General features: G+C 45.9%; 6 protein-coding genes and 1 non-coding gene across 12 annotated transcripts; 2 read left to right on the plus strand and 5 right to left on the minus strand.

Moving 5' to 3' along the window:
* Nucleotides 1-26,913: 26,913 nt before the first annotated feature.
* LOC119194824 (alpha-1-antitrypsin homolog) lies at nucleotides 26,914-29,718 on the minus strand. Its single transcript, XM_037449236.2, has 5 exons — nucleotides 29,577-29,718; nucleotides 28,652-29,285; nucleotides 28,107-28,377; nucleotides 27,716-27,863; nucleotides 26,914-27,528 (listed from the first exon to the last, which is right to left on the minus strand). Exons 2-5 carry the CDS (start codon nucleotides 29,274-29,276, stop codon nucleotides 27,337-27,339), a joined length of 1,236 nt encoding a protein of 411 aa, XP_037305133.2. The 5' UTR covers nucleotides 29,277-29,285; nucleotides 29,577-29,718; the 3' UTR covers nucleotides 26,914-27,336.
* A 738-nt stretch (nucleotides 29,719-30,456) lies between these two features.
* clmnb (calmin b) lies at nucleotides 30,457-44,316 on the minus strand. 3 transcript variants are annotated; one of them, XR_009942802.1, is made up of 12 exons: nucleotides 42,341-44,316; nucleotides 41,863-41,924; nucleotides 41,688-41,783; nucleotides 41,469-41,552; nucleotides 41,269-41,361; nucleotides 40,948-41,168; nucleotides 40,616-40,809; nucleotides 40,397-40,479; nucleotides 38,193-39,424; nucleotides 34,930-36,756; nucleotides 31,083-31,243; nucleotides 30,457-30,949 (listed from the first exon to the last, which is right to left on the minus strand). XR_009942802.1 is itself a non-coding variant. In XM_037449235.2 (10 exons), the coding sequence occupies exons 1-10, from the start codon at nucleotides 42,423-42,425 to the stop codon at nucleotides 36,645-36,647; spliced, it is 2,262 nt and encodes a 753-aa protein (XP_037305132.2). In that variant the 5' UTR covers nucleotides 42,426-44,316; the 3' UTR covers nucleotides 34,708-36,644. The 3 variants fall into 3 exon arrangements, 1 of the variants encoding a protein (XP_037305132.2); XR_005114170.2 differs by having other exon boundaries at nucleotides 30,457-31,243; XM_037449235.2 differs by lacking the exons at nucleotides 30,457-30,949; nucleotides 31,083-31,243 and having other exon boundaries at nucleotides 34,708-36,756.
* On the minus strand, nucleotides 43,963-44,223 carry LOC119195431 (small Cajal body-specific RNA 13). Its single transcript, XR_005114217.2, has one exon. It is a non-coding gene; the product is annotated as a small Cajal body-specific RNA 13 (non-coding RNA).
* Nucleotides 44,317-44,516: 200 nt separating the features above from the next.
* On the minus strand, nucleotides 44,517-45,667 carry prkrip1 (PRKR interacting protein 1). The gene has a single exon (XM_037449570.2). The coding sequence runs from the start codon at nucleotides 45,326-45,328 to the stop codon at nucleotides 44,753-44,755; it is 576 nt and encodes a 191-aa protein (XP_037305467.1). The 5' UTR covers nucleotides 45,329-45,667; the 3' UTR covers nucleotides 44,517-44,752.
* glrx5 (glutaredoxin 5 homolog (S. cerevisiae)) lies at nucleotides 45,662-48,347 on the plus strand. The gene is made up of 2 exons (XM_037449571.2): nucleotides 45,662-46,064; nucleotides 46,966-48,347. Exons 1-2 carry the CDS (start codon nucleotides 45,764-45,766, stop codon nucleotides 47,136-47,138), a joined length of 474 nt encoding a protein of 157 aa, XP_037305468.1. The 5' UTR covers nucleotides 45,662-45,763; the 3' UTR covers nucleotides 47,139-48,347.
* Nucleotides 48,348-49,327: 980 nt separating this feature from the next.
* ints9 (integrator complex subunit 9) lies at nucleotides 49,328-54,989 on the minus strand. 2 transcript variants are annotated; one of them, XM_037449383.2, is made up of 17 exons: nucleotides 54,876-54,989; nucleotides 54,348-54,475; nucleotides 54,173-54,233; nucleotides 53,989-54,051; nucleotides 53,580-53,719; nucleotides 53,322-53,408; nucleotides 53,042-53,162; nucleotides 52,736-52,870; nucleotides 52,362-52,473; nucleotides 52,047-52,227; nucleotides 51,780-51,840; nucleotides 51,527-51,698; nucleotides 51,321-51,445; nucleotides 50,542-50,709; nucleotides 50,235-50,333; nucleotides 50,024-50,161; nucleotides 49,328-49,657 (listed from the first exon to the last, which is right to left on the minus strand). In XM_037449383.2, the coding sequence occupies exons 1-17, from the start codon at nucleotides 54,882-54,884 to the stop codon at nucleotides 49,481-49,483; spliced, it is 1,977 nt and encodes a 658-aa protein (XP_037305280.1). In that variant the 5' UTR covers nucleotides 54,885-54,989; the 3' UTR covers nucleotides 49,328-49,480. The 2 variants fall into 2 exon arrangements, with proteins under 2 accessions (XP_037305280.1, XP_037305281.1); XM_037449384.2 differs by lacking the exon at nucleotides 54,876-54,989 and adding an exon at nucleotides 54,596-54,847.
* Nucleotides 54,990-55,179: 190 nt separating this feature from the next.
* Nucleotides 55,180-60,288, plus strand: pla2g7 (phospholipase A2, group VII (platelet-activating factor acetylhydrolase, plasma)). 3 transcript variants are annotated; one of them, XM_037449386.2, is made up of 11 exons: nucleotides 55,180-55,306; nucleotides 55,988-56,150; nucleotides 56,246-56,396; nucleotides 56,735-56,828; nucleotides 56,908-56,976; nucleotides 57,837-58,008; nucleotides 58,182-58,295; nucleotides 58,562-58,653; nucleotides 58,738-58,908; nucleotides 58,983-59,131; nucleotides 59,207-60,288. In XM_037449386.2, exons 2-11 carry the CDS (start codon nucleotides 56,055-56,057, stop codon nucleotides 59,305-59,307), a joined length of 1,209 nt encoding a protein of 402 aa, XP_037305283.1. In that variant the 5' UTR covers nucleotides 55,180-55,306; nucleotides 55,988-56,054; the 3' UTR covers nucleotides 59,308-60,288. The 3 variants fall into 3 exon arrangements, with proteins under 3 accessions (XP_037305283.1, XP_037305282.1, XP_037305284.1); XM_037449385.2 differs by lacking the exon at nucleotides 55,180-55,306 and adding an exon at nucleotides 55,437-55,583; XM_037449387.2 differs by lacking the exon at nucleotides 55,180-55,306 and adding an exon at nucleotides 55,598-55,716.
* Nucleotides 60,289-60,948: the final 660 nt, after the last annotated feature.

A 60,948-nucleotide genomic window follows, 5' to 3' on the forward strand; every position in this document is an offset into this window, starting at 1 on the left:
TTTCGACAACGGTTTGCAAGGTTTAAGTTGTATTTATCGGATCGATCGCAGTTTGTGTTTGTCAACGTGAATCCTCGATAAGCACCAATGTTGGTCACGGAGTCCCACAAGGTTCTGTGCTTGGACCGATTTTATTAAACCCCGTATATGCTTCCTTTTGGCAATTTTATCAGAAAATGCTGCATAAACATCATTTGATGTATAAGCCAGATGCAAAGGTCCTTTTGACAATTTGAATCTAGCCGCGGACATTAGAATTAGACCACCCAATGAATTAGACCACCCAATGGAAGGTGGGTGGGGGGGGGGGGGGGTAAACACTGGATGTCAGGCAGGACCAGCACCCAGAGAGAACCACCTTCCACAGAAATCTGAGGAGAGGGCAGAGAAAAAGTCTGCTGTGTGTATTTGTGATGAAAATGCCAGTAATGTGACTAATAATAATGATGGTGTAAGTAGCAGCGGGTGTGATGGCAGGAAGCAGGACCAGTTAAAACCATGATCCAACTGGGCAGGTTGCTCTAGAAATGGCATTCATACTCCTAAACAAAATGATTAGGATTTTGACTTTAGACTTTCATCTGGAGAAAGTGATTCAAATAGTCTTATAGAAAAAGTAACTAGTTTTACTAGTTGAACTAACACATTTGGAAAATGATGTCTTATGTTTTAACAAAATCAACAGCAATCCTGTGTGAATTATCTCTTTTTAGCCGAGAACAAAGTCCCACTATCTCTAACAGACCTGGGAATGAAATGGAAGTGAAACATACTTTGTACAATGATGTAACAGAGAGTCCTCTTTCTCTGTGCAAAGAATTGAAATTCCCACCTGCTCCCTAGCCATTTCAAATATTGCATTCTTCATATATTACTAGGTGTTTCAAGTAACAGGGGATGCATGCGTGGGTGTTTTAATGAAAGATCAAAGAGACGGAGGAGGGCGGCCACAAAGAAACTGTCAAACGCATGGCTCTGCCTCTACAGAACATAGAGCCGGTTAATTAAGCTCCTTAGCAGCAGCACCGTGTTTTCAGTGAATCGGTCCTCATCATTGTGAAAGGAAATTGTTTGTTGAGATCTTTTCTCTTTAAATTGTACATTAGCATGTCATTTGCTGGCTTGCTGTTATTGCCCCACCATTGACTCCCTGTTCATCCATCCGATTTAAACTGATTCCTCTGGCGTCATCTTGTCTCCTCTGACAGTTCTATGTGAGTTTTTGTGTCACAGTTAATCAACTGTAAGCTCTGTTTTGCCATTGGCTGCTCGCATTTATTTCCGTGGAGATGTAAAATTGATCTGACTTCAGAAGTGAAAGAAATAAACAGCTTGTTTCCAAACAACCAGATGAAAAGGCCAACTTTTTCAAACCCCACCAGTTAGACTTACATATATTAAAGATCAAAATGATGGATTACTGAGAGTGTGTTCATGTTTTTATTTATTTATTTGACCTTTATTTAACCAGGTAAAATCAATTGAGAACCAACTTTCATTTTCGATGATGACCTGGCCAAGACCACACAAGAGACACAGACAGCAGGTTCTGTGGGTCCACTGCTCCACCAACGTCCACTTCTTGGCCCAGAGCGTCGAAAGGGCTTCAGGTCCAATTCGTCTTAGCTGGTGTTTAGCTCCAGGCTTCTCAGTGCTGTCATCTTTAAATCCCGTCCACTGTTGGTGGTGCACCTAGCGGAATTTTAAGCTTGACCGTTTTTGCAGAAAGGCACAATGTGAGGTAAAGTTCATTCAAGTCAAGCACCAAGATATTTGTTAGAGTCTCTTGTATTTCGGATCAACTCCAAGCGGCAGGTATGCCGTGAATCACATTTTCTGCCAATGGGAAAACAAAATTGCATTTTCAGTCCCACTTTACAGCTCTATGACAATCAGGGCCGGCTCCAGCCCATTGGCTGCCCTAGGCAATACTACAAATGATTAACTTGAATTTACTTTGACTCAAACTCTGTCTTTAAATGTCTTTATATTTGGCACGCTCACATGGGATTTTAACATAGTGTGCAAGGCATAAAAAAGAATATCTGGATTTTTATCATGGACAAAATTATCAATGAATGCTCCACTCTTTGAAGGCTTGTTGTTCCTTCTCTTTAAAGTCATTTTAGAATTCACTCACAGTAAATGTGCTTCTCTCCATGTTATCAGCCTCTAACCAGTTTAATAAAAAGCTTTTTGCTACCAGAAACATGACCGAGCTTAACACAACTTCACACAGCATTATTGGAGCAAATCAAAATAGTGCAGGAACACCATCCATCTTCAATGCACAAAATACCTCTTTCCCTTTAGTGGCACAAACTATATAACAAGCATCCCATCATATTCACTACTTCTTTGACAAGAATGATTGTTTCTGCCGATGTTCTTGTTTCCGAGGTGGCTCATAATGCTGCAAATTTATATAATTTGGAGTCATAAATGTGTGTGTGTGTGTGTGTGTCACATCTCAGCAGCACCTCTCTTGATTAAACTGTTGTACGATACCGTGCACCGTTCTATCAGGGGAAGGTGTTCTGCTTTCATGAGGTTATGAGGTTGATTGTTTAAGGAAAGACACCTTTTTTCCGCTGTGTTACATTCAGGTAGTTGTCTGACTCTTCACTGCTAAACTCTGGTGTGTGTGGTGTGCCAATTCACTCTCTGCTTCATTTTAGTTTAGTTCTGTAGTTTCAAAACTATTGATCACTATAATAAAAATGTGGACCCGATTGCTAATCAATGACCTGAGATGAGCTGAGACAGCTGCTTGCTGGGAAATGATGAGTCAGCAGATAAATCTCTACAGCAGTGGTGTCAAACTCATTTTAGGGGGCCACATACTGTCCAATTTGATGTCACGCGTGCCGGACCAGTCTAAACATGCGGTAGTTTTTGAGGGGGGGGGTTGGTCTATGCGATTAATGCTACAATATATTTTAACGTAGTTAGCGTCTTTGCGCAGAAGTTACCTTGGAGAAAGCAAGACCGTAGCTCAGGATGGAGAGAGCTGTGGGTGTTGTATGCATTCAAAGTGTGCAAAACTACTTTACTTACTTAGGGCATTTATCCCTTTTTAAGGCATCTTTTTAAAGATACCATCACTTTTTAAAGACTACACAAGCGCTATTCACAATGTCCCGTGGAAACTACCCGAGAGCTGGAGCTATCCCCTCACTCCTCGGACTTCCTCCGACTGCATCCAACGTGAATGGTGTGTGTGTGTGTGTGTGTGTGTTTTTCTTTTTTTTGACTAAGAATCCAGTACAAACATGCACCTCAAAGACTAAGAAGTCCCTGCACAGTAAATCCCAGCTGTGCTGGAACACTTCACTCTAACAGGAACATCTGCTGCTGAACAGAGATTATTGATGGATACGATATATAAAACGAAAGTGTTTGCTCAAATAAAAGTGCGCAATACACTACTTTTGAATGTATTATTTTCATGCCCAGCACTAGTAATTAGGTATTTGATCATAAAACCTAGCTTTAAGCAAAGTGATTTTGACCTGGTGATTGCACTGGGATACGAGTTTGAGGACCAGCAAAAATACAATCTATGGGATTCATCTTCTGAGAAGTGTGCATGTTCTGAGAGGATCAAGTGGTTTGGGGAACCAAAGTGGTGGAGTACAAAATGAAAGGAGTGAGAGATGTGTGTGACCTCACTATCCTTCTGCTGTGTTCTCCCCTCAAACACAACTGGACCCGCTCCTCTGCCAGCACAGAAGAATGTCCACTCTGCAGTTATGCAGGCTGATATGACCGCGCAACGGATTTATTAGGTCCAATACTGCTGTGGTTTAATAAGTGTAATCTGTCCGCTAGCCCAAAGGTTAAAGTCCGGCAATTTATCACCGCCCCACCACTATACTGCCTGCCTGTAATTGCCTGGCTGGTGATTTAATTGTTAAGGTGTACGTGGAGATCATTTGGAAATGATCCATCACTTACTATTGTAATAATGAGTTTCCAATGGTTGGCTGGGCCCGACGCTGCCTCCCTCGCTCCCCATGGGGGGAATTGTTGAACCAGAGCGCTGCACTGCGTGGCGAGGCGCAGCAGAGGGGAATCGGAGGAGCGAGACTGTGTGTCGGTGTGAAGGGGATTGGGGTTTGCTTTGTTTACGTGGGTGTGGGAGAGCATTACTCACCGCGCAGCTCTCAATCAAAGCCCTTCTATCCCCCAACGACCTCCAATCTGTAAGTACACACCTGCGTTGCATAGAAATCGGGGCACAGCCATGACGCTTCATATCACCACGGGAAGAGGTTGACTCCTTTCTCGCTCCACGCTGACCCGTCAAATGAAGCGCGAGTGTCCCTGTCTGCAGAAAGGGACCCACTTAAAGCATCCGTCCCCCCCCCCCCCCCCCCCCTATCCCATTTCTCAGACCACGGTGGCCCAACCGGACAGTTTTCCTGTTTTGAGCAGTCAACATGAAGTAGATTTAATTGATTTTTAAAGTGTTGCCAAAGGATTCAATGCATCCGGAGAGCAAAGGTCACGTGGTGCTGTTTTTCAAGAACTTGCACCGAGCCGCTGTCACCACATGTCGCCAAAAACAACGCGGCAGGTAATTTGGGCGGTTTGAGCTGAACCTGAACATTTGGTAATGTCGATTGATGAGTGGGAAAGAAAAACACTATTTTCTCCTGCTCGAACTTCATAACGTGACAGTTATTGATGGATGGGATGTCAGGGGAGAAAATTAAAGTAAAAGTTGAGGGGCGGTTTCAAAGTAGTTGCTGCTGTCATGGTGAAATATGGCTGTGAGACTGTGCCTCCAAAAGGCTCTGTATGTGAGGATTTACAATATCTAGTGGGATGCTTCCTACACAGCCAGGTTGTCGAGAGCTGTTCTGTGATGCGAGACGTTGTTTGGTCATTTCTACCGTGATCAATAATAATCGAGTGAGGAATGTTTGGGGAGATTTTCTTCCAGTATTCCAACTGTAAAAGACACAAAACAAATGAGCCGTGTCATTTAGTTAAGCTGTCACAGTGTGGGTTAGTTTCCTGTTTTATTTTGTAGTTTCCTGCCTCGTTGTCCCTGGGGTAACTTCACTTCCTGCCCTGTCCTGTCATTCTCAGTGATTGTCTCCCATGGTCCTGATTGCTTACACCTTTAATGTGTGTATCATTCTAAGCACACATTCGGATCCTTTGTTCCGTTTACTCCCTATCAAACGGTTTTTTTTGGGGAGGTCGGGTTCTGGGACAGAGGATGGCACATGGGTACCACATGTAGGGCTAATTTGTGATTTTGGGCTATACAAAATAAATAGAATTGAACTAAATTGATTTGGCATCTAATTCTTTACTGGATAAACAGCTAATTAACACTAATGCTTAAATAGGAAACATTCATTTTTAGTTTTCAACAAGATTTCAATGTATTTTAATTTGAACCCTTGCTTCAGTTGCTTTTATTTCCTTCTCTCGTTCAACCCGTCCTACCTAATGAATGTTCTTCAATATACATTGAGCACTGCACAAGTTATGTCATTTTATGTTATATAAAGAAATGTTATGAATGATATTGTAATTCTTGTTTTTATTTCCATGTGGTCGATACATCTTTGTGTCACTTTGTGACGTGTTAGTGGGTGGAAATAAAGTATACTATTGTAATACCGGTATCGGCTATTTAGCCCCTCCCCCCTTTTATTTTAGAGTGTTCATTCTTTTACAATTCGTCTTTATTTGGCCCACTGTGCAATTTTGACAGCACAGTTACGCTCGGGTCCAGCCACTCATCTCTCTGTACAATTTAACTGTCTCATTTTACCCCCCAAAAAAACTGTAGCCGTCACACGGGTGATTTATATCTCCTCATGTATGTTTTTCCCTCTCCGTCCTCCGACTTTTCTGGCAGCCTGAAATTGCTTTATTATTCCCCTGGAGTCTGTCAAATCCCCCAGCAGCTACAAACTCATCACCTATCACGGGCTCTTTGTCTGAGAGGAAATAAAGTGTGGAGATTTCCTGGGTGACAGATTCTTTGTAATCGTCCTTCGATGGAAACGACTGGCTGGACGCAGAGAGAACAGAGGAGAGGACGGCGGCGGATCAGTCGCCCCGTGGAAGTGAAAATTGACTTCCTTTGAAGTCGAGGTGCTCGGGTAGTGGAGGTCCACACCTGAAAAGGACAGAGTCACCCTTCCGGATCCTTGCCAGGATCCAGTGTGTTATTGTGAACAGGCTGAATTTAAAGAGGTGTGGATCCTTTTCATCTTGCTTTAGACTCGTGTAGCAAAGACTAGTAAAGCTGGTCTGCTTAATGTTGGCTTTGAGTCCATAATGATGCAAGATTGCGTCCTATAACCTAGAAAAGAATCCAAACTTTTTCAATTCTAACTCCCTATATCACAGTGAACATTTTTCTTTGAGTTAAGTTTTTGGTTTGATGCATAAAATAATATCTGCAGACAAGCGGAAGTGAACGTGATATAAATCATAGAATGTACAAAATAAAAGACATTTCATGCAATGAATTTGACAGAAATGATTCAAATAGTAGTAGTAGTAGTAGTAGTAGTAGTAGTAGTAGGCCACATTATGATTTATATAATAGTTGCAGCTGATGTGGTAGATAACGAACGTTTTCTATGATATAAATCAATAAATGCATTCACAACATCAAAGACTAGTAAAACTGTGTTAATTAGTAAAGATGACCAAAAGTAGACACATTTTTTTTGTTTTACAAAAAATTGCAGATTTAGAAAATGTCCTTTTTACAACGGATTTAACCAGAGCCAAGCTTGCTGAGTACTACAGCTTCATTCTCTATGCTAAATGCATAATCTGCCTTTTCTTTCTTTGTATTTATCACACAAGACATGACAGACGTGTTTATCTAAGCTAATAATTAGCAAAAAAAAATTAAACTATGATTTCATGTAGTCATTTTATGGTGTTTAGATTATCAAAAGTAAAAAGAATTTGCAGTGAGAAAATACATTTTTTTTAATGTGGGTAAATTGACCTTTATCTCCTTACAGGTCACGTAATGCAACATATTGGATTGCTGTATCAAGTGAGCATAAATTACAGAGCTCATTGAAAAAGAACAAACATTTAATTGCGGCAGAGCTTACCATTGACCCTTGACCCCGGTGATGAATGCATTTGTTCTCTATCTTTCACATAGCTAGAGGTTAAATCCGACAGTCTTTCATTAAGGGTTTCAGAAAACTGGGACCCTTTTGAATGGTTGTAATCAACCTGTCGTTTACTGTTGCATCACAGAGAAGGGGGGGGGGGGGTCTCAGTGACATGTGTAGCCTTCAGCCAACACAAAATGACTCAAATACCAAGCGTCCCCTTTAAATCCCGTCCAGAGGTATCGAGATGTACGAGGCATCGAGTTGAAACAAACCCTTGTAAGCAAATTGGGGGATTGGCATTGATTCCCCCCCGAAGCGCACAGATTGTACATGGTTAAAAACAAAGGCGTTTCACACCTCATCACTCAGATCGATCCTTCAGCAGTGGAACACAACTGAGAATATTATTATTCATGACTTGGGATCATTGTTCTTGTCTTGTTTTCAAAGAGTGATTCATTCTTTCATATTACTTTTCTCATTTTACTTCCTCATTATTACAGCCTACAATTGAATATTTGTTTTATTGTTCACCTTGTCACACATCAAATAACAAATCTAATGACCCTCATACACCCCCACACCCGCAATCCATGTAATTACATTTTCAGTAAAGAACATCTAAAGCCTGATCAAAGCTTACAAATTGCAAAAGGATGTCTCCTTCTCATACATATATGATCAGTCATACCAACAACTTCAATACTAAAAGGGAAATATGTGCCAATTACAACTCAGCAAGTCAGATACTCTGTGAAGACAATAATCCGTTTAAATGAGAAGATGGATGACGTAGAGTCACGCAAACTTTCTGGTCCTGTTCTGTAGACTTTCATCCAATAGTTTCAGATTTTCTTCATTTTCTGGCTGGTTTTGAGGATTTAAAGTTAGTTAGTTAAAGGTAAAGATAAGTGCTTATGTTTAATTGTTTCTACGGAGGAACCTTTTCAGTTAAACAGGAACTGGCACGTTTTAAACTCCATTTGGAGTGAAGATTTGTAAAGTCCTTGCAATTTGTGAAAAGGCCTCCTGCGCGTCAGACTAAACCTGCAGGAATAGTGTAACGTAGGTTGCATGAACGCTACTGCTGACGTTAGCTTTAGCCATGCGTAGCTCTGTGTTTCAATGCGTTACTTAATGTTCACCGTTCAGCATAGCCCACTTCGGATTGAGTATGTAGAGCGTGCAAGTCGTTTCCCGGCTCTTTTTTATTCAGCAACTGCGGACCCCTGAGTGTCAGACACAATCAGCGTTACCCCACTGCTTATTAGATACCATGTGACACTAAGATTTGGCTCAGATTGTGGGACACTACGTACACCTCAACAAGTGCATCTTTGAGCCGGTGGCCCAGGGAAAGGCCCTTTTAGGTTGACGGCACTAGACCGGACAACCACGATTCAAACAAGACGAAATGAATGATACCACAGTGATACTTTATCTAATCAATAGTGCTCCGCTGGGAAACTGTCCCGCCCTTGTCTTTCTATGGGAGGATCAGGAAGCCGTGAGAAGCCGGTGGGGGCTTGTTAATCCTCTCTGATTGTTGTCCTCGGGAGCCATTTCCCTATTTGCCCCCCCGACGATGACGATAACACATCACAGCACTTCAATCTTCCATGAATTATTCTCCCACGCATGTCCTCTGACACATTACGTTGAGAATGACTCTCTAGTTGTGCTTTTTAGATGCACATTAAGATCCTGGGATGGGGGGGGGGCGCTTAATCGTCGCATAGCTTGTCGTTCTGGTCTATAATTAGGCGTATGGTCTGTGTGCCACTGGTCATGGTTGCCATGACAACAGCATGGACTAGGGCAAGCAATGGAAAGTTGGCTTTTTATGTTAGAGATCTTTCTATTTACACTGGCTGAGGAATTTTAATAGTTCTAGTTTCCCAACAATATAAACACAGGCCCAAAGTAGGTTGTGCTTTTGTAGAATAAAGTGGGATGTGATGCAAATGGTATTTGTAGAAATGATCCAGCTTCTTGTTATTCAGCACCAGCCCCGCTCTGCGAAAGCAAAACTTCAGCTTCATCTTTAATTCATGATTTACCACTTCACAAAAAAAAAAATCACTTTCTCCAAAAATAATCCAGTTGTGCAAAAGACAGATCTGCCTCCCTGTTCAAATCAACACACTCAAGAAGAGGAGTAAAGCTGCAAACTGCTGTCAGGTGACAATGGTTTTTCATCAAAGGGAACAAAATAATGCCGCTGGCAATCGCGCAAAAAAGGCCCTCAGGAGAGCGTCGGTGGTTGTCTCTGCTGACACAAGAACTTCACAGCACAATTCATCCTCTGGGTCTGCACAAGCAGGGCTGGAGAGCACAAAGACACCGATGCTGCCGAAACAACAGCGACACACGGGGCCACGTGGTCTCAGGAACAAACAGAAACAAACTCACTGTCAGCACTGAATGATGGCAGCTCACCGCTGACGCCCGTCTGGACTCAGGCAAATGAATATTGACGTGAGCCGTATTGAAAATCAGATCAAAACAATGTGTGAAAAAAAAGGAAAATTGAATTTTCCTATCCACCTAAGACATACACTAACACACATGCATTCAAAGAGACACCGAGACAAAATGATTAGCAGGTAAAGCGTTAAACTCTCACTGCTCCTATCTTTTTTCCATCTGCCTTTGTTGAGCAGTTGGAAGGCTGTACAGTATAGAGTATCCAGCCATGCACTCACCGTCGGACATTTTTTAAACTTAATGCCAGACTGAGACGAGAAAACGACTGTAAAATAACTTTGAGTGAAAGACTAGGAGGGTTCATCCAAGTGGTAACCCCAACGAGTCGAATGTAAAAGAAGCTTCAGACTACACTGACAGGGCTCAACTTGATTTATTTTGTACAGCCCAGAATAACAAATGACACATTTTCCTCAGATGGCTTCACAATCTGTGCACATGCAACATCCTCGGGCTCGGAACCGTCCCATCGGCACAAGAAAAGCTCCCCCCAAAAAGACCCTTCAAAGCGAAGAAAAAAAGGAAGAAGCCTGAGAGTAAGGTGCAGATATCAGCATAGCAAAATATGTCATGTGTACGGAATGAACAACATTAAAGATTTACGTGCAATGCTAATTATTCAAATATTAGTAGTGGTAGGCCACATTATGATTTAAAATGACTCCTAATATTAATAGCTCGGGCTGATGTGGTAGATTAGCAATGAAATGAAAAAGTAGTAATGTGTGGATGTCAGGCAGGACCAGTTGGACCAGTGCAGGAACAACCACCATCCACAGAAACCTGAGTGAAGCCAAGGACACTCCAGGGGAAAAGAATTTAAGAGTAATAGTAATGGGACTAATAATAGTGTTAGAAGTGGCAGGTGTCAGCAGGGCCACACCAGGACCACAGTCCAGATAGAACTATGATCCATGGAAACCGGTGAGGCCAGAAAGCACAAAGACTCCAGGGAAGACACTGAGTTAGTGATGTGCGATAATGCGACATGAATTCATAAAGAAAGAGAGAGGATTTTAAGTTTGAGTAAAGTGTGGTTGTTTCTGTCAACAAGCTCTTGTTGTGTTTTTAACTCCCTTTAATAAATCCCTGTTGATTTCTCTATTTCTTAGGCTTCCATATATCATTTCAGAAAATTAAGATATTTTCTACAGCATTTGTTTTGTGCCCCACATGGGGAACGCCTACGGCTCCCATTGCAATCTTCCAGCCAGGATCGGCTGGAACTAAACACGTCAGTCTCAAGGAGAGTGGAGCACCGCCCCTTCTGAATGGGCATGGTGCCATGCTGCCAGTCTTTCAGAAAATGCCAACCTCTTCCTGGTTGGGCATTTAATAAACTGTTTGTATTTAGGAAGTTCATGACTGAGGTTCCCTTTGTTAAAGTCCCCAAGGACTCCGGGTTGGTTGTGCTCCACACACCATATCTGGTAGTGTGTCCACTGTGCCTCCTGCACGTTGCCCGGCGGCGGTATGTAAACACCGACCAAGATGAATGAAGCAAACTCACGGGGAGTAAAAGGGTTTACGGTTAATGATAAACAATTCCACATCAGGAGAACAATGTACACATGACATCCGTCCCAGGATCGTTTCGTTTTTTGGGGAGTTTTTCCTGTGCCGATGGGAGGGTTTCGAGACACAGGATGTTGCATGTGTACAGACTGTAAAGCCCTCTGAGGCAAATTTGTCATTTGTGATTTTGGGCCATAAAAAATAAAATGAATTGAATTGAATTGTTGTAGGATCACTGTTACGTCTTTGCACCAGCTGATGTTGGAGTAGAAGCAGATTCCTCCACCCTTCGTTTTGCCGGAGAGCTCCGTGTCGCAGTCTGTTCTGAGCAGTTTAAAGCCCCCCAGCTGGAGCGCGCAGTCCGGTATCGATCCACAGACCCAGGTCTCTGTGCAGCGCAGGATGTAGAAAAGTCTCTGTCTGTCCTCACCATGTCACACATACGTCCACATCATAGTTTATTTTTCATCTCCACTGCATGTTCACTAACTCTCCTGTCATTTCAGATCCTCCCACCTCGTCACCTGATTTCCTGCACCTGGTTCTCCTCACCCTCACCTGTGGTGCCTTCCCTCGTCAGTCACTCACTATTTAAGCCAGTCACATTCTGTTGCTCACTGCCAGATTGTCTTGTGTGTTCTACCAAGTTTTCCAGCGTTTCCCGAAGCCATCCTGTTTTTCTCGATTCCGACCTCGTCTGTTCCTCGACCCCGATTTACCTGCCTGCCCCGTTTTGGATTTGTCTGCCTGTCTGTGTGCCCTCCTGATTCTGACCCTGCCTGTCCTCGTCTACGGATTACCTGCCTGCCCCTCTGGACTTGTTTGCCTCCTGACGGATCTCCCGGTTTTGACCCTGCCTGAACCTTGATTAAAACCCTCCTGTCTTGTCCATCGTGTACGAGTCGTGCATTTGGGTTCTCCCGTACTCCGGTATCAGTAACCGTGACACACCAGCAGCTGAAGTTGGTCCAGTTTGTTTCTCAGTGACACGTTGGAGAGAAAGATGCCTGGCCGACGCACTAACCAACCAAGAGACCAATCCATTGACAGGGTTCATAAAAGGAGAACATATATATTTTACATATTTTCTGCTGTATATTGGGAGGAACAGATTTTCTCAACATTTGGGGGATACGACCCCCTCAATGGATGCATGGTTATGCCTATGGTTGAGATACTCGCATGTTGCCAGTTGAACCTCAGTTCAGCATTCCCTCCATATAGGAGGCCTTCGGTCTGTGTGCCAGCAGGTGAAGCCAAAGGGCTCTCAAGCCCTCTTGTCTGTAGGTGTAAGCCACTACTGTGGTGATGTCCATCTAACTGATACTGAACCTGAGATACTTCCTGTGTGGTAGGTACAGTATATAGTGGTGTGACATGAACCCAGGCGCATAAAGAAGCAGGAGAGACGAACATGTGCTTGTGACTGAAGTACACCCCGCCACTGTTGCGTGTTCGAACAACTTTAATTCTGTAAAACAGTGGGAAAAAGTCCGGACAGGCCTTTGGACCGCTGAGTGTGGCCAACTGCTAAACCCGTTCCATGCATCTCTTCATGGGGCGTTGGGGGCTGGGGGCTGGGTCCCGTCGTCCAAACGGTAAGTAGAACCGAGCTCTAGGACACTGCTGGTGAACGGTGCCACTGGAGTGAGCAAAGCCTGCGGGTGGGGTTGAGCCGCCTTGCTCATCATATCGGAAGTGGCTATTATTGTTTCTTCCTCCTTATTCCATGATTGGTGGCGGGGGGGGTGCATGGTAAGACTTGGTCCCTTCTTGAGGGAAATGCTTGTTCTGCCTCGGGAGCGGATGCTTTGGCCGCAGCCTGAGAAGCTGCCCGAGGTTTTGGCAGCTTTAGAATTCTGAAGGTTGGATGCGGTCGCGCTGCTTCCTGGATGAAGGGCTGGCATGGATCAAAGGTACCACAGGAGGTGGCCTCATCGGTTTTTCCTGGCCCGGAATCTCAACTCTGAGCAAACTTTAGTTTTTCATGGAAGCTTTCATATACTTCATAATTCAAAACAGGTTATTGTTCATGTGGAACATTGAAAAAATATGAGATTCATCCTCGCCCAGTGGGTAAGAACCGCGTTTACGTGCAGTAACTAAATGTGATCGTTAGGCAAAAACCATGCGTTCTGTTCTGTCACTACTGTCTGTTTTGCCCCTCCTCCCTTGTTTTTCCCAAACTGGCTGCAGCTGGGTTCCTGAAACAAGCAAGCCAACCACCTGAGTTTAAAAGGAGGAAGATTGATAAGTTCTGAGGGCGGGGGAGGGGGGGTTGCTTTTGTTGTAATGCACTGACACGGATAGAGGTGCAGATTTGTGGTGAGAGGTTGAGGAAGTAGGTAAGTTTGGGGTACCCTGTACATTTGTGCATCACGTAGGTACTGAGTGTCTAGAAACATTAGGTTCTTGGTTGGTGCTCCCTCTGTATTTTGGTGGACGCTTGAGAAGTAAGAGAAGCCATTTTGTTTGTTTATTTCCCAGAGGTAGTTTTGTTATCTTCATTTCTATTTGTTTGGCACAACCACAGCTGTTCAAATCTCTCCTACTTAATAGAACCTTTGTAATTATTTTTGTTAAACCGTTACTCCTACTTTTGTCTTTTCACATATTCTTAGACTGTCCTGTGTTCCCCCCCCACGCTACCTAGACAAGGGCACATAACAGGCTCTAAATCACACATAAACTGCAAAAGTAGAGGAGGAAGCGCATGCAGCGCTTTGTTTGCTTTGATGATCAAATTATCCCAGATATAAGTATGAATCTCCAAAAGTGTAATGGAAAGTGAGCATGAGCATTTGAACCACCAGTCTCTCTCCACGCTAATAAGCTACAACTCAGCTTTGATGTGGAACTGTGTCACCTCCTGACGAGAGGAGCAAAACACAGGGACACTCTCCCTCCTTCTTTTTCTACTGCTTTTAATCTCAACTGCTAGATGTTATCAGTGTGTTTGTGAGATGCAGATGAAGCGAGATATAGACCGCCACCTCCATTCTGTACATCAAATTATTGATCACCATAACGAACGAACCATCAGTAAAAGAAAGTGTCCTTGGTTAATTGTTGCAGGTTTGCCACACGGGAGAAGCAGCTTTCATTACAGGTTGGCAAACATGAAGTAATGATCAACAAGACGAGGCATAAAAGACATCAGAGGAAATTTGTTCCTTTCCCTCATCTGACATCCCGGTCCGTCTGTCCTTCAACCTGCCTCCCCCTCCCCCTCCCTCCCTCCCTCGCCCGCTTCTCGTTAACACACCTTTCAAACCGCGACATGTAGATGACATTTGGATAGAAGTCACAGGCATTAATATTATTAACATGAGGGCTTTATGATGGCCCGGTAATGAGGTGTTATAAATCCTGGGGCCACGGTTCACCGCGGTGGTGGACAACCAAACCGCAGAGAGCGTTTTAACGAGGATCCAACGCGGAGAAGCTCCGCTTTCCCACAGAGACAACATCTGAGGTCCAGTGAAACCACTACAGCACTGATTTATGAGCTCCCGAAGCAGGTAACACACAAGCACACACATGCTGTATTCATAGACTGACACACTGGTTAATTGGACTTTTGGAAATGTTGATAATTTGGTTTTGATTTGTCCTCGTTGTGCAGGAGCTTAAAACGTGGCATTTATTGAGACGTATTTATGTTGGAATGACTCTGCCTTTATTTACTCGTCATAATTGCAGCAGCTGCAACTGAGAAGTGCAGCATTAGACACTACAGCACAATTTTTCTACGGACGCAATGTGTTTTTTTGTATTTAGTTAGCTTTTGCTACGTAAAATAAACATTAAACGGAAAGAAATGAGATCTCTCCGCAATGAGAAAATGAAATCGCTGCGTCTGCAGCTCATTTCGGGCTTAACAATGAATATATCTGAAGAAGGAACGCTAAGTCATGGATGATGGACAGATAGATGGACGGATGAAGGCATATATGGTAGCATGGATTGATGGAATGAGATAAACAGACAGATATACATACAGACAGAAGTGGATGGGTTGTAACTTAGTGGCTGAAGGGATAAGTGGTGTCAGAATGAATTGATGATGAGAAAAACAACAGCAATAAAAATGCAGTTTGAATGATGCTTGTGCAGGAAAAGCCATTAAGCAGCCGATCAATAGAGGCGGACAAGCAGCCTGAGTTTTAAACCGATCATGACATCAAGCTAAAGGCAGACAAGGCCTCTGAAGACTTCCTTTTGGCAGCACTTTATTTCATCTCCAGCAGAGCCTTTTCATTAAGCACTGGACATAATAGATGATCTATTGATTCTCTCAATCCTTCTCCGGGGCAGTGGGTCGCCGCCCTTATTCCTCAGCTTCATCAGTGTTTCAAACACCACCAAACGCACACTGATCTTGATTATAGTCCACTGTAAACCAAGAGGCCACGTTGTTTTTCATCATTTATTTCACAGATCAACCACCAGAGGGCAGTCTGTTTAACCAGTCATACAGTATACTGTATGTTAGAAAGCACTGTCCCTCACAGCAGCAAGGTCCCAGGTTTGCGTATTACTTTTGTCATGTGTTGTCTGCTTGGAATCTCTCTGTGCTAATGTTCAATTAAGTAAGTCCTGCTAAACTTTTTGCTCCAGACAGCAACCTTAATTCATGAATTAATGTTGCAATGTGGAGCATAAAATTAGGATCTAAATTCCCAACCCAACTAACAGATTTCATTATTTTGAGATTATTATTAGTAGCGATGCGCAGGGTTAGAATGGAAGAAGGTATTAGCCTAAAGGTTGTGAGGAACAGGCCAATAGCTTGGCTTTAAACCATGAAGGCTATAAGATGGCGTTCGACTGCCTTCCTTTGTGAAGACGCTGGGGATGAATGCCAAACATTGCCTGGAACGATGATTCATCTGTGTTTGTCGTCACTGCCTCGTGTTCCTCATTTAACGCAGCACCGGTGCAAAGACGGACTCACTGATTCCTCCACTCTGACCTTTTGGCCACAGCGAGTTGCGCTGTTTTGTTGAATCAGTGTCACGTGTTTCTAACGGCGCGCTCACATCAGCCGATCCAACAGAAGGTCTGCTGCACGACGCCAGTGTGGCGACGCAGTGTTTATTTGGGACGCTGTTGTCGGTGGATCCTTCGTGCTCCTGTAAATCTCTGCAGGCTGCCTCTGTCCGACACGCCATAGCTGTGTGTGTGTGTGTTTTCGCGTTCATGCGCGTGGGCGAGTGTGCACGTGTTTGAGGTGATGGATCAGCCGCACTGTGCCAAGGCGTGACTCTGAGGGGCGGACGCCATACGGTGTCTCCCTGCTGACCCGGTTCTGTGCAGCAGTACAAGTGGCACACTGAGGCAGCTGCACCAAGGCGCGCTCTAATTCGATTGGTCAACAGCAAAGACACGCTCACATTTTAGGGTCACGCCACGGAGCAGCACATCAAGACGTCAGCTGTCGCTGCTGTGGATGGCTTTTCACACAGTTCTGTGTGTGTGTGTGTGTGTTGTGTTGTGTGGGCACAGACTCAAAGGTCAGCACAGTTAGAGAGGGATACGAGTTACTCTGATAAAAACAACCCAACCAAACAACCTGAGACGGAGGTTTCAGCACGAGAGGTGTTGGGGTTTGGTCTCTATGCCGCGTGGCAGGGCAGAGGTTCGTCATTTCCTCAGTCTTTGTATTTTGTGTTGCCTTTGATGCAACAGGGGCCACTGGGTGTGAGTCTCTTGTGTGTCCAGCATTGACACTCACTGGACGTTGTCCTTAACGTGTCCCCATTGGAAAGCCAAGCCTGTGGGCTCAATTTGAAACTCTCCCTGCTATGACGTTGAAGCTCTAGTTTGGTTAAAATACACAAGCCATCGGCATGTTATTGTTACTGCAAGGATAAATGCAGCGCTAATCCGCCACAGAAGCCCACTTCCACAAAAGATGGATTCAAGCTCTTTTTTCTTTTTTTTTCCTGTTTGAACTGTCCAATAAACGGTCGAAGGGAAAAAAGGCTATTTGGGGTGGATCCCCTTTAATGTGTTTTCCTTGGCTGAGACTGGGACTCGGACGTAGCCCACTTGATGAGAGCCGACGCGAGAAAGAGCCTCTCCTCGACCTTCCAACCATTCAACTCATTTGACTTTGATGTGGAAAGTGGAGCAACGAATGGAGGAGCGCTCGAGCTTTAATTCTGGTCTAAATTACAAACCCAAAAGAGCAGAGTAGAGAATGAACAAAGGCAAAGTGCACGGACCCTGCTTCCCATGACGCCACAGTGCCACCTGCTGGTGGGCTGGTGTGCGTCCGCGTGTGTGTGTCCTGCTGAGTGAAGATTAGTAACGTTTGTGTGAATAATTATGATATCACGGTTTCTAAAAAGTATATATGCAAATATTCTGTGACTAATATCTATAATATATTGTGTCGTTGCATTATGTTAGAGATAAACACTGAATATACAAATGTTTCTTATGATGTAAAACAATAACCATTTCCGCGTATTGCTATATATGAATTTCATCATTGTAGTCACACGCACATCCTGCTTATTACACACGGACCATCATTATCAAGGCTGCTTAATTAAGTAATAAGTGGAAACAATGTTGGGCTTGTCTTAAGACTAGATTACACCATTATTACCTTGTGATCTTTCATCTCCTGTTAAGAACAATTGTTTGAATCACGGCCGTCTCATTCACAGCTCGATATTCAGGACAAACTGAATGATGTTAATATGTGAGCTACTGTGAAGGTGCATGAATATATAAATAATTAGATCACCATGAATACAAAAGAAAATCAAAGGTGGAAATTGAATCTCAGATTTTTAGTCACCTATTTATACACCAATGCATCATGGGATACGTCATCCCCTCACTGGACTTCCATTATCAACACCAATAATTAGATTCTGGGACAGAGGTACGTACAGGGGTACGGACTGTCTCTGATTTATGACTCGGGCTGTACATAATCAATTAATTAGAAATGAAAGCTGATAACAAAAGAGCGATATTCACAATGAACCGTATTGACTTCAATGACGCGGCTGCTTGCAGTCACACGGCTGATTGGTTGGGAGTAGTTTCTATTGGCTTCAGTTTTCTCTTCATTCAATGATTCAATGACAACAAGATACTGCTTTGTTGAGTGGGCAGGTTCCTTCTGTGTCATTATGTTTTTGTTTGTAGTTATGATTAAAGGTTCAATTAAAATCCACTTCAAATAAAATGTATGTTTGCTGAATCAATTGTAGGATTTGAATGAATTATTTGTTTGGGGAGAAAAACGTACTATTAAATGTGCTGATCGAATTATGAACTTTTAACTGGTGTAATGGCAAAATATATATGTAACGCTTCTAAATGCTTCATTTGTATAACATGTTTGTATGCCTTTTTATGACATATCTCAAAAGCTAAAAGGACGAATATATCTTTTCGAGCCTTCTGACCACTCCAAACGTTTGACATTACATGTCACTCATTACATAGACATGAACTTAAAGCAGTTCAAACCTCAGCTGTGCCAGAGCCAAAGCTTTGTGCTGTGAGAGGCGGGTCCTACCTGCCTACCTCGCACCCTGGGCGCCTCCGATTGGTCCCCCGCCAGAGCAAGGGGGTCCGCTGCGCCCCTATATTACGTCTTACTCTTTAATTAACACATGACACCACGTGAACTTGCGTTGCTTGTTTGTTCATCTTGTTTGATACATTTTATGAATGAATCAAGTCCTACAAATAATGATTTGCATCTACTTCATGTTGCTCACATTTAAACAAACCAGTCTGACCATTTGTTACAGCAGCCAGAGGTGTGAATGCAGAGTCCAGCCTCATCGGCGGGTTCTGACCATGAAATGAGTGAAAGCCTATGGAACTTGTTTTCATGGCGCGTCCTCCCTCTGACTGGAGTGGGGTGCTGTCTGATCAAATAACAAGCCACAAAATGACCACCCAGCAGGTCCAGTTTAAGGGTTGTATTGACATGTGACTGCCAAAAGCTACTCATGCTTAGTAGGTTGGGCAAATAAAACGACCTCGGTGAAGGAGATCAAGGTTCACTCTGAAGGGAAGCTCATACTTAGATAAACAGCAAAAGGGAATTATCCTTGAACCTTTCATAACTCCCTTTTTGGGGCCAGCAGAAAACAGCTGTAAACATAACAGTGACACATCCTCACAGATTCACAACCAAATAACAGACGATACCGTGAGGATAAAACTCAGAAAGAAAAAGCATGACATGGCTGACATGTGAACCACGTTGGATGCAGTCCATGTTGTGAACATACTCAACACAGGATTTTAAAGAGCACATGTTATCTGCTCAGTCAAACCGTCACCTCAGTCAGTCTTAGAATTCACACACACCAACTTGCCGCTGTATGCATTATAGATGCCTACTTCACAATATGTGAAGATTAGAATGCGTAACACACATTTGATCTTCGACTTGAAGGAATAACACCCAAAGCGGAGAGATCTGAGGGCTTTTCACAGTAGAAGGAGAGTCACGGCTCCACACTAATGAACAGCGCAGATTCAAAAAATGTGTTAAGTTTGTGATCTTTTTGAGGGGGGGGGGGGGGGGGTAATACTACATGGAAGACCTAACTTTGCATAATTAATTCTGCAAGAGTCTAATCTTTGCTGTAAGAAACTGTGCCTTTGGCATTAGATGTAGATCCAAACCAAAGGCAGTTTGAAAATGCAAAGCAACACTTAACAAGCAACAATGACGATGAGCCAACATCAATACAATGCTGTCGGAAACGTACACGTTGGTAAGTGTTTTTACACTACATTCACACGCTAATGGCAGGGGCACAGACTAAGGTAGCAAACAGGCCCATGGACCCATCGACATTAAAGGATGGCAAAACTGAGCCAGTCGCCTGCATCCCGACATGCACCGGGGCTTTTATTTATTCCATTGTCTTCTACTTCTGTTCATTCCACTTCATTCTAGAAGATATCCGTAAAGATGCTTGGACACAAGGTTTCCTCTCTTGCAGCCTCATAATCGCACCAGACCTCTGAAGCCATGAAAACTAAATGAAAACGCTCAACAGGTTGATCGAGTCTTCTAACGGGGAGGTTTAGCCTTTTGACGCTACTCTTAAGTCTTGTTAACCCTCTTTTTACTTTTTAACCTTACAAATATTTTACCTTTACTTCCCAAGACTTACTAGGAGCTGGAGGAGATGAGGTTGCTGCTCCTCCTGGGATCTATTAATAAACTATTCCATAAAAATGAAATTCATTCAAATATTAACAAAAGATTATAACAACAATGCAGCAAATACAAAATTAAATGAACATAAAAAGATTGAGCAACAAGAATCAATGGGTACATAAACCAACACATTACTAATGCTATATGCTGATGTTAAGTGTAGCTTGTTAGTTTGGCCCATTTAAATGGCGCTGAAGTGAAAGTCCACCTCTCCTGGGCACCATGGATTTCTACCACCTCCAAACCAGGGGGGTCAAGCTCCACCACAGAGAGGGACTAAATAAAGGACTGGGACCACGTTGGAGGCCCGTGGCCGTGCACAGTCAAACATGGAGAGTAAGTTTCACCATAGCAAAATTGTGACTTTGATACAATACCTACCATAAATATCATGATACCTGATACTTACGATACAATACTTACTCACGATATGATACCAGAATTCAATACAGTGGCCACCGCATGGCTCTATGTCTCCTCTGTGACCCTCCCTCCTGTCAATGTCAATGCTAATGTGTGCAGGTGGTGTGCCCCCGAATCGCACGCCATTTAAATGAAGTATGAAAAATATGCAAAGTACGGGTGCCTCGTACCTTTTTAGCGTGGACACAGCGTGCTACATTAGCAGAGAGAGGCGGTCTGCTCTCTGCTTTGGCTGCAGCTGCAGAGCGAGACTACGTGACAGCACTTGTCTGTGATGGTTGGGGATTTCTTTGACGACGGTAACTAGAGAGTAGTACGTGCTGTCAGATTCACTTGATTTGTCACTCAAAGCTTTTGCACGGCCTCCTGGGACTTGTAGCATAAGTCGTCCTGTTGACCGGCGGGCTAGTTAGGATAGACATATGATATTTACTGTCAGGCCGGATATAGTTGTCATTGAGTTTGACACATCTGCGTATAACCAAATCTCTATGAGGGTTTATCTTTACCTCTTATAATAAGTAATATGATGATGTGTTTCCATAGTATTGTGCCTGAATAACGCATGCAGGATGTGTTTGGTAACACAACAGGGTTCACAGGGTTAAAAAAGCCTGGATGTTGTGTTGAAAACAGTCTTAAACCTTAAGTAAGGGAATGTAGGTTCCTATGTTCAGAATGTCAATCCAGAAGCAGAGGATAAGTGAATAAGTGAACAATACTTGGTTTCTGAGAAAACTCCCTTGTGTTAAAATATTCATGAAAATCAACCTTTTTGTTTACGATAGTGTCGTTATGAGGAAATTCTTTTTAAAACAATATGATTTAACTGATTACACCTCAAACAAGTCTCAGTCTGCTTCTTACCAGCAGTTACCATCTCTTATGTTAAGGGGTCGGTTTTGATGACTTAAATCAGCTGTAAAATACATTTATCTATCATCCAATTTGTTTCTCTTCTCTTACCTCGCTAGGCTTCCTTATCCATGAAAATACTGGTTTTAATATTTGATATATTTTTGCTGTGAGCCTCTGGGCCTTTTCTTTGTTCACCACCTCTGTACTGAGTTGACCTCACATGCTTCTCTTTATTTGTTTTGTTTTTGCGCAGAGATACTGGATAACTCTAATTATTACAACAGGGGTTGAAGCGGACCCTTACAACACAAAGGTCGTAACTTCAACCGCATTTTATAATTGAGTGTTTTTGTGTTTTTGTTTTCTTTTGTTGACATTAAGTCAAAAAGCTTGATGCAATAAACAAAAGTATGTGGTTCTTTTATGCATTTGAAACCTAAAACACAAGAGCAAGGTTGATCGAAAGTATCAGACTGGGAACAAAGGAAAAATACATTAAAGAAACATGAAGTATATCATTTGTAAGTTGTGACAGATATATTGGTGTTGTACTTTCATAAGGTTCAGCTTCTGATCCTAATTAAATTTTTCTCCTGCCTAATTTGTATCGTGGGAAAGCTTGGACAGAGCTTCCACAGAAATATGGTGCTATTGAGCTATTGAATCTTTCCTTTTTAATAAATAAAAACAAACTGACGAACAAAAGGCGTTATGCTACGTGCATTCCACCACAGCAGTGTTATTTTCATTAACGAAATCTATGACAACAACCTTTTTTCCATGACTAAGATGAGACTAAGACGAGACGAAAACGAATCTTAAAAAATAAAAACTATGACTAAATCTATGCTGACTTTCAATAACGAGACGAGACGAAAAAATTGGTGGTGACGAGGTCACAATACTTTTTTTAAATTGGTGTGCACCTAACGTACGGCGGTTATTAAAGTGTCATGATGACATCATCCACGGACCCAAACCACTCAGTCAATGCAAAAATAAATGCTTTGCTACTTTTTATAAGCCAAATCCATGTAATGATTTTTCACATGTCATATTTATTCATACTTGCCAACCTTGAGACCTCAGAATTCGGGAGATATTCTAGCGGTCAACGGGGGGGGCCAGTCTCATCTTTTTCCGTTCTAATTGCCGCGCTTGACTTCAAGGTGTAACCTTTATTGTTGTTCCGTCTGAAATGGCGCGCCCAGTGACGGATGGTGCAGCAATATTGTTGTCCTGGAAATGGGGAGAAATTCGGGAGAAAGGTCGGTCCGGGAGATTTTCAGGGGGGGGCTTTGAAATTCTGTCAAATTTTAGAACCCATTGTGTCAAAAAGTCTGCCCAACCCTGCTATAGTCCTATCCTAGGAGGGATATCTAATGGACAACAAAGTACTGTAACCTATTATGCAGTTGTAGACACAACACAGGGGGTCCCTGGGCCTGAGAAGGGAAGAAAAGGAGAAAATTATGGCTATTAAATATGACTAAAACTAGACTAAAATGTAATTAGTTTTCCTCGACTAAAACTAAGGATGATTAAAATGACTAAATGTGACTAAAACTAACATGCAGTTTCGTCTAAAAGACTAAGACTAAATCAAAAATAGCTGCCAAAATTAACACTGCACCACAGTACCGTTTGCATGTGTGTGGCCAGAACACATCGGTGCATGGACGCATGAATCAGTACCGTGCACTGAACTTTCCTCAGCTTTCTGATTCAGACACCTCTCACTCACGTCCTTGGCAAGAGTGTGGGTGCTGACAGAGGAGACGGTATGAACTGTGTACTGATTGTGTAAACACTACTGCAGCAACAGGTCAAAGGGCGAGGCTGACGGCCATGTGGTTACACATCCTGGCTCCGCTGTATCATCGACCAAATAAACCTAACCGTTGAACCACTCAGTGATTCTCCTCCAGCGGACCCATATCCATGAGTACAGGCCGATGAGCCCGAAAACAGCACACAACTCATTTATAATTCATGTCTAAATATAGGTATGGTATCAGTTGTGTAATATTGGTAAGATGAAAATGTTTAATCCTATTTCAATATTTTCAATCTAATTACCATTTTTATTGGGCCTTTCTAAAAACACAGTTACACTATCGCATGCAGAAGCTCTTCAGGCATTTCATCATTGGGGCTAAAACTAATACACATATTTTCATTTTCAATAATCATCAACAAGAAGAAGGTAAAAAGGCACCTTTTTCTAGAGCTCAAGCTAATGTCAACGGGTCAGTTGTTCCGTGCAAAGAAGAAACAAAACTCACAGAAATTTGAATAACTTTAATGTAATCTCTGGGAGACCATCACCTTATCAGGGTGGAGAGGGTTGTGTGTCCCTGAAGCCTGGTGCTTCTGGTTCGGGTTACCCTTGAGAGGTCGTCCCAGGTGAGGGGTCGAGGGAGCTAACTGGGACGTCCATATGGAGCCAGGCCCAGATGAAGGCTCCACGGCGAGCCTCTCTGAAGGCCCGAAGGAGTGACGCGCCTGCTCTCATTCCTGTGGACCCAACTGTTTCTGGGTTTCAGGACGCATTCCTCAATTGGCAAAAATGGTATATATATCCATACGAATGTGTACCTTGGTGTGTTTTCGGTAGCTTAGAATGATCCCAGAACGGACCAACTGAACTTTAGCTCTTGAGAGGGCCAATGGCCACTATGGTTCTTCTGAACTTGCATGCAGTCTTTTGAAGAAGTAATGTTTTCCTCTCCTACCTTCGATAATTTGAACTTATCATCAGACATGCATGAGAAATCAGCTTTAACCTCCAATGTGTCGGTTATTTTTTCATTGTGTTTTTTAGAGGAGCATCAGGTGACATGTTGGACAGCATTATTCATCAATTTTTCTCCACTTATCTGGCGTTGTCCATCCAGTCAATTTCAGCCAATGTATACATAATAGTATAATATATGTTGTATCATATAATAATATTCAGTAGAATATAATACATATCACAACTGTTCCGATGAGTCAGTCTCGTCATTCCCATGCAACACAAAAGCCTCACACCATCAACCATATGATACAATGTGGCGTTTTTTTGTCTCCCTCCTCGTTGTGTTTCCTCACCATGGTCCCGGGGAATCCAGCTGGGGGGGGGGATGCTAACTTTTTCCCAATATGGCTACCTTGAGGGGTTTTATTTTATCAGACAAGTGCTTCATGACCCTCCCTCCTTTACGTGTGTTGGAGACGAGACTGAGAAGAGACAAAGAAATCAACGAATAACACACACAAATTGTCACATTGTAAAATCTTTCCGCTCTTTAAAGATGGTTCATCCAATCACCTGTTTAGTATCTATTGGCCCTTTTTTTAATAGTTCTTAATGGCTTCTCAGCTGATTCTAAGCATCAAGCTTTTAAAGGGTCAACCTATGGCTCTTCCGGTGACGCCATATGGCTCCCAGACAATTTTGAGTTAAAAAATAAATAAATAAAAAATTGTTTGGAACTGATTTTAAAATACTTGTGATATTTCTTAATAATACTGTCATCTAAAACTAAACAGAAATTGGTTTTGAAGATAAAATTCACGGGTCACCCATGGGTCAGGTGTGGAACCAATGGCTCGTGAGCATGTCCGGGTCATTGTAAAGGTGAAGAAATCAATTTTATCAGATAGCCAACTAGTTTATCAGCTTCAACCCTTGTAACGGAAAAGATGGCAAAAAGAATTACCGTGAATTCCAGGCTGCCTGGACAGAGGAATTTGCATTTGTGGAGAGAACAGGATCTGGGGTTTGTCTAATACGCAATGATAACATTGCATCGATGAAACGGTCAAATATCAAGCAGCACTTTGATACGCACCATGCTTCATTTGCATGGAAATATCCAGCAGAGGACAGCAGGAAAAGGGTATGCGAGGATCTACAGCGGAGAGTGCAGACGAGTCAGCAGCTACGTGTGTGGACCAAGCAAGGGGGCGGAAATCCCGATAGCTTTGCAGGTGCTTTGACAATGGTCACTTAATGGAGTTGGAAAGTCTTGCGCTACAGCGAGGAGAGCTGGCGAGGGAACACAACTAGATAGAAAGGAAAAATCTTCGAGCTGAAGACACGCTGATTCTTAAAACTTGGAACGAGCTTTCTGTGACATACCACACAATGCAGCGTGTGACCATGTTTGGCTCTACATATGCATGTGAGCAGTCATTCTCGCATATGAGGAGCATTAAGACCTCCGCTCACGTTTAACTGATGGAAGCCTCAGCGCCTGCATGAAGCTCAACCTCACCACGTATGAACCAGACTACAAGGCCATCAGCAAAACCATGCAGCACCAGAAGTCACATTGAAAGTAAGACATTATACAATAAAAATACTCTCAATGAAATGTATTTAGAAATATTTGGCTTCGATGGCTCTCCCAGTCGAAAAGGTTCCCGACCCCTGCTGTAACGGTTCGTGTTTGGACCCAAATGCACTCACACAACTCCAGGCATCGTTTGGCCTTTTATTCAAAGCTCCGGAAACAGCAGGCAGAGTAACAGTAAGACAAAGGGCGGGTAGGTGTACCGGGGGTCAGGGTAGAGAGTTAAACCGACACTGGTAGGGTCGGCAACGGGAGATCCGTCTGAGAATAAGCAGAAAGACATTTTGCCAGCAAGTGGGTGAGCGACTGGGGTATAAATACTGAGGGAAGTGAAGAGGAAGGGTGCCAGTGTGTTGAGTGTCTTGACACTAGGAAATACAGTCAAATGAAAAGACACTTTGAAACCCCTCAAACTCGCTGCCCACAGACGGAACGTGGCCGAATTTGCCGTACCGTCAGGCCCTCCCCCCCCCCACACACCCTCTGCTCAGATCGTCAGCGCCACCCCGCCCTGTGGTTTTAATGGTCTGTTATGTCAAAGTGGGCAGTAGAACCTGAAATATACAGTATATGATCCTGTTGGTAAATGTGGTGTGAAAAAATAACAATGACCATCACACAAACTGAATTGTTCATTGTGTTTGGGTTGTGTGTCTGAACAGGAATGAAGTGAGTTGCTTACTGTTGAGAAAAGGAACATAGCCATGTCAGTGTGACTACCTTCAATTATTATTCAAATCCATGTCCTCAATAATTACATCAAGTATTTATCGAAGAACCTTGAAGAGCCATGATTAATACTACTACAATATTTGCTGCTTTTTGGCAGAAACTTCCCAATTGCATACAATTGATCCTGGAATTAGCAGACAGGTCGAGCTAACGTCAACAGGGAGATCGTTTCCTTCTGTCCTTTTCTTGGACCCCTGAACTTAGGGTTAAAATGACCAAACGCCAGTTGTTCATGACAAGTCTTTATTTCCCTTCACTTCACCATGTTGAAACAGCAGAAGCACAATAACAACGCAAATGCTTCAAGCAATATACTTACTTATGTGTTTTTTCATCTTTATCATAAACACAACTCAGATGGATACTAAATATAATGATGTATTTATACATAAAGCCAAGTTCCGATGACAGACGATGATTAATGAGTCAGGCAGACAGATTGATGGACTTGACATTTCGGTTACTTGATAGATCTGTCCTCGTATTCATCGAGCTACACTTCATTCATCAATCCCCAACGCTGTAAATATCACTGTGACATCTGTACACGGCTTTCAGATCCCGAGGTCAAAATGAGCATTATGTCCAGTGGCTACTAAAAACCTACTGCAGTGTCACAATAGAACAAACACTTCTGGAATCCTGGAACCTACATGGCCGTGGGGTCGCTGATCTTGCCCATGAAGAGGATGCTCTTTGTCGAGTGCTCCAGGATGAAGACCATGAAAGGTCTGTTGAGATTCATGACTTCAGGCATGCTCATGGGCATAACCTCGATGGTGGTGGCGCCCACTGCCTCTGTTCCTGTTTCATCCACGCTCAACATGGCCTGGTGGGACACCTGTGGGGGAAGCGAGAGGAGGCAGTTAGTGTTGAGTTTGGCACTAGAAGGCAGGTCTTAGAAACCTGTAGCTGACAAAGAGTCTGCATGATCTACACTATATCATGTGTTTATGCACATGTTCAAACACAATTCTCCAAATACAATCACCATAATAAACATGTGCGGGTGTCTTTGCTCCCTCTACCTTTGAGACTTTGAGTTTTACAGAATCGGACAGGCCAGAGAAATCTGCGCTGTCCGTGAAAGCGTCGACCATGCCCATATCTTTCAGTATGCTGTCCAGGGTGGCATCAGCGGAGATGGAGAACTTGGGCAGGAACAGATCCACAGAACTAAGGAATGCAGAGCATCACGTTACATATCTTGATACATACAGTGGACCTACAACTTGGTCACTCAACTTAAACTGTGCACAACTAGCAAGGATCCCACACCTCATCCTCTCCGTTCATTTATCCAGGTAAAAAGACCACCAAACGCCAGGATATTCCTTATGATCCTACAAATGACCTTACTGTAACCATGCACTTTACAACCATCAATATATTCAAAAGGAAATAAAATTCCCCTCTTACCTCCTGAAAAGTGAGTCATGCCAGTGCCTGATGTGTTCCTTAGTAATATAGCCCTCCACCTCCTGCATCTTGCCTTCGTCGGGCAGGACAATCATCATCGAGGTGTTGCCATGATACGGCAGCAAGATGACGGTGGTGTGGTTGTCCGAGTCGTGATAGAAGTCGTAGCGACCGGTCCTCTTCATCATGTCTACCTGAACCTTGGTGGTTTCGTCCACGTTGAAGTCGGCCGTTGCTGTGTGGTTAGCATTGAAGGGTTTTACCCACCGTCCTGTAGGAGAAATGGGAGATGAAAGCAATGTTGTTGCAATATAGTCAACTCATATGATTGTGGTTTTGCATAATGTTGCAATATGCGCTATACTTGTCTTGCATTATTTGAATATCTTACAGACTTTGTTTTAAATATTAGTGGTATGCTTGGTTGTCCTATACGAAGAGATGCTCCTGAAACTAGATACAAAAATGTGTTTTGTATAAAGCTGCCTTTCTGCATGGATGGGATGCTCTCTTTCAGAATGAATCTCCATGGTCGAGTGTCCTACCTCTGAAGTAGACATAGTTGATCAGCACCATGGCCATCTCAGGGCTCAGGTCCTTCACCATATCTTTGATCTTGTCATTGGTTTTGGCAGCAATGTGTGTGTTGATCTCAGCTGCAGCCTCATCAGGTTTGGTAAAGTCGACATTGAAGACATGAGCAGAGTAGGAGTGCTTGACATCCTTCAGGAACTCCCCCAGAGGGCTGAAGCCAGAGCGCACGGCAACGTCGTTACCCACGTCCAGGCGCTGATTCCCCTGGCTGTGCTCGACCATGTGAAAAAGATGCTTGTATGCTTCGTTGACCTGCATCTGGCTTAAAGCAGTGTAGCCCAAGCTGGAGAACATCTGGCGGTGGGTTTCCCCCTTGGCCCCTGTGGACAGCATGGACAAGGCGGTGGAGATGCCCAGTGGTGAGAAGAAGATGTTCTTCCCAGCAGCAGCCTGGGTACTCAAGCTTTTGTAGAGGGCAAAGCCAAAGTCAGCATTGGGAGCAGCCAGCTTGTGGCAGCTTGCTTCTCCCTCGTGGCTGTGAGCAGCACCATCGCCGTGGTGGTGGTGGTGGTGGTCTGCCCAGGCTGCACCCAGCAGCAGTACGGACAGTGCACAACTAGCAAGGATCCCACGCATGTTTACAGCCTGTCCAGTGAAAAGGACAAGTTCTTTGTTGAATTTCATAAATCATATAGAACTATTTTAGGAATTTGTTTTTTAAAGGAATGACAACTGAATAATAATAATAGTGGATAAGTTAAACAGGGTTCACTGATATGATTTACCATCTAAATAGCTCTACAAATGATTACATCTTATGTCACAATTTTGAAATGTGTACATTTTAAACTTGATTCTTGCAATAATTAGTTAGTCTATTACTATTAATATGTTTCAAGTAGTATACATTCATTTGAAATAAAGTGCCATGCTTACCTATAATGTCCTCCTTGCTGCAGACAGTTGGCCAGAAACGTCCCCATTATATACAAGAGCTCTAAGAGTCAGCTGACGGTTGAGTCAAAGATTAACCAAGAGCCATCCCCCACTTTGTGTCCTGTGTTATCAGACTCTCGCTCAGCACAACGTGGGTAATGAGCCATGGGGAGATAATGCAGTATTTATCCTACGGCTGCTGCCTGTCATCACTCAGTCGGCCTCGGTCACGATCCAAGTCCGTTAACTGGCTGGTACTAACAATACAATAGGTGTTGATTAAATGCGAAGCTAACACACCAAAAAAGCAGATTTGGCCCCAAATCTCAATGAGCTTCTCGATCCAAATAATGAATACTAAATAAAAGTTGCTGAAGAGGAAAGATGAACGTGGGACATCTCTTTTGTAAATAAATACTATGGAGTGGAAAAACGTGCCAATAAACAGTTTACTGACTGGGAGACTTGAGCTGACACTGAGAAACAGGAAACACACAGAAGACCGAAAGGGTGGGGGAGGGGGGTCACCCTTTGGGACTCTCACAAACCTTTGCTTTCCAAGGAGTCAATTGGACCTTCTTGATTAATAGGCTGACATTTCTGTTTCTTGTGATGGATCTGTTGTCCTGTTTATGAAACTATCCTCCATTTATCATCTCCTCAATGAGCTAAATGTCATCTCATCAAAACCCTGTGCTGCTGAGGTAAAACTGAAACGCGTACTGTAGATGTAACAGTGTTTTATTTCTTTTTTATGTGACTCGGGAAAATAAGCCCAGATGCTCCTGCAAAACATTTCTCTGTAATTGCACAAAGCGATAAAGAGATGGGTTGCAATGCAAGGGGAAAAAAACGACAAAAGAGCTTTTGTAATGGAAGAAAAGGGTTTTATGTTTTTTGCAAGAATAGAACGAGATTCAGTCACAGAGATGAATTACTTCAATTTGAATTTCTTTTCATCATTTTGTGCACATAGGGGGATAAAACTGTAAATCAGGCTGTAATGTTTTGGAAAATTGGAGGTGAAACAAAGCACTCTGCATTTTGATATAACTGCAGGATAGTTCTTTTCTTTCCCCATGATGATACACAATTCTATTGGGGGGAAAAAAACACAAATTGTGTAATATAAGTGGATGTAGTATTATAGCAAAGCCCAATAAATCTACGCTGTTTATTCCAGTCTAGACATTTGTAGGATCGATAATTCTCCCCATGAGCGCCACAAGCCCCGTGAGATGGTCGTAGGTTATGAGCATGAACGGCCTGTTAAAGGTGATCCTCGGGGGAACGGAGAAGTCCAGTCAACTGTCAGGTCTGCCCCCATCTTCGTACTCGATCTCTTCCACCTCCAGCATAACCTCATGAAGAGCCTGAAAGAAGACAGGGAATGTGGCCATTAAAGAGTGACATAAAAACTCCAATGGATCCCACAGAGGTCGGTTTCTGAATGTGTGGTAAGGGCTCAATCAAGTGCTTCAGCATCCTGGTTTTATGGTAATCCACCTTGGCATAGAGAAATATGATATTTTGGATTCCTCTTAACCGTGGCGAGTTTCAAGTGGGTTGCGTGCGAGAAAACCCATGACACCCCAGAGTTCCTCAGCAGGTCTTCTAAACTGTAGGATTTCCTTGGTTGGAACTTCGGGAAACGGATTTCTGCCTGCCTGTGAAAACACAGCAATCAATGTTTTAATGGATTTGCTCTCGTTGAAGTTGTCTTGTTACTACTTGTGGGACCCATACTGCAGGCTCGGGCTCACTCATGTGCAGAGAGCAGTAATTATTGCTGACTTAGAATCCACTCAGCATCGTTCATCATGCTAGCCAACAACAGAAAGCCGGGGGCTGCAGGGGACCCGTGCCGTGACATGGATCGATATGCTGTGCACTCAAGGATAAGCCAACGCCCTTTATGGAGGGCATAACATCACTGTACATTGACATCCTCAGACCCATATATAAAACCCTGAGCTTCACGACACACATGTGTAAATAGGTTAGTTCAAACATATTGTGTCACTTGCCCTTGCTGGGTCGAGGCACACTTTATTTGTTTGCAGTTAATACGGTTCAGTTTTACAGTTTAGGTTTTCACAGTATTTAAAAAGGACATGAAAAATGATGCATTCATGTTTGTTTGCAACAACCAAATGATAATTGCTCGGCTGATGTAGCAGAAATGTATACAGAATTTCCATGAAAGTGGGAAAAGGAAAGTGCAGCTGCATCTGTTATGTAAATGTTGGGAGAAAATTCATGAAGATGAGCAGCTGGTGCCGATTTGATTAAACCATTGCAGAAGAAAAGTTTAAAAAACAAGATAATGGCATCAAAAGAGAGGCTGTCGAATCTTGAATGGATGAAAATGATGTGGGAAACGTTGCGTTTGTTTCATGAACGCATTTGAGGAAGGTTGCAGTCTCCTCGTCGCTGCTGCCAAAAGAAAGATGTGATGATGTGGAATATCAAGTCAATGCTCTGAGCGTAACTGTCACGGTTTGGTCTCTCTTCCTGTGTTATTTTGTAGTTTTCATGTCTCTTGTGTTCCTGGGTAACTTCACTTCCTGCCTTGTCCTGTGATTGCCTGATTGATTCCACCTGTGTCCAATCACCTGCACCTCCCTTGTGTATTTAAGCCCTGTGTGCCTGTTGTCCAGTGTCGTGTCATTGTCTAAATGTCCCACGCTGTTGGAGCACGTTATTGGTTTTGTCTGGAATAAAGAGCACTCTTTGATCGGGAACCTCTGCATTTGAGTCCTGCTTCCGCCTGCGGCTCCAGCACCGAACCTTGACAGAATGACACGACCAAAGAAGGACTCAGCAGACTCCTGGTGCGACTTGGGCCCGGAATACCTGGATGTGAGGAGCCCGTTTTTCCAGCGTAAGACGGATTTCATTTTTGGTCCCAGGAGCTATCAGAAGGCGTGCCTGGAACTAAGGGACCTCCTCAACCCGAGAAAGAAGAGCCCGAGGAGGAGGAGGAGACGAACCCCTCCAGCCCCGGCTCCTGACCGGGCCCAAAGACGCCCGTCAGCGCCGGTTCCAGCCCCCAGACGCCCGTCAGCGCCCGTTCCTGCGCCGAGACGCCCGTCAGCGCCCGTTCCTGCGCCGAGACGCCCGTCAGCGCCCGTTCCTGCGCCGAGACGCCCGTCAGCGCCCGTTCCTGCGCCGAGACGCCCGTCAGCGCCCGTTCCTGCGCCGAGACGCCCGTCAGCGCCCGTTCCTGCGCCGAGACGCCCGTCAGCGCCCGTTCCTGCGCCGAGACGCCCGTCAGCGCCCGTTCCTGCGCCGAGACGCCCGTCAGCGCCCGTTCCTGCGCCGAGACGCCCGTCACCGCCCGTTCCGGCCCCCAGAGTCCAGTCTCCGCCCGTTCCGGCCCCCAGAGTCCAGTCTCCGCCCGTTCCGGCCCCCAGAGTCCAGTCTCCGCCCGTTCCGGCCCCCAGAGTCCAGTCTCCGCCCGTTCCGGCCCCCAGAGTCCAGTCTCCGCCCGTACCGGCCCCCAGAGTCCAGTCTCCGCCCGTACCGGCCCCCAGAGTCCAGTCTCCGCCCGTACCGGCCCCCAGAGTCCAGTCTCCGCCCGTACCGGCCCCCAGAGTCCAGTCTCCGCCCGTTCCGGCCCCCAGAGTCCAGTCTCCGCCCGTTCCGGCCCCCAGAGTCCAGTCTCCGCCCGTTCCGGCCCCCAGAGTCCAGTCTCCGCCCGTTCCGGCCCCCAGAGTCCAGTCTCCGCCCGTTCCGGCCCCCAGAGTCCAGTCTCCGCCCGTTCCGGCCCCCAGAGTCCAGTCTCCGCCCGTTCCGGCCCCCAGAGTCCAGTCTCCGCCCGTTCCGGCCCCCAGAGTCCAGTCTCCGCCCGTTCCGGCCCCCAGAGTCCAGTCTCCGCCCGTTCCGGCCCCCAGAGTCCAGTCTCCTGACCCGTCCCCACGGCCCCTGATCGTGCCCCCTCCCTCCCCTCCCTTGGTCCTCTCCCCCCCACCCCTGGGGGCCGTCTGGGATCCGGCCCTTGAGGGGGGGGTGGGGTCAGGGGTTGGGCCGCCGCAGCCGCACTGCTCGGCGCCCCCCGCCACGACGTCGCCGGAGCCGCACTGCTCGGCGCCCCCCTCCACGACGACGCCGCAGCCGCACTGCTCGGCGCCCCCCTCCACGACGACGCCGCAGCCGCACTGCTCGGCGCCCCCCGCCACGACGACGCCGGAGCCGCTCAGCTCGGCGCCCCCCGCCACGACGACGCCGGAGCCGCACTGCTCGGCGCCCCCCGCCACGACGACGCCGGAGCCGCATAGCTCGGCGCCCCCCGCCACGACGACGCCGGAGCCGCAGAGCTCGGCGCCCCCCGCCACGACGACGCCGCAGCCGCACAGCTCGGCGCTCACCGCCACTCCGAGGCCCGGTCGCCGACCCGGCAGGGCCCCCGAGACCCCGAGGCCCGGTCGCCGACCCGGCAGGGCCCCCGAGACCCCGAGGCCCGGTCGCCGACCCGGCAGGGCCCCCGAGACCCCGAGGCCCGGTCGCCGACCCGGCAGGGCCCCCGAGACCCCGAGGCCCGGCCGCCGACCCGGCAGACCCCCCGAGATCCTGAGGCCCGGCCGCCGTAGCGGTCGGTCCCCCGAGACCCTGAAGCCCGGCCGCCGTAGCGGTCGCCCCCCCGAGACCCTCAAGCCCGGTAGCGGTAGACCCCCCGAAGGACCCGACGAGTGGCCGCCATCACCCTGAGTTCCCTGCGCGGTCCAAGATCGTTGGGTTCCCACCCTCCCTCCCCTTGTCTGTGTTTCCCTGGTTCTGTTCCCCTTGAGGACCGTCTGGAATTCGGTCCTTGAGGGGGGGGTTCTGTCACGGTTTGGTCTCTCTTCCTGTGTTATTTTGTAGTTTTCATGTCTCTTGTGTTCCTGGGTAACTTCACTTCCTGCCTTGTCCTGTGATTGCCTGATTGATTCCACCTGTGTCCAATCACCTGCACCTCCCTTGTGTATTTAAGCCCTGTGTGCCTGTTGTCCAGTGTCGTGTCATTGTCTAAATGTCCCACGCTGTTGGAGCACGTTATTGGTTTTGTCTGGAATAAAGAGCACTCTTTGATCGGGAACCTCTGCATTTGAGTCCTGCTTCCGCCTGCGGCTCCAGCACCGAACCTTGACAGTAACCAATTCAATTCTACCCTAACCCTAACCTCAATTAGATCGGCCAGAAAGTAGAAATCTCCAAAAATAAAAATGAAGTGCCAGGATACATTCCAACAGGGGAATGAAGTACATTATTTAGGTGGAACCCATATAGCTTCACAATCATTGTGTTTTGTGTTTTGCAGCGAGGCCAGCCGCACCGCCGTGGCTGAGCAGTTCTTGTTGTACAGCATCATCACCTCAGAGGAGTCGTCTCCGAACATGGTGTTCCATCAACATGTAGGCTGCTCAAAACTCTGAGCTGACCGATACTTTCATGCCCACCCTTCTCCCAATCATCTACATCAGTTCTGTTTGCAGCATCTTCTCCAAATTCCACCCCTGCTGGTGCCCCAATGCCAGCTCCCGTTCCAGTTCCAGGTTCTACCCTTTGGACCCCACCCCCTTCATGTAGAGAGAGGGTGTGTTGCAGATCTGCAAGAGCAGCTAAGGTGGCCAGCCCCAGGGCCTCCAGGGCCTGGTTCCGACTGACAGAACCACACATCCGGGACAGCAGCACCAGAGCTGACGCAGGCCCAATGGCGAGAACAGGAAGTTGTGCTGTTGCTGCTCAGCAGCGGCGCTGGTTGTCAGGTTGCGGTACGGCTCAAAGGCCAAGGCTGTGTTTAGGGCCAATGAGTTGAGCTGCTCATTGACCTCTTGTTCCCTTCGCAGAGGCCTGCTTCAAAGTTTCTCAGGCTTCCGTCGAACCGACCCATCTGCCGTGAGACCTGTTAGCCATGCCAGCGCAGTGAGACATGTAAAACCATACAGAGCAAACATCAAAGCTTCTTCTCTCGCCATCCTGGCCTGGCCTGGTTCTAGGGCGCTGGGTTTGGGTTGGTCTCTCAGAAGACCAGCCTAGCTTCAGCTGTGGGGATGTGCTGTTCTCGTGGTTTTGTGCGGGGGTGGTACTGTTGAAAGTATATTGATCTCTGGGGGATGAGCTCTTGACCCGTGGGTTGAGCTCCAAGCAAACAAAGGCGGCATGATTTTTTTTGTTTCTTAGAATTTCAGCCGCCAATAAAGGTGTGTGTGTGTGTGTGTGTGTTTGGTGGACATTGACAACAGGGACAACTCGTCCCCCCCTTTACACATTGTGGTCAACATGGATTTTGAACACTTATGCAACGGATGCATATAAATGCTGCTCTAGTTTCACTCACTTTTACACACTTGTATTCCAACAAAGTCATTGAGTGTGTCCCTTGAATGTCTACTGCACTAGTTTGATCTTGTGGAAAGGACCAGAATATATTTTAAAAATGAGACAACGATTTATTATTTATATTGCATAGTCACAAAAATGTCATGAAAAGAAAATCCGGTGTTGTTGATGAGCCTTTATCACACAATATCTGTAGCGATGAGGACAATGATACACAATGATGCAAGTGACAGTGAGAGGCTGCAAAATGTCAAGGTGCTCATTAAATATTATCAGCTTAGTTCCACAGTGTCAATACAGCTGCTCTCTAAACAGCAAGTGTTGAGGGATGAGCAGCCGAACCTGTGTGACAGTCGCTTCTGTGATGCTGCGACGCCACCATGTGGTTGGTAAAGTCTATGAAAGTCTGTGAAATCAAAAGAAGGATCTCTGCCTGAAACGTACATCAAATAAACAGGGCACTGGACCTGCACAAACAGCCCACACCCATCCCCAGTAACGTGTGGGTAAGGCCGAGTAGCTGACAAAATGTGTGATAATGAGGATAACCCTGTATTTTATCTGAAACTATAAACCAAATGATTAATCATTTCTGATGCCAGCAAAAAGCTCACACAGTCATTAAGGGCCTCCTTACGGGGGATTTTGTGACCCACATAAAGAGTCAATCCAGTCCAAAGTGTCCCTGTTTGGCTCGTTAGTGGCTAATAAGCATATCTTAACAAGAAGCGTGGACAGCAGGGGCACTCAGAAGATGAAGTAGCAGTAGAGCAGGATCCACAGGACCAACAGCATGTACTGCTCTGATGGGGTTACGTCCCAAGGAGCAGCAGAGGATTGAGTGATGAATCCTCCTTCTCTGTTGAACAGCAGGTAAAACACAGTTGTTAGAAACAGACGACAATGAGGCACGCAATGGCTATTCAATAGAGGGCCATGGGGGCTGATCCCCCCTACAGCGCCTTTCAGGGCCACATTCATATGGAATGTACCCAGAAATATTAGTCAAATATTAGATCGGTGCATAATATATGCTTTTCCTGCAGGTGTCTCAGCAGGCCGAGAGCCATGGAGTGATGGCCCGCAGAAGGCGGGTCGCCAAGCAGTTTGGCCTATTGGTGATTAAAGATATAAATGTGTGTGATACACTTGATTTATCTTCATTGGCTCGTAATGTATGATGGGATATGTTTGGCCACGTAAAATAGATCAGATGTGTGCTCCAAATCGCCGCCTGATAGCCTACAGAACGGGCCAGCCGACTGGCAGCCAAAGTGACGCATGATGAGCAGCCTCAGACCAAATGAGATATGATGTATGTTAATGGTACTCATTTTGGACATCGCTATTTTGTTTTTTGGCCATTGCAATCTTGTTCTTTTGCAACCAGGATTGTAACATTTTTGCCGATTAAACCGGTTCAAATCTTTCATGAAGCGAAACCCGACTGAAAGGTTTAAAATTGCAAAAAACACAGACAACTACCAGACTGCACAACGTCGTGGTAGAGACCTGTCAATTACAAGTTAGCCCCGCCCTAAAGCACCCCGGCTTTATGGTCTGTTTGACACTAAATGGATCATAATTTACTAAATGAACATCATGCTGTATTAAAGAAGACTTGGAACTAGATATTGAGACATAAACTCATGTTTACAATGTTTACTAAGAGAATGAATCCAGAGAGTAGTAGTAGTAGTAGGGACATTTTCTCATAGACTTCTATGGGACCAGAGGAGTCGCCCCCTGGTGCAGAGTTAGAAAATGCAGGTTTAAGATACTTCAGCAGCATCCCCTTTTGACAATTTCTGCAAGCATTTACCCTGTTGTTTCACAGCGTAGGGCGGCTTTGGTCCGTTCTTTATTTGGGTTGGACAAGTTGAAACACATAACGTTAGCCAAAACTCTTCCGTTTGTCTGGATATAAGGACTATGGTTCCCACTTAACAAAACTACATTCCTGCTAGGACAAAACTGTATTTTCTACAGGAGTACAGTTGCAATTGTAAACCGTTTGAAACATCTGATTCTTTTTGTAAATTGAAACAAAACAAATAAACTCTGAAAAACTTGGGTTCTATTAAAAAAACATAGTGGTTTTGCTTGAAATTACAAAAAAATGAAAACAAAACCAAAAAAACACAAAACGGCAAGTATTTGGTTCCTGTTCATTGAAGTCTCCTTGTCTCCGACATATTGATTAGTTAATCCACCACCATTATCTTTGCGCCGTGTGTTATGCTGGAGAGCCGAAAACTAGTGACCACAGTTTGTGAGGGTGTGGCTAAAGCCTACCTGGATGAGGGAGGAGCTGCAGTACAGCCAGGTATCCAATTACTGTCGACACCCTGGACGTTGACGCCTGCTCTCGTGTCACTTTCGAGGGTCGTTTTACCTGCTACTGTTGACGCCTTGCCAGTGAGTTCTTGTCTCTTCACCTTAAGGTTCCTGTCTTTCTGCTCTGCTGCAACCACAGCAACCATCACTCCATCTCTGCATCCTTCCTCATCTTCTTCATTGGTTAATTCTTCCATGTTCGGGCCAGTTTCTGTCGAGTCATTTACTTCTTCTGTATTCATTCTAGTTTCCCCAGCTCCTTTGGATTCATATGTAGTCTTATCAGTGAAAACTATTGCTTTTACTCCAACCTTGAAACTCTCTAAATTACCAACACTCTGCTGAGTTCCCTTCTCTTCATCCTTATACCCTTCCACTTGTTCTTTCCCTGACTTTCTCTCCTGCCCTTCATTGAATTTCAGAACTTTCTCTACTTGTCCACATTTTTCAAGAGGTCCCCTTTCAATCTTTTTCTCAACTTCTATCTTCTGACTACCTCCATCAAAAAGCTTTGAGTTCTTTGTTCCAATCGGAGCCTCTCTTTCACACCAACCACGCTTCATCAGGCGAGCATTTGAGTCTTCTAGATGTCTTCTCCTGTTTGATGTCTTCTTCCATGTTTCCAGGTGTTTTAACTCTTCAGTGTGGTGCCTGCTCATGAACATTTCTTCCTCTGTTTGCTCTTCCACCCTGGGCACTTGCCTTTTCAACTCATTATATGGTGGAAAAACCTCTTTATTCAGATCCAGGATATAGCTGTAGGCCTCCTCCTCATCTGAATCCAGCACTGACAGGCTGTAGATTCCTTCCTCTGAACTGAAAGAGAAGTGACTTTCATCCACCGTGGGCTTGCTGTCGCCCTGATCCGAAGACGCGTTCTCCATCCCTGATCGGATCTCCTGGCTGAGTACCCCTGCATCCAGGGCACTGGGTAGCTGTAAAATGCTTTGACTCCGGATTTTCTTTTTGCTGAATAGGGGCATGGCCTCGCTAGTGGTAATCAAGGTGTTTACGGGGCTCCCTGAGGGTCTTTGCGCCCAGCGTTTCCACAGTAGCTGCTCGCGGCTCTTCTCTGAACCTTGGACTGATGCTTGGGCCTTTGGTTCATCAGCTTGGGTCTCTTCAGTGCTGACAGACTCAAGTGATCCACAATTTGGGGTCTCAGACACTTGGATATATGTTGTATCATCCTGTAATATAGGGTTTAGTTTTACATTATACCACAGGAATACTATAATACTCATTGGTATATAGTGTTAATGAAAATGCTGTTTTTTCTTTGTAAAAGAATAAAATATCTTAGGAAATAGTTCATTCCCTTTTTTCTCAAAAGTTAAATGGGAAGATCAAGACCCCTCTCCTCCTGTGCATTTGATATTATAGGACACATACACAAACTGCTTGTTTTAAGACTCATACTATACTACTTTTGTCTGAAACGTTCAGTTTTACCACGTGTCTCTTTAAGCCCCGCCCTCACAAACAGACCAATCTCTGTGCATGTCCAGCGTTATATATTGGCCCAGGTTGACAAAACAGTCCATTTAAAAATGATTCAGGCAAACCCACAGCTTTTTCTTAAATCTTGCCGGGACATGGTCTTATAAATGTAATGAATCCATTTGGTTCTAGTGCCTTCTAAGCCTGGGACGCCATGTAGACAAATGTGCCCAACTGTGCGAACTACAAAACATCCAAACAGGTTGTATTTATTAGTATTCATTCATTACAGGAATTATACAAACATGTGCGAGTTGTTTCCAGCGCTTGGGGGCTGCTGAACATGCCAGACAGCACGCATTAGCGTGTCAAAGACTTCATAATATGTCCCCTTTAAGTCACCGTAAGCAACAAGTTAGCTTTTAGCTTACCATACAGCTACTGCAGTTCTACAGTTCACTAAATGACGTGATAAATCAAAATGATATACAGTCATGAAAGTGGTGAAAAAACCTTCCATCCCCCGAGCACAATTAGCTGTTTGCATTGAAGTGGAGAATGACTGGTTAATCAGAGGGGCAGTAGGCAGCTGGTAGGCAGCTGGGACGGCGTATATACGGCTTTGCCGTAAGCTAAGAAAGGCTAAGCTAACCGTTGAGACCATTTTTCTGACCTAGAACAGGCAAAGGCAACAAAGTGGAACTACTCCGAGCCGTACGAACCTGATCTGTGCCGGAACAATGCCCCAGAAACATAGACACGTAGGTGATGATGGACTGCTCATCGAGTGAAGGGCCAGACACATCTGTGCAAAACAAGAATGAAGATTTGTCGTGCATTAGCACCTACTTGTCGTAGGACAGCCTACGCGAAGAAGCAAAAGGGTGTTTTTGTGGATGAAACTGGATCAATGGGAGCCTTTCTATTGAGTGAGATTTTACCTTCAGGCTCCAGCAGAGGTTGTATATCCAAACTGCAATGGGCTATTGTGAAGGCGAGCTGGATGTTTTCTCTTGGCTGTTTGGAGAAACTCTCCGTCAGGTCGACCAGGTCTGGGTTTATGGACTTAATCAAAGCAAGGAATGCCAGCCCACTCCTCCAGCAACTCCCGAAGTCATGCACCTCCACCCCAAACCTGCAGATATTTCATTTTATGATCGCAAAACCAAACTGAGCTTCCATCATTATGGTTGCTGAGGTGTCCGCCGAGGTTTGGAAGGTTTTAATTGATTAAAAATGACTTGGTAAGTGGTTGGCTGTCTTTCAGACTCACCTTGATGTGCATCTTTGGACCCACTGGAGCAGCTTCTTGATTGCTTTCCCATGGTACTTTGGCCCTCTGGCAGCCTTCCTGCCTTTGCTTGGCAGGGTGTTGCCGCAGTAGCTGCCAATGTCATTTGGCTGTGGTAAGAGGTCGCTAGAGGAGGGGTAAATGCTCGGTGTTAAGGAAATGAGGCTGGAAGACAAATTCCTCTGAAGGCCTTGGGTCTTTACCTAAAGGAGAAGAATGTGTGGGTCAGTAACAAAACACTACCACCCAGGCGATACTGCATAAACACATCCGGGTAGGAAGACGATGGGGGAGAAGACCTGCCTGGAAGTGCAGGACCATATTCCAGACCAGTTCAAGAACAGCAGAGGGGATGCCATCAGCGATACCTGTGGCATCGATGCCAGGCAGCTTCACCTGAGGGGCAACAGGGAGGAGACATCACCCAAATCCTGTTCTTTGGGATTTTAATATAAGTGCAAGGCATGTCAAAGCCTAGTCCCTGTACAAGCGAACATACTCACGTGTCTATCATCGAGGAACGCAAGGGCTTTGGAAATATTGTTCAGTCTGAAAATGCGTTGAGAAGATGACCTAAATCTGTAAAGCTGACCAAAGACATCATACAACTCATGTTTTGGAATGTGTCTTAAGGTGACAGTGAACAGTGAAAATGAAATAACTTTAATTGTTTTGTATTATATTCTTCTTCAAACGCTTCCACTTCATAGCTTGGCTTTTACCAGCTTGCACCCTGACAGCTCCTCCAGCAGAGCCATGAGTATTCGTCCATCCTGAAGGTCGGTAAACAGGTCGAGCACTTCTTCTGGAGGGTCGCGCTGGAAATAACAAATGGTGAACTTTATTGGTGACAGCATTTATGAGTGTAGTGTAACTCTGTATTGATTTGTGCCTTACTCTCTGCAGAAACATATTCATCCACCTGGTGAAGGTTCTCCTCCGCACTGCTTTCCTTTCATCTAGAGCAGAGGAAACAGCAGCTTTTTATGAATGAACACTGAACAATATTGTTAGTTGTGTTTTAACCGTGTAGCACATGAGGGATATGAAGTTAGTAAGTTTTGTCTGACCGCTGTGGGTCCTGATCGACGTCCTAACGCAGGTAACCCTAAACGACTGCTCACTATGAATACATTTAGGAACATGAAGCAAATATTTCAAAAGCTAGTCATCAAGTGGAAAACAAGGTGTACGATTGGGCAATCAGATACATCAGTGCCACGTACCTGGAAAATAACTATGAGGAAGATGGATAAAGGCAGGGAAAGGAAGTGAAATGTTGCCTGGCAAGGTGTTCTCTTTTTGATGTATACACAGGGATTTAACACAGGTTTTTTACACAGTGGGTCAGTATATGTAGCTCCAGTCACAGTACCTTGAGGCTGCCGCACACGATGATCACTGATCTCTCCCACTGACTGTCTCCCGGATTCCCTGTTGGCGATGTCCTTCATTCTCATTTAACCACACTTGTCTACTTATGATCCATCATGGAGATAAGGACGCGAGGTAAAACCAATATGTGAGGCTCTCGGAGCAATTAGAGGAGCTCTGCGGTTTCCTTACAGAATAAGGATGACGAAAAGGCAAAGTGAGGCGGTGAGTCTTGCCTGAACACGCTCCACTCCCCCTGACACACCTCCACCTGGATCCTACTGGTGGGCTGCGGTCCACAGAACTATGTGGAGGCCGGCAGACAGTCACATGACTTCCTTACAGGTTCCAGAGGGGAGTCAGCTGTGGTGAGGTTACGGGTGGTATGTGTTACCTGCAGAGGCCTGTAACTCAAAGCATTGGTTCTCAGGTAGCATGCTGTGAATGGATGGGGTCCAGTCTCCATCCAGGACATGGTGAAACCCTCCATCCCAACATCAAGGTGCTTGTTCCTCCCTCACTGAGAGCAAAACACTCGACTAGATCACCACTCTTTGCTGTCCTGCTCCTAAATGGTGGAAGGAGCTCTCTGAGGACCACAGAGAGCCTCTACATCTTCAGACTAAAAGACACACCTCTTCAGACTACACCTCCACTAAAACACTAACTGTAGCACTTAAACTGTACTTAAAATTATTTATGAAATTACACTTCCTTGTTCTTCTGAGTTTCCTTATGGTTGCAATTATTTTAAGTCACTTTGGAAAAAAGCATCCGCTAAATGACATGCCCTTTTCCTTCATCATGACACTGTTTAATGAAAGAAGCACGTTTCCCTCAGACGAAGGAATACAAACAGTGAGCAGCTGCAGCCATGCTTTTTACTTTACACACTCCACACAGTTCTTTCGTTGCCAATAAAGACGGTTTGAGAGGACCGGCAGGCAGACTTTTCTTTGCCCTCTGAAATGTTCTTCACCACCAGCTGGAGTTCATGCCACAGTGGTGTGTGGCCCTCTGCTGCATGACCGTCTTCTCAGTACCAAAAAAGGACCCACGTAATCTTTAAAAGGTTTTATTAAAACATAGTGTATTACTATTATATTAGAGCAGCCCACTTGATTCAAGGCTGAAGTTAGTGAATGAAGGACTTCTACTCTGTCCACTTTGGTTATTTTCATATTGAAAAATGTATGATATTGGGACACTTTGGAAAATGATAAAGGATTGATGCAATCACAAAGGTAACTTTCCCATCACTTGAGAATATCTGCGGGAACCTAAAGCATGTTGGATCATAATGTGTAGAACAGGATGTGTATGGCAGTCCCGCTTGTTCTGCAAAGACCTACCGTACATGTATCTCAGCTCTGTAGTATTTTCCTCTTTCAAAGTCAAATGGGGAGTTCAATGCATGTTTTATGAGGGACGAGAAAATTCTTTCATAATCATAGCAGAAGCTGGCAAAATGGACGAGAATCTATGTCCAATCCACATGAAATAACAGCACATGAACAGGTCTGCTCTGTAAACCTAAACCAAGGTCTTCCGTATGATTGCAAACAGAACAGGATTTATTATTGAAGAAATTAAAGTAGATTTACAACAAACTGATCAAATTGTTACTGTGACAGTTGACCGTGCGCAGCAGGAAGAGCTCCCCCTGGTTCAAACAATATCTAGCTGTCAGGCTTTGCTCTACCTGCCTTAAGAAAGGTGACAGCTACGGTGAGAGACCGCCACCACCGTGGAAGGCAGGGGTTTGTCCAAGGAACATCGCACGTGAGTCTTCTGAAGCTCCAGAAGTCACGCCTTTTCATTCTTTGAGTTGCTTTCTGCCACCTTGTTGTGCCCACAAGCAATGGTCCATGCAGGGAGCATCTTTACAAGGCTGCACAAGAGTCCATTACACAACTTTACATGCCATTCATCCAGTGACTTTCATTGTATTTTCAACCCGTGAGGGCTCACAGAGAGCAATCTTGCACATGGGACAGCCGGGGCTCGAACCGCCAACCCTGCGGTTCCCAGCACGCGCTCTCTACTCCATGCGCCACGGTAGCCCACTCCATTCGAATGTGGATGATGCACACATGCACTCACTTGATCACATATTACCGTAGTAGTTCCGCATCCGTTGTATCAGTTAGGAATAAACCACATAACATGCCAATGTATAAAGTTTTACAATTTAATTAAAAAAGCATCCAATTCAAATGCATTGGATTACCTACAAGTCAATAACCAATTCAGATGAAATGTCTGAACACTTGATCCTAACTTTTGGCAAACTCGAGGAGCCTCAGAAGACGCCAGCTGTGTGAAACATGAGAAGATCATGGATAACATAATAAAGTGTCTCAACGGGTCTCCTTTGGGTGCGTTGTGACCCGGGCAGGGCATCCGGGTCTGATCATTTCCTCCCCATGATGAAGCTAGGAGCCTCTGCGTCATCGTCCGCCTCTCTGTCCCGTTCTTCCTCCTTTCCGTCATCGCTGCTGCCCGAGCTCTTGTCGGCATCGTCTTCGTTCTTGGACTCTACTTTGGCTTTCTTCGCCATCTCCTTCTTCTGCCTCAGCTTCTCCCGCTTCCTCCGGCGCTTCGCCGTTCTGTCGTCGGCCGCCCGTTTGTTCTGCTCCACTTTGTCCAGGTAGTTCTGGTCCTCGTCCTGCTTGTCTGCGATCTTGTCCAGAAAGTCCTGTCTCTGGTACTCTCTGCGTCGGAGGTGCCGGTAGACGTGGAACTCTCCGCTGCCCGCTCCGGCGCTGGAGCCCATCACGTCTCGGACGAACTCCGGCGGAGCCCGCGGGTTCCATTCCTTCGGTCGGTCCGGGATAGAAGCTGGCTTATCCGGGTTCCGCATCAACCGCTCCAGCTTCAGACGCTGCTCCTCCGCCGGGGTTTTGGCGATTATTAGAGGCTGAGCCTCTTTTCCACCAGATACTCCGGGCTTGTTATTTTTGTTATTCTTCTGTGTGTGCGCCGCCATCTTTCAAACTGCCGCCGTCTTCTTCTTCTTCTGAGAGCGACCTTCACCCCGGAAGTTCTTATGCTGTTAACCGGGAAATCATTGTTTAACTTTTTTCTTCTTCTTTGACTTTTTCCTTTTTCCAAAACATCTACAAGCAATACGTTGTTTGATAGTGTCGGGGTTGTTTTTTATTTACATTTTATAAAATTGAAACTCAAAATGTATAAACAATTCCTAGTGTATCTAATGTAAATGACGCGTTAGTGTACCAACGGCCAATCGTTAGAATTCGTTTGGGTGCAGCTGTCCAATTGGCGTCCACGCCCCGCCCCTTCAGATAGCGTCATCAACACACATAACGTCGTTCAGTCCATTCCAGCCTGTTCAGAAGCAGTTAAGACACTTTCCCCGGCGTTGCGGCTCAATACATAAAGACAACAACTACGAAAGACCATGAATATTTTAACTAGATATTCTGCGAAGTGTCTCTGGACCGGAGCGGCGGTCCATCTGCCTCGACAGCCCGACGGACGCGTGTTGACGGCGTCGTCGGCCCGGTTCCTGTGCGCGGCGGCGGGACCCAAAAAAGACCTTGGTGAGCTGGTGAAGAAGGACAAAGTGGTGGTGTTTATGAAAGGGACACCGGCGCAGCCCCTGTGTGGCTTCAGCAATGCCGTGGTTCAGATCCTCCGGATGCACGGGGTGGACGACTACGCCGCGTACAACGTACTGGACGACTCGGAGCTGAGGGAAGGTCAGTGAAGGCGACATGACCCGCACGTGACACAGAGTGTCCGCCTCTCAATCTAACTCGGTGCTTTCAGCTTAACTCCTCCGCGATTGACAGGGGGAGTCTCACGGGACACTTTACGGTGTAACAACGCGTTTCCTGTCTTTGGAACACTCCGGGTCTAACGTTTTGACATCTCAAGTGTTCCGTTGTTATCAGTACTCTGCAACAGCCCCCAATGGGAGTGGTCCTCGTTTCACTCCACCATTACTCTATCAGTATGGACAGATGTGTCCTTGGCGGTGTATGCAGCCACAACTAGAACCCGTCCTGTTCTAGGGGACAGCGCGGCTGTTAAGGAACGAGGAAGTGTTTGTGTGGTGACATCAGCACTGGCCTTTAAAAGGGATTGTGTCCAGGGAGGCTCGTGATGCAACTAATCTCCCTCAATCCAGTTCAGTTTGACAAGGGTCGACAGATCTTCATGATAAAGACCTCCATACATACTGAAGTAGGGAGTCTTTGTCTTACACGGTAAACCTGTTGTAAACAGCTGAGCTCTGACTCAGGGGGGTTAACCCTATCCTTGCCTTCTCACATGGTGGTGAGATAAACAACCTAAACCGGCTACGTGAGGGGTGTCAGACACCAACTACATGCAAACAACCAGTGCCTGGCTTCTGCAGGAAGATAACGTAATGTCACTAAATGTCAAATTGCTGTTGAGGTAGTAGTGGAAAACCCAGAAATGAGTTTTTGTCCATAACCATTACATGTATCGGTTTAAAATGCTGAAAGGCATTTTTCCTGAGCTAAACCAATCTCTTTGGAACAGGGCAATGTAACTGAATTGTAATTCCATTAACTTGTCATTGATTCTCTGTGACCCCTTATTTCTGACATCAACGCTATCTAACTTCCACAGGAGTCAAGGTCTTCTCCAATTGGCCCACGATCCCTCAGGTGTACTTCAGCGGCGAGTTTGTGGGAGGCTGCGACATTCTGCTGCAGATGCACCAGAACGGGGATCTGGTGGACGAGCTGAAGAAGCTGGGCATCAGCTCCGTGCTGCTGAAGGCCGAGAACGAGTCCAAGTAGAGGAAGCGCTGTCCCACACCTAGAACGTCTTGTACTCCAACTTAAATGTGCTCTGATCACTTGCCTGATCGTGTATTTGACCATGTACCTGGCTGGTGAGGAAAGTGTCTTCACGGGAATCTCAAATCAGTTTAATCTTACTCTTCATACATCTGTCGGCTCCTCTTTTTTCGGAGAGGCTGAGGTTTTTAGTCATTTCGGGGTGCAGGGAACAAGTTGCAAACACCACAAAGACCCATTTTGATAGAACAATTCTTTATTTTGAGTTGTGCGCCTGGCCATCCGAGGACTGAAGCCCAATATTCACTCTCCTTCTAGCTCTGTTTTGGTCTCCCATCGCCCCCCCTAGGCCACTCAATGCTTCCGTGGTGCCGTCACTGTGTTTATTCGTGCCTTTCTGCTGATGACAAAAAGCAAACAACAATGAGCTGATGGATGCTACACAGATGTACATGTCCAGAGATAACTCTGCGGGTTGGTCACTGAGGCCGACCTCGTTCCCGTAACAAACATTTGATCTAATTCAGTTATTTCTCAATGAAAGCAGCCAAAATGGTGCCCTCTAGTTTCTCATTTTTAATCCTAAAACATCATGATTCCCCCTCAAATAATCTCCCCGAAGATCCACACCAGCACACTGTGTTTTTGTGATGGACCTTCATGACCCACATGCAGGTTCCCTCCCTCTGAGTCGCATCAGCTCACACGAGGAGCCTGTTACAGACCTGTCCATCCTTTACTCCAAGCCTCAGCGTCTTTTCTAAAGCTGCTGGTGTCCTCGTGTTAGAGACCGGCTGCTAGGAGGAACAACAACAAAGAGATGGTGCTCTGATACGTTGGGAATCAATATAGCGGCTGTGGGTTCGTAATCCTATTAATACGTTTATTATCTGGCCCATCCCATATTGTATGCATTAGCCTTTGTAGCTGTGGACACCTCACTGACCTCGTTCACTGTGTCCCCTCTTTAGTAGCTGCGTCACAAGTCCGTCTGAGTCGTGGGTTTGTTCATCAGTCCCTTGAGGAAGGTTGTTTTCTTTGTCTCACTAAGCTCCAGAACCACTTACACCATCGATCCTAGAAGTTCCTCCTGCTGCACAGCTGTATTATCGAAGCAATGGTCACGTAGTACACTGTAGGATATTGTACATTGAAAGCATATTGTTAAATGTATTTTAGTTGCATGTCAATTAAATATTTTGAAACAAATGAGAGTCTCCGACTGTTTGTTGAAGCCATCGACATGAACACAAGAGTCCGCTGAGTGTGAAGTAACCAAACCAGCTGATTGGAGCAGGTGCATCTCTTGGCTGATGATGTTCTGCCCCATCAGCTGTGCACAGCTCCATCTGCCACAGAGTCAACGCGCCATGGACATGATGTTCCAATATGACAAGCCCACCTGCTGTTTAAGTGGTTTTACTATTAAAAGGTCTGTAAAACCCTGAAAGGCAGCAGCAGAATGGAACCTGTGCTTTTCATACAGTAACATGGAGATAGTTCCCTCTCCATGTTACAAGGACAAGCTGGCAGCATTTCAATCAGGGGTAGCCAAGGACATCTCAGCCCCCTCTTCTTGCCTTCCTATTGTGTAGAAAATAGTGTGTTTAAATAAGTGAGTTAACACACTGCGGTCTGTTCCAAACACAAAAAAACATTTCACACATGTGTTTACTGCACACAAGACACAAAACGGGAATATTAGGCTGAGCATCACTGAACTAATCCCTAGTGTTGCATGGAGTCGCCCCCCTTGAGACACCTGTACATAGGTGTTCCAGCTCAGGACAGTTGGCCTCTTTGTCTTCATCAGCATTTCCTCTCCAGCACCAGGCGACATGGCCTCTTCAAGGACTCTGATGTATTCAAACTGATCACCGCTGTGTGAGGAACGTATGAGGATGCTCAGCATCCACGGCATGCACGTCCTGACGGGGGGGTTTGTTGGGTTATTACTCCACATTCACAGCTTCCTCATCACATCTGGAAACACGCCGCCTCTCCAGCTGATCACAAACTAACACGAGATCTGGATGTAAATACAATGTAGGGATCAGTAATGCCTTTTAACTTCTTTTCCAACACCCCAAATTACATTTAGCAGATATTACCCAGAAAGCTCATCACCAGGGATCTGTTTTTAGTTTCCTAAGATAAAGAAGTTGCAGCGATGGAAAAACTCAGTGAAATAAAGTATTTAGAAAAAAAACAGCTTTTAATACGAAACACTATTATACAAAATATAACTGAAATTGACAGTAAAACAACACTAAGAGTTGCAGTTATTGATGCTCCATCATTGCTTTTTACTTTTCACAATCCAAAAGGAGCAGAAGCGGCGCTCAGAGTCTCTGCAGGAAGCGCAGCACCAGGTCTCTCAGGGTGGTGCGCAGCGGCTCGTTGTTGTCACACACAATGTGAGTCCCGTCCTCCTCCAGCTGAATCAGCGTGTCCTCGGCCTGCAGGTGCAGAATGTGTCCGTCTGCCGTCTCCTCCACCTTCACCTCTGTGATACCGTGCTGCGGGGAGGAAGAGACACTTTGTTTACTCTGGGAATCGGCGGGACCGGGAAAGCTCCAATGACTTCACTTCCGTCAGCGGCAGACCGGTCAAACTGCTAGGCCACGCCCCCCCCCCACCCCCCCACATCACGGCAGTCAACACTCTTCAGTTCCGCCTGGTTTAAACAATCTAGCAACAGTTTGTATATTTGCCCCCAGCAGGGGGAGCTCACGCTGCTCTCAGGGGGAGGAGATTTTGAGCTCCTGTGGCTCTGGGCTGTGATCATCTTCTTTGGGAATACTACAGACAACGAATCAGCTGGCATCTTTATTCTTGCAGTACAGAAATGTGTTACTAAAAGCCACAACGAGGTCTGGTCACACCTTTTGTAATGTGGCCAGGAAAGCTTCCAGGGGCACAGCTCCGCTCAGCAGGGGTTTGGGGGCCAGCAGGACCGGGGGCTCCTCCGGGACCCGTTTCCTCTTCTTGCTGGGCGGCGCAGGAGGAGGTTTGGGCACCGACTGGTGACAGAAGAAAAGAAAAGGTGTGATCGTCGTCCATATTTACGACATTACACGACCTGCTGTGACTCACTTGAAGCGTGTGCTTGTTGTCCTTGGAGTGCAACACTGCAGACACAGTTGCCAGGGAAACGCCCGGTTTGATCTCCGAGGGCACCAGGGAGTTGGCCAGCTATGAAACGAAGAACGGGACTTTAATGCTTCAGCCACCTCTGCTCGGAAATCATTTAAACTATGGCTTTTATGTGACCCAGTGGATGATTCTCACAGGTTTGCACCGTTCAAAGTGTGCAAACACCATCAGCTTCCAGAGGCCCTGATTGGATGTTCAACACCAACCATTTAGGTCGCTTAACCCCCCCCCCCCCCCGACTACTCACCTCAGGCAGAATGTAGACCCGCTCGTAGCGCCGCCTGAAGGGCAGGCTGAGCACAGAGCAGCGTCTGTAGGGCATGGGGGGGGGGTGCAGCTCCAGCATCAGGTCAGAGCGGTGGGACTGGGACTGGGGGGGCTGGGTGTACTGCTCTGGACACACCACGTGGAGGGGCTGCAGAACCGGAGGGAAACACAATCACTGAAGAATAACAGACTACAGGCCGGAGATGGAAATCAAGCTAAAGAAAAACAGTAAGCTACATGTTTATAAGCCTATAATATGATGCAGGTCAAAGGTTTTCATATCACGTCAGCGAGAACAATCAACATCTGACATCACGTGGTTTTGTGGTCGATGCCTTTTAGCGCATGAAATGGTTTCACTTCTGCTTTGCTTATCGTTTGGCTCTCTTACCGCTGAGGCATTAACAAAAAAAAAAATGACAAGGCAGCGATTTCTGTTATGAACATTGATAGAAGGAACTATGCACTAAAATATGTGATTACTTCTCTTACAACCCAAGAGTAAAGAGGAAAAGTGCTCAGTAAATTCACCATATCTATTAAATGACGCGGGTATTAACAGTTAATCATGTAATAATCCATCGATTATTAGTTGATTGGTCCATGAAATTTCAGCAATATGGTGAAAACATTTGTCAAAGCCAGAAAGGACGTCCTCAAATATCTAAAGTCGTTTAATGTTTCCGTCCCATAAGGAAGCTGTAATGCGATTAGCTCCCAGCAGCTGCAGACGGATGCGATGGTTGATGAAGGACGTACCTGGACTTCCTTCAGGAGCTTCGACACTTGGTGGAAGTTGAGCCGTGTGTCGATGGGACAGTACACACACTTCATGGCCAGAGGCTGGTAGGGAGCCAGAGCATCCAGGTAAGAGAAGTCGGGCTCTGGGGGTCAGGGAGAAGAAGTCACAGAAGCCTCTAGATGTGTGGCATCTACTTCCTGTCCAGGAACACAGTGGTAGTTACCAGTGAAGATGATGGTGTTCAGGCTGGATTTGCCCCACAGCTCCATGAAGTGAACCACGTCCCCAAAGCGCAGAGACGGGTGACCGGTGAACACCACGCACGGCTGCCGGAACTCACTGCTGAAGTCTCCGTGAATACTGGAGTAGTGCTTCAGCTTGTTGGTTTGGATCAGCTGAAACAGAAGCAGCACGGTGAGAAGACCAGAACCTGCCGCCATCTCTCCAACACGCTGGTGTTCTTCAGCTGGACTCACCTCTGCATGAGGGAAGGGAGGCTCTGGGAGATACACCTTTGATTGCTTGTTGTGGCAGAGCCTGAAAAAAAAACAGGTCAACAGCCGTCACCAGCCAGTACAGCAGTGAAGCAGCTTTGTTCGCACCTTGTTCCCACTACGACCAAATGGATCTATGGGGGAAACCTCAGAAAACCAGAAGCCGTGGACTGGTTTGTATCTTCCTCCGTCACCCTGCTGGTATCATTGTCCTCCCTGTCATTCTAGGTACATCAAACAGCTCCTCACCACTCAGCAAAGATCTGAGAGAACTCCAGCGAGCTGTTGGCGACGGGTGAGATGAAGTAGAAGGGCGTGGTCCCCAGGTTGGCGCTGTCGATGAACTGGTACAGGCACTCCAGCAGGTCATAGATCACCCCAGAGGAGTAGCACGGCACCAGCACGTTGCCTCCTGCTCGGATCGTCATGGCTACAGATGAAAATGAACACGGACGTTAGAATCCGCACCGATGGGACGGACACATTCGTCACGGGTTCATTGGTGCAACATGAAGATCCTTCAAAAGGTTGAAACAACAAACGTTTAAGTACGCCTTGACTCACCGAGGTTGCTGCAAAATTCTCCCAGCATGCCGTCCGGGTTGGCGGTGGGCATCTGGGTTAGGCCCGTGAGAATCAGGACGTCACTGTTCTTAAGGGAGCTTTGGTCCATCGGCTGGAAGAAGAGAAGAGGGGGGGCATCTGCGTCTCTCCAAAATATAGTACCATCATCAATTCATCCTAACATATCAGTTCTTTGGCCAAAGGGTGTTTTGGGAGGTCACAGTGACCTTGCCAGGATGCGTTTGTTCATGAGTCCAAGCAGATGTGTGTGCTAAAATTGAAGAGACCATCTCCTGGAGTTCCTGAAACATCACATTCACAATAATAGGACGCTGCAGGCTTTTCATCAGGCCTCCTGGGCCTCCTGGGCCTACCTGTGGGTGTGTGGTGAGGAGGGACGAGCCCGACACATAGGACACTTTCTCATGGTGGGACTGGATGGTCCAGTTGGAGCTCCCCAAGGAGTAACCAGAGCTTAATGGCGAGACTTGGACCGCTCCAAACAACTCCTGGAGACAGAGAAGGTGTTACTATAAGAACACAAATACAGAAGGGCCGCTGTCTTAGTGGTAAGAAGTAGCATAGCGACATGAACAATGGTCTGATTAGTTAAATCTACTACTGTGATCCTCGAGCTCTGAGTGGATACCAAGTAGTCCAAAGCACAAACCGGTTCTTACCACTTTCTGTGAATAACCCACGAGCTGCACTTTGCTGAGGGCAGAGTTCACCTCCTGCATGCTGTAGCTTCGCTTCCACGTCCACACGTCTACTGCGTCCTTCAGCGGTCCAGGGAGCATCCTGACACAATAGAACAGAACACAAGCCAAGTAATAATACATGCTAGTAGAAGATGGTTGAATCTTGAAACAAACAACATTCACCAATGTGGTGTATATTCTTCATTTGTAAAGATTTTTAACAACTATCCACAGAAAATCGAGCCAGCAGTCGTCTTGCCTTTGTATTTCCTTGTTCTTCCAGCAGGTGGCAGACTGGGCTTTGGGGACTCTCTCCATGAAGTTCACCAGTTCCTCCATTAACAGCCTGCGTACACAGAAACACCCATTTATTAAAACACAAGAAACTACAGCCAATCTCTTTAGGTTCCTCGGTCTCTCTTTTTACAACTGCAGGATGTCAATGAGGACAAACTGATGATGTAACATGAGAGAAGACATGAGAACAATACGATGGCATTTCCTTGTATCTGCTCACCTGCCAATCTGCAGGGTGGGTTCTGTGGCATACACTGTCCCAGTGAAACCAGTGTGTTCAGTGATGTAGGGCAGAGCCATCATACAGTGGTAGTTGGAGACCAGGATGACGTCAACGGTAGACAGATCCAGCAGCTCTCTCTGATGGAGAAGGTATATTTAGATCAAGTATATATTCTTATTGAATTTGAATAACTAGCGTGTGGAAGTAATAAACATATAAACAACTGGCAAACACAGCAAGGAAAGGTGAATGCAAAGTCGAGCTGGTACATGCTCAATGTTCACATTGTATTTTCCTGCAGCAAATTCTTTCATTCAAAGCATACAACAGATGTCCCGAGTAATACATTTAAATTAACTAGATATATACTGTGTGTGTGTGTGTGTGTGTGTCTCAAGATCCCTACCTCGGGGAGACAGAACTCTGGCTGCGAGTCCACAAACACTCTTCCTGCACACTCCTTCAGCTCCTGGAAAAACAGAAAGAACATGTGTCTTTACTTCCTACATCCTGATGTGTCTACACTTCATGGAGACACAGAAACCACGGCATAAGAGTGAATTAAATACAACAGAAGCGGCTTGTCAGACCTTCTCCAGGTTTATTGTTCCATCCTTCGAAACCCAACTCGGCAGCTTGGAGAGTCGTGGGCTGAATAAGAAGCAAAAACAAGAGCCATCCATCCAGATTTTGATGGAGTCACACATTACCCACCCATGAACAAATAACGGAATGAAGCCACTGCTGCGGATGCCAGGGACTCACCTGTGCACCAAGGGGAGGGGCAGGAAGTTGAGGACAGAGGTGGTGTCCAGTCCACAGTCCAGCATGATGGTGGTGGATTTGAACTTGAGGACATTGCAGGGCAGTGTAGGATGACCAGAAAGACAATACTGCGAGAAAGAATCAGGAAACATTACCAACATATATGTCAGATGCAAGGAACTTTACTTAGACAGACAACGGATAACATGACAACGCAGTGCAAGAGGAATCACATAAAGAGGTCTAACCATTAAGAGACGAAAGGTTACGTGGACACGTGATCACAGAGCCAGCACAAGACGACAGACACAGAGCAGGACATCACGTGAGGAGCCTGTAGTTATTATTGTTAGTTACTATCACTATTTCACTATGGCTATTATGCCATTAGCAGGTAGCCTAATAGGGCAGAGTTAACGTTAACTAAAGGCATTAGCGGGTAAGCTAACAGGGTAGAGATAACTTATGGCATTCTAATCGACACAGTGGCATCTCTGTAGCTTTCTAACGAGCACTCGGGTAACTCACCAGCTTCATGTTCTCACGCTGGTCGTGTTTACTTGGGTTCGTTATGGTTCCACCGGGTTCGGAGGGTTTGGATCCGCTGGCCGTTCTGCTCACGCTGCCCCCTACAGGAGCGGAGTGTTTCTACTGGCATAGCAGGACTAAAACACGCAATAACACTCATACGTTTTGGCTTCCTTTGTAACTGCCCTGAAACAGGACTATGAGTTAACAAACATTTTAGCTTTGAAGGCAATCTGCAAGGCGATCATTTTGTCAACAAATGCACGCGGCAGCAGTGCAAACGGGTTGAGCTGCTAGCAGAGCCGTATGTAGACTGGGTCACGCTGTGTGGATGCGGGACACTGTGGACCAGACAGCTGAAGCCAGTACTGTAAATAGGACGACGGAGGTTGGGAGCCAGTCCCACTTCCCTCGTGTTGTTGTATAAGGAGGTAAAACTACCTTGTTTTACATTCACGTTGGAGGATGTTTTCTAAGCATCCAGAGGCGAGAAAGTGAACAAACCATAGCTGGACCGAACAGGTGCCATTCAGGGCTCTGGGTTAGCGCCGTCCCCTGCTAGCAGCGGCTAGCTGCCACCTATGGCTCTCACTGACAGCTACCGAGCTCAACCACTCCCTGTGGATTTATGATAGAAGACATATAACTAATTTCGTGGTAATGTTGCGCAACTGACTTGGCATTGGCCCCAGGCTTCTTCTGTATCCGGTAGGTCTCGTTTTCTCCTCCAAAGTTAACGTTATATTTGTGTTCTGTAGCTAACTTAGTGGTTAAGAAAAGTCGCGTCTGACGCTACTGTAGTCGATGTGTGTTCCGTTCTTGGGCAAGAGGACAAGGACAGGTAAACATGTACAGCTCCACGGTGTCTCATGGTCGTTACACGAAGTGATCTTCAGCGCACATTCTATCTGCCGGAGTTATTGTTCTTTCTCATTCAAACATTGAGCGGACAGAATACAAAGTAGAAAATGAATAAGTTATGTAATACTCCAAACTGTATCAAAGTTAGGTTTCCCTAATACACCAACGGCAAAACAAACGACCTCATTGATAATCAGAGTTGTTTTCATTCTGGGTTCATTTCAAATGGACTTTAACTCTTGGTTCCGTAGTTGTCGAGTCACGTTGTACCCGCCGTGAGTCCCTGTGGCAGAGCAGAGGACCTTCCCCCTCCACGCCATGGGGACCGCCTGCAGTAATCACCTGGGGATCCCCCCCGCCAAGGGCCCCAACGCTGTGGGCTGCACCGACTTCATGGCTGACCACACTGCACAGGTGAGGCCCGGGGGCCGCTCCACCTGGACTGTCCACTTCACTCCTGCGACTGAGTGCACGGTCACTGAGGGAAATGTGTGCTTCGTCGGTCACAGGGCAGCTTCTTCCGCCTGTATTACCCGTGTCAGCCCAGCGAGAAGGCCCAACAGCCCGACTGGGTGCCCTGCGTGGAGTACTTCAACGGCCTGGCAGACTTCATGAAAATCAACAGGACTCTCAGCGAAAGGATTTTCAACTACCTTTTTGGTAATCTGGGGAATGAGTGGGTTGACTGCATGTTTGTTGGACAGATGTGTGGTGCACATTTCCAGGTGTTTCGGCCTTCTTGAAGCAGAAGTGGGTTTAAATCAGCTGAGTGAAGTTTGTGTCTTATTTGCACATTCGACCACATCGCCAACAGACAATAAAAGCAGAAATGGTCTCCACTTGAGTAATAAAGGAACTAACTCTAGTAACTCAATTGTGCATGTTGATGTTGACACTTTACACATGCATGTTGACATACTGGTCAGCACAACAGAAGGCCTTAGGCCGTTCTAGGTGTTCTTCCAAAGGCACATTTCTTTTTCCTGCGCGTGTTTCAGGCTCCTTTAAGATTCCGGCCGCCGTGGACGCTCCGTTCAAATGCAACGACAAATGTCCCGTGGTGATCTTCTCCCACGGCCTGGGAGCTTTCAGGTACACACCATCAGTGTGAACGGGTGAGCCGTCTGCTGTCTGCCGTCAGTGACCCTCCTCTCCCTGGTGTCTCCCGTAGGACCTTGTACTCGGCTATATGTGCAGAATTGGCCTCTCGGGGCTTCATTGTGGCGTCCGTGGAACACAGGTACGGAATTCATCCTTTTTTTCCTTCCAATCCAAATCTAATCCAATCGCCAGAGTTGATTCAATGATGTGGTGCCGCGCCTGACGCTGTGTACGCTGTACATTCGGGGCCACGGGTCAGCAGGAGGAAGGTCCAGCTGACCGCGAGCCAGGCGAACAATACCAGGGGCTCGTCTGTTTGTCTGTGGAGTAAGTGTGCAGACAATGGTACCGACCAGCTCATCACATTTCTTTTCAGTATAGAGACAAGGGGAACGTATGGAGGAGAACATAATGGCCACAGTTGGCCTGGTGCTCATGTGGGTCCAAGTGGTATGCCGCTCGGTGTCAGCTGATGGTTGGAGGCTGAGGCCGCAGAGGGAAAGCGTGCATCAGCGCCGACGCGCGTTGCAGCTGCACTGGGCTCTTATGAAAGCCGCAGGACGTCAGAAGCAGACATTTAACCCCTGCTGCTCCCCTTTGCTTGTGTTCCTGTCTTTGGTCCTTCCAAACTAACCACAGGCATCCGACACATAAATATGTATATGCAGCGCATCCAGGACGTATTCACAGTGCTCCACTCTTTTTCCAAAGTGGACTAAATTCATTTGTTTCAGTGGAATCAGGCTTTTCAATTTTAAGTATCACAGCAAAGGCTACGTATGTACATGTTAATAAGTTTCCTAAAAACCTCTTTCACTTTGTCATTAAGGGGCGTTGGGTCTAGAATTTTCAGGAAAAATGTATTAGTCTTTTTTGGAATAAGGCTGAAATGTAACAAAATGTGGAAAAAGTGCCAATCCTTTCTGGACGTATACCTTTTTTTCCCCCTTTCCTTTGGCGCCGCGTACTTTCACAGCACTGTTTTGCTTCTCCACACAGAGACGAGTCGGCCTCAGCTACGTATGTTTTCCGTGAGAAGACGGCGTCGGAGAAGGAGAACAAGAACTCGCCTAAAGCGTGTAGCTCGGCCCAGGACCACCTGGTGACAGAGTGGATGTACTACAGGAGTCTGCAGCGGGGCGAGAGCGAGTTCCCCCTCCGGAACAAACAGGTGACCAGTCCCGTGACCCGTGTGTCACGTTCCTCGTCAGTCACTGAAAGACAGAGGCGACGACAACCACATGTTCAAGTCAAGCCCCTCCTCTTTCTCTATGTCTCACATGGATGTCCTCCATGCTGTTTTTTACCGTTTCTAAATACTTTGTGTGATAATCTCACGTGTAGGTGAAACTGAGAGCAGATGAATGCATCCGGGCTCTGGAGAGACTCACTGAAATCAACTCGGGGGTCCCAGTTCAAAATGTTCTGCAAACCCAGTTTGACTTCACTACGTTGCAGGTAATGCAGCCGTGAACTTTTATGAGGAATCAGGAAATCATAACATCGTAAATAAGAGAGAAGCAACTACTGTTAGAAGCTGGGCTGATGTCTTGTATGTAGATATTCTCGTAAAGTGACCCTTCATCCCATAAACTGGTAACAGTGCACGTGCAGTGAGCCGCGTCAGAGGCTTTGTAGGGCTGTTTAATCACAAGAAGGAACATATTTTAGATGGTAGAAGCTGATCGCTAGTCAACCTTTCCCTGTGGTCGCCATGCCAACAGAACTCCATGGATCTGTGTAGGATAGCAGCAGTGGGGCATTCCTTCGGGGGAGCAACGGTGATAGAAGCTCTGTGCAAAGAGGTTAAATTCAAGTAAGTGGATTTAAGAAGCCCAACAGAACAGATAGGACCTGTGATTTATGCTGTGAGTGATGCGGGACGTCTCTCTTCCACCAGGTGTGGCGTAGCGCTGGACTCCTGGATGTTTCCTTTAGATGACGAGATCTTTCCCCGGGTGAAGCAGCCCATCTTCTTCATCAACTCAGAGAAGTTTCAGTGGGCGGGAAACATCAGCCGCATGAAGAAGCTGGATTCGGCCGGCGTGCAGCGGAAGATGATCACCATCAGGTAGGAGGCCCAAAGTGAGCCGGCCATCGTTGGTCCCGTATGAATGAGTCCTGACGACGTCTCCCCCACGTCAGAGGCACCGTCCACCAGAGCTTCCCCGACTTCACCTTTCTGACGGGCAACTGGATCGGCAAGCTGATGAAGCTGAAGGGAGAGATCGACCCCGAGGTCGCCATCGACCTCTGCAACAACGCAACGCTAGCCTTCCTGCAGCGCCATCTTGGTAAGAACCCATCTACAATCTACAGGTTGGTCTACAGAACCCCCCCTTCCCTCACTGTCATTCTGGGTGTTGCAGGGCTGCAGAGGGACTTTAATCAGTGGGACCCTCTGATCGACGGGCAGGATGAGAACCTCATTCAGGGAACCAACATCACCGTGCTCCAGTCTCCCATGTGAGCCGCCGCCGGGACGGTAACGGAGTGAAGACACTCGCTCTACCTCAACAGGACAGATGTAGTTTATTTTTATGAATGAATCCTTTTCATCCGAGATCATGGAATCCAACTAATGGCCATTGTTTGAACAAAGGAGGATTCATTATTAACCTATAAGCCAAGGTATCCTTCCTGAGTCAGGGGGCAGCATCATTACGAGCTTTAACACTAAGAGAAGCCTTCTACTTTTATACTCCAACAATCCTATACATCTCTTTTGTATACAAATGTACATTTGCATAAGACTGGGACACTCTGAAAGAGAAATACCAACTCACCCAAATACAACTGTACAGACATCATGTGACCAAAGAAGAGGCCTTATAGAGTACTGATTTTTATTGTGCCAACACAAATAGATCCACACTAAACGCAGAAAACAACTGCATTTCACATCAACTATTCAGAGCAGCTTTTTTCAGGGAAACAAAAGAGTCAGTACATTCAAGAATCATGTGCTGTAACGCAACAGTGCTGACTGACATTAATGCCATTGCTGTAGAACCAGTTAGTTTTCAATAGGAACAATGAAATTTAATTGGTTTATAAAGATAAATCCCAAAAATTAAAAGCTGCCGTTGAGCATTAACACAAAGACCTGAACATGAACGTGTTGCAACTTGAAGTGGTTTGTGAAAGGAAAATGAAAAAAAACAGCGTAGTTACTCCTCCGGCTGCTGCAGATTATCCTCATTGATCATCAGAGAGAGATGAGTGACCCGCGACAGCTGGGCCCCTGAAGACAGAAGGTACCAAGAAAGATTTGGTATCATAGGCAAAACACAACCATGGCCAGACCTCTTTCTGTAAAAGCAAGTTCTTTTCTCCCTGCTGCCAACTATGTGCTGTGTCTTTGATCAGCTGCCACATACATCCGTGTCCATGTAGATGCCCACAGCGTAGAAGCAAAGGTGTTTCATAATAAAAAGGAAATTGTGTTGAATTGCGTCATTTCTATAGTAATACTTCAAAATGGAGCATAACACGTTCAGCATGCATGTCCTGGTGAGATGTTTCCTGTCCTGTTGAAAAGGCAGATTCACACAGCACAGGGTGTGTTACTCTATTTGCAGAGTGAGACTCCAGTGATGCTTCTGACCGTGTTCAGCCTAAACTCCAACACATGTTCACTGCCTTCCAGCACACGAGCAGAAGCACTGACGGGTTCCACCCATTAACAAAATCCTAATCCTTCAACTTGAGGACATTCAAATCTTCATTCAATCTTAAGCAATATTTGGTGACCTACTTTGAGGTCTCCCACAACTTTAATTTTGATTACATTGTCTATTATCAATATCAAATATTACCAGCATCACTTACCAAACCGGTCTTCTGTGGACAGTGACATTCCTCCCTCAAGCACAGTGCTGCTAGAACCCTGCAAGAATCATCCGCAAATTCTGATCGAATCATGTGACTTATGTCGTCTTATTATCGCCGTCCTTAGTGCTTCACAAACAAATGTTGATATTACTCTCGCTATAGCGGACAGAGCCCCAACCAGGCTGAAGGAAAGATTATGTGAAGAAAAGACTTGCCAGCTTTACAGAACAGTCGTCATCTGACGAGTCCCTTTAACGCACAGCTCTTTAACAGAGAT

This window comes from Pungitius pungitius, chromosome 20 (assembly GCF_949316345.1).
Source record: "Pungitius pungitius chromosome 20, fPunPun2.1, whole genome shotgun sequence".
Lineage (NCBI taxonomy): Eukaryota > Metazoa > Chordata > Actinopteri > Perciformes > Gasterosteidae > Pungitius > Pungitius pungitius.

Excerpts from the sequence above, each read along its gene's own strand:
- ints9 (XM_037449383.2), bottom strand. Across the intron at positions 54,234-54,347 it reads CCCCTCCCCTTGGTGCACAG|CCCACGACTCTCCAAGCTGC; the intron begins GTGAGTCCCTGG and ends CTTCTTATTCAG. Across the intron at positions 51,699-51,779 it reads CTCCCTTCCCTCATGCAGAG|CTGATCCAAACCAACAAGCT; the intron begins GTGAGTCCAGCT and ends CTTCTGTTTCAG.
- glrx5 (XM_037449571.2), top strand. The coding sequence starts at position 45,764 with ATGAATATTTTAACTAGATATTCTGCGAAGTGTCTCTGGACCGGAGCG. Across the intron at positions 46,065-46,965 it reads CGACTCGGAGCTGAGGGAAG|GAGTCAAGGTCTTCTCCAAT; the intron begins GTCAGTGAAGGC and ends TAACTTCCACAG.
- clmnb (XM_037449235.2), bottom strand. The coding sequence starts at position 42,425 with ATGAGAATGAAGGACATCGCCAACAGGGAATCCGGGAGACAGTCAGTG. Across the intron at positions 41,784-41,862 it reads TGAATATGTTTCTGCAGAGA|CGCGACCCTCCAGAAGAAGT; the intron begins GTAAGGCACAAA and ends TGTTATTTCCAG. Across the intron at positions 40,480-40,615 it reads ACCTCTGCTGGAGCCTGAAG|ATGTGTCTGGCCCTTCACTC; the intron begins GTAAAATCTCAC and ends TGTTTTGCACAG.
- LOC119194824 (XM_037449236.2), bottom strand. The coding sequence starts at position 29,276 with ATGCGTGGGATCCTTGCTAGTTGTGCACTGTCCGTACTGCTGCTGGGT. Across the intron at positions 28,378-28,651 it reads CAACTATGTCTACTTCAGAG|GACGGTGGGTAAAACCCTTC; the intron begins GTAGGACACTCG and ends TTTCTCCTACAG. Across the intron at positions 27,864-28,106 it reads CATGACTCACTTTTCAGGAG|TTCTGTGGATCTGTTCCTGC; the intron begins GTAAGAGGGGAA and ends TGCATTCCTTAG.
- prkrip1 (XM_037449570.2), bottom strand. The coding sequence starts at position 45,328 with ATGGCGGCGCACACACAGAAGAATAACAAAAATAACAAGCCCGGAGTA.
- pla2g7 (XM_037449386.2), top strand. The coding sequence starts at position 56,055 with ATGGGGACCGCCTGCAGTAATCACCTGGGGATCCCCCCCGCCAAGGGC. Across the intron at positions 56,829-56,907 it reads CACGGCCTGGGAGCTTTCAG|GACCTTGTACTCGGCTATAT; the intron begins GTACACACCATC and ends TGTCTCCCGTAG. Across the intron at positions 56,977-57,836 it reads GTGGCGTCCGTGGAACACAG|AGACGAGTCGGCCTCAGCTA; the intron begins GTACGGAATTCA and ends TTCTCCACACAG.